General features: G+C 38.0%; 1 protein-coding gene and 1 pseudogene across 1 annotated transcript in view; both read right to left on the reverse strand.

Annotated features, from left to right (window-relative positions):
• The window catches only part of LOC149260971 (uncharacterized), an 843-nt gene extending 599 nt beyond the window's left edge, over positions 1–244 (reverse strand). Inside the window, exon 1 of the mRNA XM_089366884.1 lies at positions 1–244. This exon is cut by the window's left edge and continues 599 nt beyond it. Within this exon, the coding sequence (XP_089223010.1) occupies positions 1–244 (244 nt within the window).
• An 11,141-nt stretch (positions 245–11,385) lies between these two features.
• On the reverse strand, positions 11,386–36,710 carry LOC149260972 (uncharacterized; annotated as a pseudogene).
• Between the last annotated feature and the right edge of the window lie 35,379 nt (positions 36,711–72,089).

A 72,089-nucleotide genomic window follows, 5' to 3' on the forward strand; every position in this document is an offset into this window, starting at 1 on the left:
AGCTGAGGAATGAAAGAGTATTCAGTGTTTCTATCTTCTGAATAGCTTCCTGAGGAAAGTAAACATTTGTTAAGTGTCCATGGATATTGGTTCCTGTTAGATGGAACGAAGCCTGAATGAAGTGCTTGTTCGCGTGCATGTTGGAGAGGGTGATTGTCTGTGCATTCCAGATAATTGCAAGACCTCCTGATGCACCTAATGCATCCACTGCAATTGCATTACACCCTGGCCAAGCTTTGGCCATGATTTTTTCCAGAGTTTCTGAGTTACACTTGGTTTCTTGAATGAAGAAGATGCTTGGTTTTTCTTGCTGAATCATGCTTTTTATGAATCTGTACTTCCCAGGGCTGTTGAGCCCTCTAATGTTCCATGAGATGAGCTTCATGATGAGACATTAGAGAGGGTGGTAAAGTACTTCATGAGCTTGGAGTATCTTCCCGATTCCACTAGCATTTCCCCGATGCGAATGGTTCATTGGAGATCGGTCTTCCTTCCTCTCTTCTTATTATCCTTAAAGAGTATCTTTCCATCCCATTGGCTTCCAGGCTGAATTCCAAAGGATCGTTGTCTCTGTGCTCTTGAGAGAATTATTTCCAGATTGTCCAACTGTCTTTCTGGTATTTTATCATAACTTTTTGTTTTACAGGCTTGCTCTAGTTCTAGAAGATCCAGTTCTCCTAGATCTATGCTCTCTGGTTCCTCTTCCATGTTCGTGGTTTCATTTCTTTCTTCGGTACTTCCTATTGCATCCTTCAACGCATTCACTTCATTATCCATCTCCATACTTTGAGAGATCCAGGCCAGAATGTCGCTGGGGGAAGGCGAGCTGAGGTCGACGGATGATTTTGATTTCAGGGGAATCTCTGAGCTGGTGGAGGCTGAGAGGGCTTTTGACTTTGGCTGCTCCTTGGAGGAATCAGGGGTTTCACGACTGACCAGATCCGGCTTAGCTAAAGTCTCGAAGTTGTTCCTGGTACTCGGTTTGGACGGAGTATCAGTAGAGGTTTTGGGATTAGAGCTAGATTTTCTGAGATTCTTTCTGCGATGGGAAACTCTGGTAAATCCATCAGCATCTGATTTTCCGGGAGGAGGAGGGGCTGAGGTTTTCAGGTTGGATGGGCAATCTCGGAATAGGTGACCAAGAGCGTGGCATTTCCTACATCGGAAAGGTACATGTTCATAATCGATAGATTGGATCCATTCAAAATCGTCATGAAAGAGACTTACCGCGTCCGGCAGGGCATTGTTAAGGTGCATATAAACACATATACGCGCATATGAGGTGTATCTTCTGAGCTTGGTCTCCTCTGCTACTTTGACGAACTCACCAAGACCATTGCCGATTTCTTTTAATGAAGTTTCATCCCAGTACTCCACAGGGAGGGAGTAGAGGCGGATCCAAACGGGTGCCCAACTGAGATCTTCTTTATCCGGGTTGAATCTTTCCACCCATTCTCTGAGATACAAACCAGCTGCGTTGAAAAAATACGGCCCTCCATCTATGATTCTATTTTTATCCTCCAGACAGTTGAAAATCGCTGTGAAGAACCCCTTGGGACCTAACTGCAGGGTTATATGGCCTTTCGGCTTCCACTTGGCTGCAATCCATCCTTGCAGTGCTTTTTCAGTGGGCCAAAAACCAATAAACTTCCCTATCAGAGCATGATCCCTCATGAATTGGATCTGTGCATTGATCCTACTGCTGGGTAACTTGATCTTTGGTCTCGTGGCTGCAACTGGCTTGCATGTGGCTGAAGTCGCCTTGGGTACCTCCTTGACAGTTTCGTTGTTCCTTTGAGAGTCCTGTCCTTCTTCTGAATCCTCGTGGACTGTCTGTTTGCAGGTGTCCTCCTGCATTGAAACCTGTTCGGTATCATTTGGGGGAGGCTCTGCGCCCTCCCCCTGAGGTTTTCTCATTATTTGCTGACCTTCTTGTCCTTTGTAGTTTGTCGTGTAGCTGGAAAAGTGTTGGCCGATTTACTGAAGACTCTGCAGGCCTGTCGTGACAGGAGAGTCCAGAACCCTAGCTGCCATGAACGCGCGCCATCAGAGCTCTTAGTTCTGTGAGACTTCATTTCCACAGTCATTGTCAATTAAGTTATCCCAAAAACACTTTTAAAAACATTTTTATAAACGCAAATTTTAATATATAATTTTAATTTTTTTAAATATTTAATATTATATTAATAAAAAAAATAAAATATAAAATGTATAAATTAGAATAATAATTCTAAATTTTAATAAGCAAATTTTTTATTTTATTTTATTAATTTAAAAATTAAAAAATATAATATTTTTTATTTACTAATAAATAATTATTAAATAAAATATTTAAAAACTTATATAAAAAATAAATATTTAATATTTGTATTAATATTAATATGATTCATAATTATTTTAAGTTTTTTTTAATCTTTTTTCCAATAAAACATTTAATATTTTTATTTTCCTAATTTAAGATGCTCTCTAAATTATTATTATGTAATATACTATAAATTATTATTATGATGAAATACTATAAATTATTATTATGATGAAATACACAATTGATATTGATATGTTATTTATGACACGGGTAATTTTTACTAAAATGAAAATATTTGTAGTATTTGTTGTATTTACTCATAGTTTAATTATTATATATGGGTATAATAATTTATATTTTATTTTGATGTTCAAACGAAGTTTTAATTTAGATTTTTTATTTTATAAATCTTAACACATGAAAGTGTGTCTTGACTTTTGTCAACTTTCTCTAAAACTATTATCAATTTATTTTGGATTTGAGTAGTTTTTAAAAGTGATTTTTTTTGGAAAGTTTTCCAATTTATTTTTTATCTAATTTGTCTAGAATCCACAGTGATTCATTGAAATCACAAGTTTGACAGGTGAACTCTTCACAATTGACGTGCCCCGGGGGTTTTTTAGGGCGTTGAATCCATATATGCAGTCAAAATACAAGTTTAAACAACACAAATAAAGATTTGGCCCAAATTGTTTTTGCCGGATTCCGACCAGAAATCCATCAAAAACTCCAAAAAGTCACACTTAAAGACTACTCCATTTTGGATTTATTCAAGGGTTTCAATATCCCATGAAAGTTAGAACAAGAGGGAGACAAACCCAATCTAGAACAACTTGAGCTAAGTTCACTTTTGGGTTGAGTCAAGGGACCGTATGTTTTTGTATAGCCATAATTGGACCCTTAAATCTAATTTCCATTTAGGATACTTAGATAAAGACATTCCTCAAATTGGAAATTAAATCAAGGTAACCCATATTACAATGGTATAACTAGATTTCCCACATATGAGGAAGCTACTATGTTTGAGTCTAGTATTCTATGGTTTTGAAGGTTGACCTTGCCCCCATGAATTTCTTGCTCAAAATATAATTAGAAAACATTGGATCCTTTCTCCTTGGTCTTCTAAAAGGAATGTCCAACTTGGGTATTTCCCTTTTTTTTTTCAGAGGGTCCAACTTGGGTATTTCATAAAATATTTTCACCAAAATTTGACTTATGAATGAAAGTTATATGTTTCTTTAAGACAATGCCAACTAGCTCTTTAAAGGTGGTTATCTCATTTTTCTTCTTTAAAGAAATGAGTATTTTATATTAATTCAACTGGAAAATAGGCCAACACCTTTACATTCAAAGCAAAATCCACATCTTCATTGTTCCAAAAGTTCACAAAAAAGGTCCTGCTTCCCTGGTCAATTACTAACTAAACTCTTAGCAGTGTTTATTTTATAGAGTCTCCAAAAGACTCCATTGTACACTATATACTTGCAAATCATAGAAAACCATTAAAAAACTAACCACTACTAGTTTTCCCATTTTCAAGATTTCCTTCTTGTCCTGGCTTAACAGAGTCCAAATGAAGGGGAGGGTCCTTGTGCATAGATTGGTCCAACAATTCCTCCTGGTGTTTCCCTTCTCGTGCTCCCTGTATCGGGTTGCCCATGATTTCGAAAACCTACTTAAGGATGCCCAACATTGTTGTTTCCATAGTAAGTTCAATGTTATCTACATTGAAGGCCAACCTATCCACTGCCATTTGCAAGCAATCTACAACGACCTTCAATGACTCAAGTTGCTGACAAATCAAAACGAAATGAGAGTGAGCCTTCGTGGCTACCTTGTCACCTTGCTCAGATATGAAAAATGCCAAAAAGGATACGCTTAACTCCAGATGAACCTTCAGATCTGCCCCATTTTATGACTAAACTAAGCAGTCCATCCAGTATAAATTTCCAAAATTGCACCGCCTTAACGAGATTTCTAGGACCAACAATCTCCATTTATAAACCATCTCTTCTAGTCTGCATTTACCTTCAACACTCTGATCTCATTCAATTCCTTCTTCCTGGTTTTGTAATTGTCTGACAAGAATTACCATCACTAAGTTACCTCTATTGTGTGGGGGCTCAAACGAGATTAAGGCTCTCAAGACTTGTTGTGTGCAAGCTTGCTCGACCGTTGCACAATATATAGAAAAGAGTAGCCAAATCCTCCACCAAGAAAGGATCATGGGTCCTTCCTTCTCGATGACACATTTGGTAAGATCTTTGATGTAATACATAAAAAATGTCGGTTGCCAGCTCCAGACTTCCAAGAAGCTATTCCTCATGTAGACAATTAATGTCTTGACAAACTTTAATTCAATGTTATTCAATATCCAAATCTGTATGGATCGGGATATTATATCCCATATCAACATACAATTTTCATTCATGGAATATTCACTATATGTTGGAGACCCATAATCCATCATTAGCACACTTTGTTCAAGGGTTGCATCTTTGTTAGCCAGTGAATCTATAACTTGGTTATGGTGCCTTTTGATATGATAAAATTCGACCTTTTCAAATTTTTGAACTTGCATTCGGATTCTGAGAATCATTCAAGGGAGATCGATTTCAGGAGCTTCTCTACCTTTGATGATTTTTTGAATTACAATCATGGAATCCCCTAAGACCATCAAATGAGAAATCTTCTTTGCAATTGCCATTTCCAAACCTTGCCATAAAGCAAGAAGCTCTGCTTGATTATTGGTTTCTCTTCCTAATCCCTAAGCGAATTGTGTCTCTATTTCTTCCTCGGGGTGATAAATTACCCCTCTCACTCTTGTCTCCCCTAAGGTGGTTGGCTCATCTACCAAAGGGAACAACCCTATTTCTCTTATCAAAACCATTGTTTCAGAGACACAAAGCACTAGGAATGGCCTAAAAATGCTAACCACTCTTTAATTCTTATGGATATTGATTGATTGACAAGATCTTATCCTATAATGAGTTGTTTTTCCATGGAAACTAGGGCTTTTCCTAGCCACAAGATGGTTGCTTAGTAATGATCCTCTCAAAACTTAGATAAACAAATGTTATCCCATTTGGAAAACATTTGACATCTATCTCTAAAATGTTATTGTATTAGTTATTTTTTGGCCTTATAGACGACATAAGGGTGAAATTTGATCCACTTACGTATATTTAAGGAATGCAATGCAAGTCTCATACATTCGATTGATGCTTATGTGTACCCCCAATTGGAACCTTATTGGCTTGAAGAATCCCTTCCCAAATTGAACCTTTATTAAGAATTACCTATTCATTACCATTCAATCTAACCCCTTTGGTTGACAATGATTATGTTCTTACAACAACATGCCATCTAACTTTTCAAAGAGAAACTCCTTATTCTTTTATATAATATTAATTAGTCACAAAATGTTTGTAGCTCATTTGATGACTATTCATGTTACATAGATTATATTCTTATCTTGAATTTTTTAGAGTTGTAACATTAAGCCAAATTTTGATACTTTTCCAAGAAGTTGATGACTAATACCTTTTAGTTAAACAATCTATTTTGTCACAAATTGGTTTGACCACAACATAAACTCACACCCTTATATTTTATAACATAAGAATGTCATGTATCCAACTAACTTATTAAGTATTTTGAACTTGTCCCATACATGACATGCAAATTTGATAGCAAAAACCAAAATATAATTGGAAATCATCATATTTTTTATAAAATAAAAAAATAATACTCCTACTTATTTTAAAATATAAATAAATAAATATTAATAATATTTTGTTAAAAAAATAAATATAAATTAGAAAATAACGATATAACTTTATTGCAATTTATTAAATATAAAAACCCACTTATTTAAGAAAATATATAAATGAACCTGTATAATGTTTATATATTTTACTGATCTTAACTTTAAAATACAAAATATATTAAATATAATATTTTACTGTTAAAATGGTACAAAATATATTAAATATAATATTTTACTGTTAAAATTGTACATAATTTCTTTGTTTTCCAAAACTTATAGCGATCAGAAAATCCATTTAATTATGATATATTTGGCTCAAATAGAACATATTTTGCTCATCCCATCATGGCTTAAAGCTCTTGTTTGTAAAAGTATATCATACCACATTTACAAATTTTTATTTAAAAAAACAAATGCTCTCATCATAATTTAAATAGGAAAGACCTTAATTACAAGAAGGTAATTCACATGTATTTTGAAACTGAATTTGCGAAAGATACAAGTTATAGTAATGAAAACCAAAGTAAATGCGACAAGGTGAAGCTAACACACAAAGCCAACTATACAGTGCAGAACAGACAAGGCCCTGTGTTTCAGCCCTAAACATTTTTAAGGAAAATATTGGTCAGACTTCCAACTGTTCTTGCTTTTGTAGTCGCACCTGCCCCGAACTCTCCAGCTAAGAATGCATTGAGCATGAATGCTGAAGAGTACACCAGAATTCCATTGTCAGTCCACTTCTCAGCAGGATATGCGTTGGTCCTTGTCTCAGAGTCTAGTGATAATTGGGCAGGAATTATATTTTGACATAAGCTCCTGCTGCCCACTTCACCCAAACCAGACCTTGTAGAGCACTGTATATCCATCTGCCAAAACCTTTTATTCCCCAAACTACTACTACTGTGCTGCATAATACAATGCATACAATCTCCAGCACTATCATTGCACATACAGAAAATGGCTTCTTGGAAATTGACCCTTTTCTATTCAAAGGGTTTCCAGGAGGAACTGGCTCTCTGGGAACTGGCTTTCTTCTAATCAAAGGATACAGTATATGAAATCTTCCCAAATACAAATGGGGACAGTCCATGCACAAACAAATAACAATGGCAGCCACACTAGGTTTAGAGAGTGGCATAGAGTGTGCCTAATACCATTTGACAACAATACCAGCCCAACCAAAAGAGCAAATCGAGTTCACAGAAAGCACCTATAATGGATAAGGTTCTGAGAATTACAAAATCACCTCTGGAGTGTAACACCTGGCAAACATCCATGTGCTCTTTGTTGGTGTTAGCAGAGCAGACTTGTGATGCCTTGACCCGAGCGTTGGTTACAAATGCATTGATGGCGAACCCATTTCCTCTACTGTCAACCAGGTAATCCCATATTGTCCTTCTTGCCAATAGAGAAGAAGAGAAACCATCCGTTCTAAACCAACCAGTCAGTGCCATGTTTAAGAACATTTTTATAATTTACCCTTGGCAATATTAAAGAACATGCCCCATATGTGACTTCCACTCCCTTGGCTTCCACGATTTCAGAAGATATGTAGTTTTCCTGGGCACCCAAAGCCATGTAATTTTCCAGGGCATCAAAAGCCATGACTCTCACTCCTCTGCCTTCCTTGTCTTTAGAACTCAAAGATCTCATCATCAACTCTGTCCAGTCATCATTTTCTGCTGGATGCAGTGGAATGCAGATGCAAGAACGTTCTTCTGGGATGGGTTTCTGATAAATGTAACCAAGTATCTCAAGGATTGAAAATCTGTCCAGCTTGGTCTCTGTCATGGGCTTCTTTTCACCCTCCCTCAATCTCGGCCCTTCAGCTCCATCAATTTCCTTTTCATCCACATACAGTATGCCCTGGTCGCACCCATGGCAGCCATTTGTCAGAGAGTCTCGAGATACCAGCAGGCAGAGGGTATCAGTCAGCCGCTTCAGCATTCCAGGCATCTGACGAGCAAGAAGGATGGTGACCTCTTCCACAGTGCAGAATACAGTACATTTGCATTAATCATTGCAGTTACAAATCTCAGCAAGTAGTGCAGCAGATCTTAAAGGTAAGCATTCCAGAAAGATGGACTGCACAGCATGGGCACTGGAGATATTCCTCATGAATTGTTTGATGGAAGAATTGGGCGAGTGAAATGAAAACAGTACAACAGAAGCATGCTTATATTTCTTACATGTTTTAAGGTCAAACCTGTGTATGTGCTCCAGTTTGGGACCTCTTACCATAGCAAACACATCCCTGGCAGCCACCTCCAGATCCAGCCTGCCTCTCAGCAAGCTTGTAAGAAAAATTGCTAAATTCTCCACTCAGATGATTCCAACGGAAGGAAAATTAGCAACAGAACTTGTTATCGTTTGGCTTGACTCTACCTGCGCTAATGCTTCACAAGATAACCATGCCAGCAAGCCAAAGACTATATATTTTAGTATTGATGGCGAGGATAGGATGGTAATCTGTTATCGCTTTCACATTATTGTATTTGCACAGCATAATTGTTCTATTATTTTTTTTTCTCCATGTTTTTATTTTGAAGCTTGGAATTTAAGCTTTTTTAATGATAGAATTTTTTTCAAGGGTGAATGCAAAAAGGGAATAATTTGTTATGGTTTTGCTGCTTTTAGATTAATTCTTAAAGAATTGGAGTAGCCTTTCCCTTTTAGGGAATTGAAGTTTTGTTTCTCTATTTTTGTTAGTTTTCTGGGCTTATTTTTTTTTTTGATGATTCATATGTCTTAACAAATTATATGGTCTATATTTTTATTGTTTGAGATTCATGTGTTTCAACCGATTATATGGTCTTTATTTCTAGTGTATTTATTTTTATTGTTTGTATTTTTTTGTTTGAGGTTTTTTTTCGTAGTACTCTCGTTATGTTATTTATGATTGAGTATTTATTTTTATCGTGGTTTTAGATTTTTGAGAATTTATAGGTTTGGTATTATCTTTTGTGGAGTTTTTTGTTAACTCTTTTGTGTTTGTCCCATTATACTCTCTACTTATCAAAGTCACCCTCTTGCGGACTTTCTCTATCACTCTATCTCTCTCACCACTTCTTTCACCGTGATTGGAGTTTTGAGGTTTACTAAAGAAAGAGGAAAAATAAGCTCAAGGCTTATCTTAATGTCTAGAGCATAACATTCAAAGGCAATTTACATCCAATTAACCCCTCTTGGGATAAGAAAAGAAACTTCATGATGCTAGGAGGTTGGGGGATGGATCCCCCACAATGGGAACACAAGGACCATGAAAACCAGGTACATGCAAACAATTGGCATTTACTAGTAGTAGAAAACAATTAGGGGAAAGTATTAGCTGAACACTCTAAGGCTCAACAAGAAATTATGGTGAGTATAGATGAAGTTTTTCTACACTTCAAAAAATTACATGAAAGCATCAATATATTGGTTACAAATCTTGCAAAAAGTGGAGTTTATTGACTCCTTTGAACATACAAGCTATCCTAAGACCATTCAAGTTAATTCTCCCACCAATTAAATGATATTTCTAGTTTATTTTATTTTGTTTAATCAAATTATTGCTAATATAGAGAAGGAAGAAAACTATTTATATTGTTTATTAGACTCTTTTAGTTTATGCTATTTAGTTAATTTTGTGACTATGTTTAAATAGTTTTAGAAAATTAAAACTCTAATTTTATGTTTTGGTTTTTGTAATGGCACATCAACTAACATATAGATGATATTATACTTTTGATATGAATTAATAAAAATTGCTAATTAATATACTAGCAATTGCACCAAATGTTGCAAAGGAAACACCATAAGGCAGTGGCATAGGAAAGAGTAGCATTAATAATGAATGTGTGACCTGCAATATCTGGAGCAGCAAAAATCCTAGATGCGGTTAATACTCAAAACCAATTCAACAATTTGAAAGCATACAAAAGATTAAGAACTATGTTTCTCTGTTGTATAAGTCAAATACAAAACAAAAGGGAAAAATACAAAAAAATAGTAAATTGAAACTAGAATGCATATGGGCCAACATTATTGCAATCTACACCATGTCATCATACAGTTGGAACTTGAGTATTTTGCATGATTCGTTTCCCACTTACTGAAAAGGAGAAAAAAATCTAAAAAACCCTAAGAGTTCAAGACCATACATGTTACTTCAACAAACATGAAGTAATCAAAACTGCAACACCTACTTGAATAGAGAGATTCTTCATATGAATTGGATAATTGATCGTGTCTAGGAGAAAAGAGGGCATATAGAGCCAAAGTGTCTCCCATTATCACTTATTTGAGATTGCAATTATTTCTCGTAATTAATAGTTCATTTTTTTATCTCTCCATATTTTGTTATCAAGCTAATTGATCTCTCTTCACCTATTTCAATCCTTTGGATGATTGTGGTAGTAGGGAATTGTTGAACAACAAACATTCCAGTTAACTCAAGTTCTTGATTTCTCTGGGTTCATGAAGATTCTCCGTCAATGATCATTTTCAATTTTTTCTTTTGAGTCCCTTGGTCTTCATCTTGATCAATTTCCTTTATACTTTGAACTCTTGGTTGTCCAGGATCTCAACTATTTGTCCAACTACTTGTTCAGAGTGTTCTTCTTCATAGACTTCTTGATTAGAAATCCTTTCCCATTCAAGATGCTCTTCATGTTCATAAGAAGTGCTTTTATGTTCTCGCCTCCTTTGAGAAATAATATGTAGAGGATCATATCCCAATTGTTGGTATTTATTTAAACAATAATATCTTAGAAGCTTCTCAGCAATAAGAACTACCATTTTCCCATTGACCACGAAAGGGTTGACCTTAGGAAATTTAAAAGCAATTTTGAATTTGCCTCCAATAAAATGCCTTTATAGGGAATCAAACTTTTGCTTGATAAACTCTAATGCAAATAGTGTTGAAGTAAGAAATGCTGGGAGTTGATAAGGTCTCATTTCTTATCCATATACTCTTATGACTGTGTAATCCTTAAAAAGGAATCGGTCACCAAACTTCCCTCTAGGACACTGCAACAACTCCTTGAATTCAAATTGAATTCTAGGGGGAACCAAACCATATATCCACTGGAAATTTTTCTAGATAATTATGTTAGCATATTGGACAAAATCTCCTTCTTTTTGTTGACATCTTACAATTTGTGACCAACAAATGACTAACTTCATCATATCATCTTATGTATCTTTTGTGATCGATTCCTATTATACCCCACTGGAGTCAAGGGATGCAAGATGTATCTTGAGAAGAGGGACACCTGAACATGTTGAAGACAATGTGAACTTTAGAAGCCTGAATGCATTTTAAAGCTTGTTAAATCTTACTAAAGGACTCATCTTCATCCCTATGAAGCCCTGCCAAGTCACCCTTGTGGCAAAGTTCATGCAGAGAGAAGCTCCTAGGCACTTCTAGTTTAATTACTTGTTGTCCTACACATGATCCATTTACTTCCATTTATTTTTCCCTTGCATTAGACATGCCAGAGCCATTTTCTTTCGTTTGTACCTGTTGACGGTGCTGGACCCGCCAACATTCAGGGGATCACCTCGGTATGAAGTCCCAACTAGACCTCACACCGTTTGGTGTGGGAGTCCCATCTGGTATGATGGCCTAGTTGCCATTATCATAAAGATTTGCCTCAAATCTTGCTTGTCAGCACAAGAGAGAGATATGCTTTGTCTTCGAGAAGTGAGGTTCGCGTGCCTGGTGATTGTAAGTGTTACTTGTGTCAATGGTTCTTTCACTATAAAGGGAGAGGGTGAGAGGGAGTCCCAAGTTGGTTAGGAGAAGTCCCATCTCTACTAGGAACACACAACACAACTGGACGTTCACAGAATCCAGCGGAACGATACACATGGATGCGACAGTCACAACACTCAAGGGAAGATAACACGTATAACACTTAGCGGATTAGTCCATGTGAGTGCAACGGTTGTTACATCAAGTTTTATGTGAAAGGTCTGTCTGATGTCCGGGAAGGTAGCCACCACGGGCAAGACAACGTTAACAACATATACAACACATTTTCATTAATAGATTATGTATTACAACAAATGAAATAGTTCAAGTGTGAAACACAGGTTAAAGCAATATGCATCACAAGTGTTTAAGATTAGTCTTACAACAGTTACAATACATGTGTGAAAATGTGCTTGCATGTTAGCAGGCTTCTGAATTAAGCGAAAGTTCCAAGACACATCGTTACACCATACATCACTAACCCCGTGAGCGAAGCGTTGGAGCCACTACTTACTCCTCAAAGAAAATATTATAGACTCTCTTGGTTATGTGGGAGAAGCTGAGGTGAAAATTCCTTTGCATGTACAAATGAGGGGATATTTATAGCCAAAGGTGAAACTAACCCTTGTGGCTGTTCGACTACCCTCATGGTTGTTTGACTTCCATGACTTTTTGACTTTACATGACTCTTTATACAACAAGTGGGTCTCTTGGACTTCCATGTTACATTACATTGATAGACAGTATGGCCCACAGTAGAGATGTGGACGACATGACTCGACATGACAGTGCTGGTACATTCGTGCTACTGCTGGTGTGCATGTCAAGCTGCAGTGTTGCTGGGTGATGGATGTCCTCATGGTGTGTCACAGCTTCACCTCCGCATGGCAAAGTGCGCGGAGTCTTCGATGGTTGTTGGTTCACTTGATGTTGCTTTTGCACATTGCTCCTTGCTTGTATGTTGGAAGGCTTGACAGGTTCGTATGTTCGCGAAAGGTGCATGTTCGTCTGTTCGTCCGTCCGTGAGCACATCTTGCATGTTTTCTCATTTGTCCGTCCACGAACACATCTTTGCATGATCATTCGTTTGTGAGCACATCTCTTTGCATGCATCGGTTGTTCGTTCATTGGTGAACCTGTCCTTTTGCATGTGCTCCCCTTTGTTCATCCCGTTCATCATCGCACCATGTTTGTTTGTGTAACTGTTCCTGCAGTCACTCATGATGAGATGACATCAAATCCAAAAGCCTCCTAGTCTACCATGATACATGATCATTTTGGATGTAGGTGACTGAGAGAGGCAACAAGGTTGTGAGGCAGGATGGAGGCTCCAGGCACTGCTGATGAAAAATGTGCAAGAGTCACTGGGTGATGAAGATGGGCAATCCGGATCGACAATGCCTGTTTGCGAGGTCTGGCTCAGTTGGAGGACAAAACTACGTAGTTTTTGAGGGGAACAATCCAAGATGTTGGAAGGCTGGTCAGGCAAAAATCTGCACAGTTTCTAGAACGAGCGAGCAGCGGGGCTTGGCAGTAAAAACTACGTAAATTTTTTGGAGGAACAGGTCAGGCTGCAGGGAGGCTTGGCAGACAAAAATTGTGCAATTTTTTGGAGGACCAGGCCGGGAGCTTGATAACCAAAACTGTGCAATTCCTGGAGGGAACTGGAAATTGGCTGCTGGGTCACTAGCAGCAGAAACTACACAATTCTTGAGGGGAACTGGCAGTTAGCTACCGGGAGCTTGACAGCAGAAACTGCACAATTCTTGGAGGGAATTGGCAGTCTGCTGATGGGAGATGCTCGTGAGAGAAATTTCATTGATGTTGGGAGGCATGCTTGTTGATCATCTCTACGCAATTTCTGAGTTGAACGGATTGTTGGGTAGTAGAGGCCCTTCTCATGAAAACTACACAATTTTCTGGATGAGCAGTCAGTCGATTGTCGGGAGGGCTGGTTGGAAAAATTGCACAGTTTTCTGAGAGAGACAGGGACGTGCATTGGGTGTCTGTCCGACCTGTCTGTGAAATTTTCTCAATCAGTAGAGCAGGTAATGCTTGCAGCCTCTGTGCAATTTTTAGGGGAGTCAGTCCCGGGGTGGCTATCGGGTCAAACTCTCCAGTTGAACAACATGGTGACTAATTGATTTTCTTGCGAGTAGTGTAACTTGAAATGACTCGCTTGGTGCTCATGCGCTGTTCTGGGTGACAATCGATCAAGTCGATGGCAAGGTGATGGTCCGGCCGTCAGAGGGGAGTTCGGTCGTCAGAACTTCAACAAAATGACTAAATGTGTGAACGAGTGAAAGATGCATATCTGATCTTGCAAACACACACTTTCATGACTCGACGACGAGAGGACTCAAACCATCCAGAAACATATGTACAACATGATTGACCAACGGTGTAGGCGACAAGTGCAACACTTATGATTGATCGTTGGTCAACCATGACGATGCTTGCGCGGTAGCGAATGTGACTACATGTGTGAGTGCGACAGATGTTTTCATAGCGAACACAACAAGTACACACGAAGCGAAGACTTTGAGCATAACCAGAACATGGTCGCAAGCATGACCTTGACATCAACATGCAAGACTTGGTGAAATGAACAAGCAAGGTGGATGCGAAGACTCACGCAAGCTCACGGAGTGAACTCGAGTGTGTGTAGTCATCAAGTGAAACTCTCAAGGGAGGCTTCAAAATTGGGTGCAGGCCAAAATTTTGGAGTTTGGTTGTAGCCGCTACAACTCTTGGTGACACATTGGTAGAATTCTAGCTTCTCTATTTTGGTTCATTGCTAGCACAGGGCCTTGGTCTTTCGGGGAGTATTGAATCACTATGCGGGTTACTTCAGCTTCCCCACTTACCCCATGGACATACATGGTTCACCTTTTACCAAGTCAGTCAAACATAATCAAAAGTTCATCTTGATCATAGTGTTTCGAATTCGGGAAGGGTAGTTTAGCTCGCGAGTTGATTATTTTCATAGTATAAGTTTCGATCTCTGGAGTTGCTCCATTGCTAGCAGGCCTGGACAGTACCCCAACGAAGTCACGCAGTAACACACACTTTTCTTCACTGCTAGCGAGCCTGGTCAGTACCCCGGTGGAGTTTCCCGCTTCACCTCTCTACGCAGGAAGCCTCTCTTCTTTCACCTTTGTATTTTTCAAGAGGACTGTGCATAGGAACTTATTTATTTTTGGGGCAGAAGAGGGATCTCGACTTATTGAGAGAAGAAGAGGTTGTTCCTTCAGAGAAGCATGTAAGACCTCTAACATGGGTTTGGTCATTTAGATTTTCCCTTTCTCCATTTCTACTATTTGGATGAGCTTGAGCACACAGAGTAGAAGGTTGAGTTCAGGCATGGGGCTTCCTAGTGTGGACACGGGTTCATGGTTGGACCAAAACTTCCCTTGTAGATGGCTCGTATTTTCCATCAAGACTTCATCAGTCGAAGGTTATAACCAAGCACAAAGAAGACAGACATAAGATTGGCCAAGTGCTGCAATGTCACAAGTCTCTTCAAATTTCAGCCACATACTCTATTCAAAAGCCAGAACGTAGTAGTTGGTAGCACTTATTTCCATAAACAAAAATAGTAATATATCAAGCAAACAAAACAAACATAAACAAAAATAATAGCAGAACAAACAAAGTAAAAACAAAGATAGTAAGCAAAGAAAATAAGATGAAGACAATAAGCAGTAAGTAGACTATGTACATGGCATGGAGTGCGACCCGACCTACTAAAAATAATGCTTGAGATCTTGGCTGTTGATAGGAAGATTGTCAATCCTCTTGTCAAGTGATTGTAGACAATTTGTGTGTGGGCCAAGCTTCTCGTGGACTGTGTACAGACCAATCCATAGGGACTGGAACTTCGTATGTTTTCCCTTGTCTTCATGGGGCTTATCCCATTTCAGAACTAAGTCACCAACATCGAAGTTAGCTTTCCTTGCAGACTTCTTATCGAACCATCTCTTGATACGGTTTTGGTGGAGTGTGAATTTTTCTTTTGCTTTCATCCTTTCTTCCTGAAGCTTATGGAGAGCATCCATCCTACGCTAAACTAGCTGGCAAGGCTTGCCTTGGGATTCTTGGGAAAGCTGAAGTGTAGGCAAGTAGATATTTGGTGGAAGGATGGCTTCTTTTCCATAGACCAGGAAGTACGGTGAGGTATTCAGAGAAGGCTTGGGTGTTACATGATCAACCCATAATGCATTCGTCAAGGCGGTATGCCAGTTGCGCTGCTTAGAGAAAACAATCTTCTTGATTATATGGATGAGGTTTTTATTCGTGGACTCTACGAGACCATTTCCTTGCGGGTAATAGTTATATGAATGCTTTAGCACAATACCATTATGTAATGCAAAGTCATAGAGTTTCAAAGACGAAAAGTAAGTTGCATTATAAAAAACAAGTGATACTGGAACGCCGAAGCGTGAGATGATGTTCTGTTGGAGGAAGCTGATGACCTCCTGGTCGTTCACTTGTTTGAGCAGAACTGCTTCTGTCCATTGTGTGAAGTAATCAGTTGTTGTTAGAATGTAGTGGTGTTTCTTTGACGAATGTGGGAAGATTTCTCCACTGATGTCCAGGCCCCATTGTTGGAAAGGTTCGGTCACTGCAATGGGGTGCAGTGGGGCTGCTGATCTCTGTGTTCTGCCAGCGCATCGCTGATAGACCAGGCACTTGTGAGCATAAGCATGTGCATCTTTGAATAATGTGGGCCAGTAGAAACCGGCTCACATAACTTTGTGCATAGTGGTGTTTCCCGCAAAGTGACCCCCGGCAGGTCCGTCATGTAGATCTTGAAGTATCTTCTCTAATTCATGTGCCTTCAGGCATCTGAGCAAAACTCTATTACTGTGCTTCCTGTAAGGCACTCCATGCACTAACTGATATGTTAAGGTTTTAAGGCGCAATTCCCTCTCTTATCTGATGGAAAAGTGAGAGGGTACGGTGTCTTGCTCAAGGTACTAGCGTACATCTGTGTACCAAGAGATTCCATCTTCAGTGGGTGTGGCTATCCTTATATCATACATCTCAATTTCCTGCTCCCAACCGAAGAGCTCTTCTTCACTCTCCGATGCATGTATCGCTTTAACTGCAAGTCTGCAGAGCCCATGTCCTTTGATCATGTGAACCAGATTGATTTCAAGATCATACTCTTGCAAGCTTGTCATCCATTTTGCACGTCGTTCACCCGATTCTTGTTGTATAAGCAATGTACGAACTGCTAGGTGAGGGACGAAGACTATGCAGTGGTCCTTCAATAAGTAGGGCTTGAAGTGTTTCACCACCTTATACACTGCATAAGCTTACTTGTCAACAGTGGGGTAGTTGAGTTCTGGTCCCTGCATGCTTGCGCTCATAAAGGATATTGGGCGTTCATTGTTCATCTCATCCTTTTGAGTGAGTACTACAGCTAGTGAATTATCGGAGGCGAAGGTGTATAGCAGGAAATCTTTCTTGAAGTCTGGGTTGTAGAGTGCAGGCGCTTCTGCAATGGCTTACTTGATCCAGGAAAATGCGTACTTTTCCCTCTTGCCCCAGCTGTAGACTGCATCTTTCTTGATCATGTCCTTCATGGGCTTAACTATCTGCGCATAATCTGAGATGAACTTCTGGAGGAAGTTTATCTTGCCCAAGAAGGACTGCATGGCTTTCTTGTTGACTGGGTAAGGGATTTGTGTAATAGTCTGGACCCGGTCCAGATCCACCTTGATCCCGCTTTTGGCAACAATGTGTCCGAGAAGGTTCCCCTCAAACACTGTGAAAATGATCTTTTTGGGATTCAAGGAAATCCTGTATCTCCGACATCGCTAAATTTTTTAATGTACGATGAGTCCGTGAAAAGTGATTTCCATGGTGTGCTGGAAGGTTGCGCCTGCATTTACATGCCCAAAAAGAATTTGTCTGTAAGCGAACATACCCCACTTGGTACGGAAAGTAGTTTTAAGTCTGTCAAGTTCTGCTACCAGAACCTGATTGTATATTGAGAAACCATCAAGGAGAGAAAACATTTGTGCCCCATATACTATTTGCAAAATGTGGTCCATAAATGGCATGGGGTAGCTATCTTTGTTCGAGGTGCGTTTACGTTCTAGAAATCGACACACAAGCGGTTCTCCCTGGACTTCTTTCGTACATGAACAAGACTTAAAACCCATGTAGAATAATGAACTTTGTATATGTTCTATGCATCCAAAAGTTTAGTGAGCTCTTTCTGTATGAGGGGTTCAAGCGATGAATGTACTTTCCTCAAGTTCTGTTGATATGGCTTGACCGCTTCTTTGATCGGGATGATGTGTTGGATGATCCGCGTGTCATAAGTTTTCAGATCATCATACGTCCACGTGAAGACATCTCAGTACTGTTTGAACATGCGGACAAATGCTTTCCGCTCTTTCTGTGTACAACATGTACCAATATTGACAAACTTCAGATCTGGCTCTGTTCCCAGGTTTATCAGTTCATGTCTCATGGTGGAACTGTGGGTCTTGTTGTTCCTTGGCCCCTAAAAACGTTCTTGCAAGTCATAAAGCTTTTCCAATGTTGCCACACCTTTCGTGATAAGGTGGCCTTTCTTGTCACCAGCTTCTGCTTGCAGAGAGTGCTCGTACTCATCATCATCAATCGCTACATCTTTGAAGGCTTCAGCATTGGCCATGAAATGTAGTATCTGTTGATCATCATTAAACACACGTAAATTAGTTATGTTATCCGAGATAGATGGTTTGTACAAAATTTCAATAGTAAATCTATCCCTAATCGGTGACATTCAAGAAGCTGCATTTGCTAGAGCATTGTCAGCAACATTATGCATACGTGGTACAACAGTGATGTTAAATTCTTGGAAGTTTGAGATTAATCGACATACGTTTTTCTGGTAACTTTTGAGATGCAGTGACAAACAGTGAATGGTGTTACATACTTATCATACCACTATCTATGAATCACCTACCACTTTAAGCGTGACCATGTTGAGGCTTATGGCCTTCTGCAAGCCTAACACAAGTGCTTCATACTCAACAACGTTGTTCGTGCACTCGAACTCCAAGTGAATTGAAACCAGATGCTTCCTGATGTAAGTGTCGATCAAGACACATCAGCTCCTAAGCTGTCCTGCCTCTTTGATCCATCAAAGTACAGGGTCCACAACTTGTCTGTACATGGATCGCTTGATGTGCTAGTACTACTACTACTACTGTTGCTGCTACTATTGCTACTATTGGTACAATGTACTGTACAAGTTTCATTACCATCAGTTGGGGAAGGAAGGAGTCCCAACTGCATGTCTGGTGGGGTTGGAGTTGACCGTGCAGGATAACACCCCAAAGTTGTTTCAAGGAGGCAGTTGCCAAACATGAGTTCTGTAAAGGCCAATGATTCATTCTCACTATTAAGGGGAGTGACATTATGTTTCATATACCTCTCGGATAACACCCGGGTCTGGTTGCATTTGCCCTTGTACGGAAGCCACATGTGAGACCGGTCGGTAGCAAAATATCCATCTAGCTTTCTAGACCAGTCTCTGCTGAGTAGTAGACCGTATGCTTCAGGTATGTCCACAATCACAATGTTGATGCATTGTTGGACTCGACAGTCATGAGATATTCGGATGATCATGTCTCGTAGTTCACCAATGGCTGGTACCGATGTTCGATCAAGATGTATGATTTTCACATATGTCTTGCTACATTGTGCATTGATCTTTTTTGCAATGGAGAGTGACATGACGTTGGCTTCCGCACCGGAATCAACCAAGCAGTTGTGAATTAAAGATTTCGAATGATAACAGGAATGGAGGGCAACTTGAGTTTGCTTCTTCCATCCAGAGTGTGTTGATCATGATGGAAAGTGATCTGGGAGGTGTGCTTTCCCCTTTGCTGGTAGAGGCTGCGTTGTCTATGTTGTTTGTCCCAATGCACACAACAAGATGTTTCATTGACTCTAGATATTAGCTAGCTCAAACAAACTGATGTTCGCTCAAGTTTTCTTCATGTCATCTACACTGTTGTATTCTAGAGGAAATAGACTCACCGAGGTAGAACGAATGTTCGTGTCGTCCAGAGGAGTGTTTTGTAGCTTGCTACTCATGGATGTAATCTTGTTTGTCACTATCTTCTTGGACTTGTTTTGTGTTTTCTTCTTTGGGGCGGCTGGTGGATCAACGTTCCTCAACAACAGTCTCATATTTTCTTGTGTAAGGGGAACCCCTTTACTCTTGAGATTGTATCAGTCATTTTACTTTTTGGGTTACTTCTCGGTGTTTCTCTTGGATCTTGCTTGAGAGCACTGATATGCGTTCACCACATGCCAAGAACTTGATGGTTCATCAAGTGTAACCTCTTCGTCACCATCAATGTCTTCTAACTCCTCCTGCATACTGTTTTCCGCATCAAAAGTATGGTTGCATACAGAGTTCACGACTCGCTTCCAGTCTGAACAAGGGTTCTCAAGGTGATGTTCTTCGTGAAATGAACATAATTTAAGATATGCACACTATTCAACTTGGAAGATAGGGCTCTATACAATTTTTGGAGCGGACCAATTGATACTTGACGAGTTGCTTACTTGTCTCTACCTGGGTGGATGGCTACTTGCAAATGTGTCTGTTTTCCGTTGTTTGAGCTTGGACACTTCCGTAGTCAAGTTCTTGACCAGGAAAGTGAGGGTCTCAATATCAGTTTCTTCCTTGTATCTACCCTTGCTCCCATCTTTGGAGTAATTTGTTGATTCGTCATCCTTGATGACTCCAAATGCACGCAGATCTTTCTCAGTAGAAATAACCTCTTCGCAGTTTTCTACGAGTGTTGGTTTCGCAACTCGCTTGACGAACTATGCCACACTGGTCAGTAATGCAGATGTGTAGTAATCAACAATGATGGAGTCATGAGGTTTAGTGTCTGCTGCAAAATTGTTCAAAATGCATGTAACCCTCTGATTGAAGTCTTTCACCTTTTCTTTCCCCTCCATCTTCAGGCTTCCTAATTCTTTGAGTAGCATGGTTGGGGTCTTGTCATCAATAAAATTTTCAAGGAACATATGTTTGAATGCACCCCAGTTCTGTATAGAGTTCAGTGGAAGGCTATGATACCATGCAACTGCGCAACCATCCAAGGTACATGGAAACAATCTACATGCTACGTCGTCATACTGTACCTCAAGAGTTTGCAGCTGCAAGTAGAAGTTGTCCAAGTGATCTTCTGCCTTCACCGTGTTGTTAGGGTTAAAATTGATGTTCATTCTCTCCGCTCGCTTCGGCATCTTGTGCAGAATAGACAGGAGAGCCAATGGTCCCTGAGTCATCCATTCCAGGTTTGGGTCAGCCATCTCTTATTCTTCTTCGTCCTCTTCCTCTCTTTCAAAATCCGAAGGTTCTGGCTTTGAGTCCGTTGGTTCATCTCCACCTCTGCCTCCTCCACTGCCTTCCCCTACGCCTCCTGTTCCGGAGTCTAATCCCAAGATTACAAGAGTGTCTTATTCACCTTGCCAAAATACCGGAGGTTCCTCTTCTTCTTCAATAGCTTCTTCCAGACCTTCAAGGGTGGTAAGGACTGCTTCTTCCACTGATGATACAATAACTCCTGTAGGAGTGGATTTTGGCTTCCTTGATGTGTATGGAAGATGTTGTATGCCTGGGATCAGTCTAACTTCTTCGCGAACTAGTGAGTGATGGGACAGTTGGAGTGAAGGTGATGATAAGGAATCTCGTATTCAATCTCGGAGGTGAGGAGTAACCAACTACAGAGTCGCGCGTAGGTGAGAGGGAGTGAAAATTATTGCCTTGACCATATGGTTGATGAATGAGTGTGAGAGGACATTCAACCATATACAACTGGCTTCCCTCCTTCTAGCGCCAGAAATGTTGACGATGTTGGACCCGCCAACATTCAAGGGATCATCCCGGTATGAAGTCCCAAATAGAACTCACACCATTTCGTGTGGGAGTCCCATCCGGTATGATGGCCTGGTTTCCATTATCTTAAAGATTTGCCTCAACTCTTGCTTGTCAGCATAGGAGAGTGGTCTTCATTGTCTTCAAGAAGTGAGGTTCACGTGTCTGGTGATTGTAAGTGTTACTTGTGTTAATGGTTCTTTCACTGTAAAGGGAGAGGGTGAGAGTGAGTCCCAAGTCAGTTGGGAGAAGTCCCAACTCTGTTAGAAACACACAACAGAACAGGATGTGCATAGCTTCCGACAGAACAGTCCACACAGATGTGGAAGTGACAACACACAAGGGAAGATAACACGTATAACACTCAACGGATTAGTCTGCACGAGTGTAGCAGTTGTTACAACAAGTTTTATGTGAAAGGTATGTCTGATGTCTAGGAAGGTAGCCACCACGGGCGAGACAATGCTAACAACATATAAAACACATTTTCATTAATAGATTATGTATTACAACAAGTGAAATAGTTCAAGTGTGAAACACAGGTTAAAGAAACATGCATTGCAAGTGTTTAAGATTAGTCTTACAATAGTTACAATACATGTGTGAAAACGTGATGGCCTGTTAGCGAGCTTCTGAATTAAGTGAAATTTCCAAGACTCATCGTTACACCATACATCACTAACCCCGTGAGCGGGGCTTTGGAGCCACTACTTACTTCTCAAAGAAAAGATTACAAACTCTCTTGGCTATGTGGGAGGAGCTGAGGTGAAAAGTCCTTTGCATGTACAAATGAGGGGGTATTTATAGCCAAGGGTGAAACTAACCCTTGTGGCTATTTGACTACCCCCATGATTGTTTGACTTCCATGAATTTTCAAATTTACATGACTCTTTGTAAAACAAGTGGGTCTCTTGGACTTCCACGTTACATTACATTGATAGATAGTATGGCCCATAGTAGAGATGTGGACGACATGACTCGACATGATAGTATTGGTACATTCGTGTTGTTGCTGGTGTGCATGTCGATTTGAAGTGTTGTTGGGTGATGGATGTCCTCATGGTGTGTCATAGGTTCACCTCAGCATGGAAAAGTGCGCAGAGTCTTCGATGGTCGTTGGTTCGCTTGACGTTGCTTTTGCATGTTGCTCCTTGCTTGTATGTTGGAAGTCTTGACAGGTTCGTCTATTCATGAAAGGTGCATGTTCATCTATTCATACGTTCGTGAGCACATCTTGCATGTTTGCTCATTCGTCCGTCCACGAGCACATCTTTGCATGGTTGTCCATTCATAGGCACATCTCTTTGCATGCATTATTTTTTCATCCTTTGGTGAACCTGTCCTTTTGCATGTGCTCCCCTTCATTCATCATGTTCGTCGTCGCGCCATGTTTGTTTAAGTACCTGTTCCTACAGTCACTCATGATGAGACAACATCAAATCCCAAAACCTCCTAGTCTACCATGATACATGATCATTTCAGATGCAGGTGACTGAGAGAGGCAACAAGGTTGCAATGCGGGATGGAGGCTCTATGCACTGCTAATGAAAATTGTGCAAGAGTCATTAGGTGATGAAGATGGGGAATCTAGATCGACAATGACTATCTGCGAGGTCTAGCTCAACTGGAGGACAAAACTGCGCAGTTTTTGAGGGGAAAAGTCTGGGATGCAGTGTTGTGGTCACCAACAACCCCCCTCTTTGTTTGGTATTAGCAATAACATCAAGCAAAGGGGGACCCTTAACAAAAAATCCCAAAAATATTTTTGTCAAAATTTTTGTATTTAACTCCCTAAAAGCTATATCGCATCGCAAAGAGAGAGTGAAGCGTTTTCCTATGCGCATAAATAAGCTGCAATGAAGCGATGCGACATTCATCGCATCGCATATTTTGAAAAGCGCCCTTAAAGAAAACCTAAGGAATCGCCGATGGCCGATATGCGACGTCGCGTATCGCAACGTCGCATAAGCAGCGCACAATGATCAAATGAAAAATGCGATCTTGCGATTTGCAATCTACGATCTTGCGATTTGCAATCTGCGACGAATGAGACTATTAATTGCTGCGATGCGAATCGCAGAAACCACTCATCGCAAAGTTTCTTCGGCATGATCTGTAAACCCAAAATTGAGCGCGCACCTTAAGGGAAATTAATGATCGCACGCCTGAGTATCCAAAGATGATCGTGTTGCGTTTTTCGAAGAGTCAAGTCATTATGAGTGTCATGATTATGCATTCATTAGAACTTAAAGCTTTCATGTCAATCTTTTCGTCATTTCTCTTTTCCTTTGCGTAAACTGTAAGGCAGCAACTAATATAAATCTATATGCAGGAAACATCTAAGGAAAAGGGGAAAGCGCCAATACTTGAAGAACAGAGAGGAGATGCCTTCGCAAATGGATGCCGCATGCAGCAGAGCCGCGGATTCCAGAGTATCACTCCACAGACACTGATGAAAATAGACTATCCAAGACTCAGAGTCAAAGGCGCACAAAAGCAGCATGTTTGCAAAAGATCCTGAAGCTCAGACTGGATAAAGCAAAAAGAAAAACGCTAAAGAGGGAGGATGCTCCAGAAAAGCCTAGAACAAAGAACGGAAGCAATTTTCAATACGGAAGATTGTTCAAGCAACGAAATCCCTAACTCATTGAGTCATTCGCACAGCCGGAAACCGAAATAGCAACAACACAATCAGTTTGAAAGAAATCTGGGTTATACTAAGTATACACACATCAAATATACCCAGCCAGAGGAAGATTTTAAAAAATATCTTCTAGTTTGTCAGAAAGAGGTGCCAGCTTTTGTTATTTCTACTTTTATCGCTCAAGCAAAAGGAAAAGACAACCAGCCGACTCTTTCCAGGCGAACCTTGCATTGCTTACAGCACTAAGGAGCAGATACATAAACGGTTAGAAATTAGATTCAATTTTTAGAAATAAATTTGTTTTAGTAAAAGGGCGGTCATTTGAAGCCGTTTCCTATATTTGTGTAATTAAGATTAGTTAGTTAGTAGTATTTAACCCTTCTCACGGCATTTGGAGAAGGGTCCAGAAATTTGTCAAAAAACTTGTCCTCAGAACATGCACTTTTGCACCCTCGGAGGGGGTTTTTGATGAATGGATGGATCGAGATTTATTTATGTTTGCATTTTAATGTCTGCTACTGATGTTGCACTTCTGTACTCTTAGTAGATGTTAGAAGTAAGTAGAGATAAATCGTTATTGCTTGAAGTTTGTGAGTAAAATCAGTCATAAATGGTACTTTTATCTCTTGATTAATTTCTGCTCATATTCTCAGAGTGATATACAGCTGAGTTGTTTATATGTTGATGTATGAATGTGTGGGTTACCATTTGGCACTTTTGTACGGTGGAGTCATTTATTTGTGCTTGACATATGAATAACTTATCATGCGATATGCTGTTCACAACTGTTTTGCCTAACTTCTTATGCAGAATGGTTTATCTTAATTGATTTATATTCTTATGATAGCTGAATGATCTTTATTACCAGTTATTATATGAAATCTTTTTAGATCACATGATGAAAGAATTCTACCCCGGGTTAGTTTAGATTAGATGTGCTGTTTTTGTTAGATTACAGTAGCACAGAGTCAGTTTAGAGTTTAGAATTAAATTAGCTTAAAATTACCTCTAGATTAGCATCATCAAAATCTACACACACACACACATCCTTTAAATTGGGAAGCTGGTCCCATTATCCCCAGTCGGACCCGCTACATCAAACGGGCAAGGAGCCGCCAACCAGGTTCCGGACCGGGTGGGTATCCCCCTTGTTGTTGACCCGATTTTAGGGCCCTCAACATATTTGGCGCTAGAAGGAGGGCACGAACTATGAATGGCAACTAAGTCAAAATCCAAATACCATTCTGAGAGTAAATCACCCTCATCAACTCCCCCGACTTCTCCAATACGGTTAAACCCGGAGTTAGAAGTCGCTCGAGTATCCTCCGCTGCTACCTACCCTAATATATCAGACCAACTTATCGTTGAACCCCCTGAAATTCAAACTTTGATTCGTAAACTCCAGGGATTCTCTATTTTTTCTCAGAGGTCTGATAAATCTCACAGCAGCGTGACTTCGCAGTACAATCCTGCTCATCCCCTGACTAGATTGAAGAGTGAAAAGTTTGGTTTTCAACCAAGTGAACTCCCTCTCCCTACTAGGAAAAGAGCAAGGAAAACACCACCAGAGTCTGACCGTGAGACTCTTTCATCTACTTCGTCCATTTCAACCCCCTCACCGCGAAGTCAACCACCCACATCCTCATCCCAAATCACTCATCCATCTTCCACGACCCTCTTCAATCATCAAAGATCATAATATCTTCATCTTCTCAGCATCAGGGACCATCTTCTACACTTTCATTAACTAGCGTCTCAACGATGGCCGAGTCTCCATGGAACAATCCTGGGGCGGTTTTAATGCCTCCACCCCTGAGCCCAATACCGGCCCATCCTGAGAAATGGCTACCTAAATTCAATCCAGAAACAGGCATGCTAGCTGAAGAGCATATCAATAATTTCATGCTTTCTGTTAATCTCAACGGAGTTACCAACGAGGATGCTGTCGTCCGGCTTTTTCCTTATACAATGCAAGGAACAGCCGGGTCATGGTACTTTTCGTTACCTTCCGGGTCCATCACAAGTTGGGACATTTTTCAAAGTCAATTCCTCACCAAGTTCGGCGATGACAGATCAACAGCGACATTGATCAATGACCTATCTAATCTTAAAGCTGAGGCTAGAGAACCCATTAAAGATTTCAATTTACGGTTCAATAAGATCCTCAAAAAAATTCCCGCTGCTTCTCAACCCAGCGAGGAAGTAAGATGTGAATGGTACATCACGGCCTTACCATCAAACTTGGCTATCTTCGTAGATAGGGCAAACAAGACGAACTTAGTTGAAAACTTGACTGAGGCGTTAGCAGTAGAAAAACGCGTAGTTTCCCTAGAAAAGAGATCTGCAATAGAAGAACGCAAATCTAAGAAAATATCTTTCAAAGAAGACACCAAGAAGAAGCAATCGAAAGATCCTTTCGATATGGAAGGATTACAAAAAGTGTTAAAGGCCATGTCCAATGAGATGATTGACATAAGAAAACAAGTAGCAGAAACTTCTTCAAAAAAGCGCTACAGATCTTTTAAAAGAAATCCTCCCATGGAGGTGAAACCACCCAATGCTGTCTCAAACGTCGAATCTGAAGAAGAAGAAGAAGAAGAGAATACCACTGAAGGGCAGACCGATGATGAAGAAGTTGTGGAACTACAAGGAATGTGGGATTTCATCCTCCCACAAGAAGAAGATCAAGAAGCATTTCCGGTTAGCACACAAAGCAAAAATCAACTTGATCCTCCCCAAACTACCCCTAAACAGAAGGGCGCAAGCCCTGCAACAAAAGATAAGGTTGCAACAAAGAAAACAACTGCTAGAGCGACCCAATTTAGCCCAGTCCAATCAGATCAAGCACCTCCATCAAGAACACTGATAGTGTCGGATGAAATGGAGTATACATTATCGATGACATGAAAAAGACTAGGGCTAATATCACTCTTTACGAATTGAGCAAATTGAAACATCAACAGAAAATAATGATGAAAGAATTACATGCCGTGCCTACTACATCTTTACCTACAGCTGTAGCTTCCCACAACACGGGAAGACCTCCAACCAACATGATCAATAAGATGGATCCAAATGACATTGCCTTGATTGGAGGAAGATCAAGATCTCATACTCCTCCTTTTCTTCTCACTTATGAAATTTTCAATAAAAACGTGCACAATTGCTTGGTCGATTCTGGTGCTTCAACGAATATTTTACCCAGATCAATATGTGCCAAATTGAATGTTCAGCCACAAAAATCCGCAGTGCGCATAGTTCAACTTGATCGATCTCAAGTCGAAGTGATTGGTGAACTTAACCAGGTGACCATAAGATTGTCGTCTAACCCGAAAGTATGCCAGGTTATCGACATTCTAGTAGCTGATATCCCTGAATTCTATGGTTTGATTCTTAGCAGGGATTGGTCCGAAAAACTCCACGGATATTTCTCAACCGACTGGTCGCACATGTGGTTACCCTACAACGGTAAACCGAATCAAATAAAGGTTGAATGAGAGTTGCACCAAAAGTACATAGTGACTGAACTGGAAGGAGAGAATGAAGCAATAGCATACAACAACAGTATCATAGGCAATTACTCGGTAGATTCTTTCCTCGGCAATTTCAATGCTCACACCTCACCTTACTTAGAAAATTCAGTTTTGTCCCAAGTTGAAAATTTTTCCCAAACTGATGATTCAAAGTGTTTTAAATTTTTAGATAACTCTGTAAATACATCTTTGTTTTGGAAATTATATTTTGATGGCTCTAAATCTAACGAGGGAGCAGGAGTAGGATGCGTTCTGATTAGCCCAGACGGAAACAAGATCATGCTTACATGCAGACTTGAGTTCGATTGCACAAACAATACAACAGAGTACGAAGCCTTGGTGCAAGGCCTATACAAAGCAATCGAGTTGAATGTTAAGTATCTTTAAGTCTTTGGAGATTCTGAAATTGTACAGGTACGTAACACCATACATTGCCTGTCAAGTCATTTAAAGAACTATCAATCTTTAGTACAAGATCTGACTTCACATTTCATAGCATTCAATATTTCGTCAATCCCAAGACTCCAAAATGCGAGCGCAGACCTGTTAGCTAACGTAGCCTCTAGACTTATTCCCTCCGAAGATTTTAGTCCCGATAGGTTCTCAATAGAATTAATCTTTAGACCATCCATCCCTGACAACATCACCAACTGGAGAGTATTCAACGACGATCCTGGCATTGTAAATTTCCTCACTTCTGAAGGATCCTACTCAAATCAAATAATTGACGAAGACCATCATGATCACCAAATTCAACAAAATAGCACTGATAATGCTATACCTAAATCGGTGGTTAAGTTAGAAGATTTATATGATTTGAAAAGTCGGTTTAAAAGGTCTGCCAATTCTAAACTCTACAGTTCAACTTTGAATTATGAATTAGTGAACCTAGGAACCGATCAGAAGCCGCAAATAGTTTATCTGGGCCACGGCCTAGCCCCTGAAGAAAAATCAGCATATATCCGTCTTCTGAGACAATACAAAAACGTTTTTGCATGGAATTACGATGAGCTGAAGACATACAACACTTCTATCATTCAACACACTATCCCTATGATTGACAATGAAAAACCTGTCTAGCAGAAGCTCAGAAAAATCCACCCCAACTTAGAAAATCAGATAAAGACTAAGCTAAATAAGTTGTTGAGAGCCAGAATAATTTTCCCCGTCAGACATTCCAAATGGGTATCCAATATGGTGCCCGTTAGAAAGAAAAACGAAGATATTAGAATCTGTATTGACTTCCAGAATCTCAACAAAGCCTGTCAGAAAGACAATTTTCCCCTCCCACCTATGGAGCAAATACTACAGGCAGTAGCGGGCTCAGAATTAATGTCTTTCCTGGATGGATTTTCAGGATACAATCAAGTGCTGGTACATCCCGATGATCAGTTGAAAACCACATTCCGAACCAAATGGGGCACATACGCATATCGAAAGATGCCATTTAGTCTGATCAATGCTGGCGCTACCTTTCAGAGAGCCATGGACATCGCGTTTAAAGGTTTAGTCAATAAATCGGTAGTGATTTACCTGGATGATATAACAGTGTACTCCAAGAAGCGAAGCGATCATCTCAAAGAGTTGAAACAAATATTTCAAAGATGTTTAAGGTATGGGATTTCACTTAACCCAAAGAAATCTTTTTTCGCATTAAGTGAAGGGAAATTGCTCGGATTCATAGTGTCGAAATCTAGTATTCAAATTGAACCTGACAGAATCAAAGAAATTTCCGAAATATCCATGCTCCATAACAAAAAGGCCATGCAATCTTTCCTCGGACAAATAAATTTTGTAAAAAGGTTTGTCCCGGATTTTTCACGTATTATTTCTCCTTTCCAAAATATGATAAAAAAGAATTCAAATTTTAAATGGGGTCAAGATGAGCACGAAGCATTCAACTTGATCAAACAAGCTATCATCAACGCTCCATCTTTAGCTACCCCAAATTTTTCAGAATCTTTTATCTTATACACTTTTGCCTCAGAGAAATCTTATGCCACGATTTTAACTCAAGCAAATCAAGAGAAGGCGGAAGCTCCATTCACATTCTTTAGCTCGAACTTACAAGGTGCTGAGCTCAATTATTCAGACGTGGAGAAACAAGCATATGTTGTTTTCAAAGCGATCAAATATTTCAGACCTTTCTTACTTAAAGCCTATACCAAAGTCATAGTACCGTTTCCAGCGGTAAGAAACCTGTTGGTACAGAAGGATGTGGGCGAAAAGAGAGCAAATCGGATTACTGCTTTACAAGAATACGATCTTGAGATCAAACCAGCAAACATCGTAAGAGGTCAAGGCTTCTGGAAGATGTTAGCTGGAGCATCGCAAATTCCTGAGAACTCATCTGAAGAGGTACATACATATGAGGTAAGCCTAAACGACGCAGAATCATTATATGCAGACACCATTTATTATCTTAAGAACGGGTGTGCTCCATCACACCTAGATCACACCAAGAAAAGAGCTCTGAGATTGAAAGCTAAACAATACCAGCTCATAAATGATGTTCTGTTTAAAAGGAATTACGATTCTGTACTTCTTAGGTGTCTTGAGAAAACTGAAGCCGAAAAGGTTTTGCATGAACTCCACGATGGACCAGCAGGTGGACACTATGCTGGAGAAACTAATGCGCATAAGATCTTACGTGCAGGATATTATTGGCCCACACTGTTCAAAGACTCATACAATTACGTAAGGAAATGCCAAATCTGCCAGACTGCTGCAGGGAAACAAAAGAAATCGTCCATGCCACTACAGCCGGTTAACATCGAACAACCATTCAGCCAATGGGGCTTGGACATAATAGGTGAGATCGTTCCTCACTCTTCTAAGCAGCATAGGTATATCCTCACGGCAACAGATTATTTTACTAAATGGGTAGAAGCAGTTCCTCTCAAGACAGTTAATTCTGAAAACATTATTGAATTCATAGATCAATTTATCATCACTAGGTTTGGATTGCCAACGGCCTTAATGTTTGATAATGCATCATACTTTTCTGGAAATACAATGACTGAGTTTGCACTTAAAAGAGGGTTCAAACTGAAGTATTCCGCCAACTACTATCCGCAAGGTAATGGGTTGGCTGAATCAACAAACAAAAACCTAATCAGGATTATTAAAAGAACAGTCGACCAAAACCAAAAGAATTGGCACAAAGCGCTGGTAAGTGCTTTATGGGCAGATAGAATTACGAAGAAAGCTTCAATCGGCACTCCTCCCTTTAATTTAGTTTATGGGAAAGAAGTGGTTCTTCCTACTCACTTAGTCATTCCCTCTTTGTCTTTAGTACAACACATCGATGAAGTATCTACTTCCTCTTTACAATTGAGACAAATGGAGATAATCAAACTAGAAGAACAACGAGAACAAGCTAAGAAAACCCATGCTCACCACCAAGCGCTAATAAAATCCTCTTTTGACTCAAGAATAATGACCAAAAAAAGCTTTCAGATGGGAGATTTAGTTTTGAAATGGGATAAGGCTCATGAAGAAAAGGGCAAGCATACGAAATTTCAGAAGCTGTGGCTTGGTCCTTTTCAGATTGTAGAAGTCATAGGCCCATCGACGTTTGTGTTGCAGGATTTGGCAGGTAGAAGAGATTCTTTGCCTGTGAATGGACAGATTCTTAAAATGTATTTTCCATAGAAGATCATTCTTCTATTTTTGTAGGATAGTTTTAGTTTGTTTGTTTTTTATTTTGTTTTTTCTCTTTCTTATACATAAAACCGGTTGTAAACGGTCATTGAAAAGGATCCATGAAAGAGCACACCAACTCTCTATCAGATTTTGATTTCACTTGTACAAATAGAAAAACTTTTCGAAAAATCTGATTTTTATTATTGACAAATAGAGTTAACTTTAACCTGAATTTGATATTAGTTTCAACCCCTCAAAAAACTTTGATGAAAGCAACCTTTGGTAAAAAATTGTTTTATGTCAGCACAATGAAAGGTATCATCAATAATAAAATAAATATTCTCTGTAAAGCTGTTGTTTTCAAACTCTATTATTGTCGTCCAGAGCTTTCTTAAGGAAAAACAATGACTTCCTCCCTGCAAAAGGAAACCGCAGCATTCAGAGAAACAATCCGAGAAAACACTATATCTCAAAGAATAAGAGGTCTCATCACGAGCTGGCTTATCATGATCACAGATATTATAACTTGCTGACTTTGCCAATACTGTCTATCAAAACAGGGCAACGACTCAAGATTATTGCAATCAAAAGACAAGGGGTCTCATCACGAGCCAACTTGTTCAGCAAAAGTGTAAATCAAGTGAATGAATGTGTCATAATTTGGCCACCAAACCAAGACATTGTTCTTTAGAGAATAAAAAAGGAAAAAGTGTCAAAAAGGATTTTTCTCTGAAATGTTGTAAATAACTTCAAGCAGGAAAAAGGATCATTGCAGGATAACATGGTAACCCTGTCGAGGCTATGGACGCTTGTGGGCAGCAGAGGCTCTACCTACAACAAATGAGCATATTTTAAAGCTAGTACGCAGAGAAGACCTTATTTTATCTTTAAAAAGGACCGAGTAATGTCTGGTATGAATGCAAGAACTAAGCCTAAGGAAGCAGACAATTGGAATAAAAGAAAGGTTGAGACAAAGTATCATTGACAGGATAAGGGGTAATCTACTCTATCTGTCCATAACAAAATTTAGACATATGAAAATTTTTCTGTTTCGGAAGTGGAAATGTCAATAGAAAAGCAGAGATAACTGGTTCTTCACAGTGAATCGCCATTGTTGTGGTCACAAACAACCCCCCTCTTTGTTTGGTATTAGCAATAACATCAAGCAAAGGGGGACCCTTAACAAAAAATCCCAAAAATATTTTTGTCAAATTTTTTGTATTTAACTCCCTAAAAGCTATATCGCATCGTAAAGAGAGAGTGAAGCGTTTTCCTATGCGCATAAATAAGCTGCAATGAAGCGATGCGACATTCATCGCATCGCATATTTTGAAAAGCGCCCTTAAAGAAAACCTAAGGAATCGCCGATGGCCGAAATGCGACGTTGCGTATCGCAACGTCGCATAAGCAGCGCACAATGATCAAATGAAAAATGCGATCTTGCGATTTGCGATCTGCGATCTTACAAACTACGATCTTGCAATTTGCGATCTGCAACGAATGAGACTATTAATTGTTGCGATGCGAATCGCAGAAACCACTCATCGCAAAGTTTCTTCGGCATGATCTGTAAACCCAAAATTGAGCGCGCACCTTAAGGGAAATTAATGATCACACGCCTGAGTATCCAAAGATGATCATGTTGCGTTTTTCGAAGAGTCAAGTCATTATGAGTGTCATGATTATGCATTCATTAGAACTTAAAGCTTTCATGTCAATCTTTTCGTCATTTCTCTTTTCCTTTGCGTAAACTGTAAGGCAGCAACTAATATAAATCTATATGCAGGAAACATCTAAGGAAAAGGGGAAAGCGACAATACTTGAAGAACAGAGAGGAGATGCCTTCGCAAATGGATGCCGCATGCAGCAGAGCCGCGGATTCCAGAGTATCACTCCACAGACACTGATGAAAATAGACTATCCAAGACTCAGAGTCAAAGGCGCACAAAAGCAGCATGTTTGCAAAAGATCCTGAAGCTCAGACTGGATAAAGCAAAAAGAAAAACGCTAAAGAGGGAGGACGCTCCAGAAAAGCCTGGAACAAAGAACGGAAGCAATTTTCAATACGGAAGATTGTTCAAGCAACGAAATCCCTAACTCATTGAGTCATTCGCACAGCCGAAAACCGAAATAGCAACAACACAATCAGTTTGAAAGAAATCTGGGTTATACTAAGTATACACACAGCAAATATACCCAGCCAGAGGAAGATTTTCAAAAATATCTTCTAGTTTGTCAGAAAGAGGTGCCAGCTTTTGTTATTTCTACTTTTATCGCTCGAGCAAAAGGAAAAGACAACCAGCCGACTCTTTCCAGGCGAACCTTGCATTGCTTACAGCACTAAGGAGCAGATACATAAACGGTTAGAAATTAGATTCAATTTTTAGAAATAAATTTGTTTTAGTAAAAGGGCGGTCATTTGAAGCCGTTTCCTAAATTTGTGTAATTAAGATTAGTTAGTTAGTAGTATTTAACCCTTCTCATGGCATTTGGAGAAGGGTCCGGAAATTTGTCAAAAAACTTGTCCTCAGAACATGCACTTTTGCACCCTCGGAGGGGGTTTTTGATGAATGGATGGATCGAGATTTATTTATGTTTGTATTTTAATGTCTGCTACTGATGTTGCACTTCTGTACTCTTAGTAGATGTTAGAAGTAAGTAGAGATAAATCGTTATTGCTTGATGTTTGTGAGTAAAATCAGTCATAAATGGTACTTTTATCTCTTGATTAATTTCTGCTCATATTCTCAGAGTGATATACAGCTGAGTTGTTTATATGTTGATGTATGAATGTGTGGGTTACCATTTGGCACTTTTGTACGGTGGAGTCATTTATTTGTGCTTGACATATGAATAACTTATCATGCGATATGCTGTTCACAACTGTTTTGCCTAACTTCTTATGCAGAATGGTTTATCTTAATTGATTTATATTCTTATGATAGCTGAATGATCTTTATTACCAGTTATTATATGAAATCTTTTTAGATCGCATGATGAAATAATTCTACCCCAGGTTAGTTTAGATTAGATGTGCTGTTTTTGTTAGATTACAGTAGCATATAGTCAGTTTAGAGTTTAGAATTAAATTAGCTTAAAATTACCTCTAGATTAGCATCATCAAGATCTACACACACACACACACATCCTTTAAATTGGGAAGCTGGTCCCATTATCCCCAGTCGGACCCGCTACATCAAACGAGCAAGGAGCCGCCAACCAGGTTCCGGACCGGGTGGGTATCCCCCTTGTTGTTGACCCGATTTTAGGGCCCTCAACATGCAGGAAGGAGGGGCAGGAAAAATCTGTGCAGTTTCTGGAACGAGCGGGCAGCGGGGCTTAGTAGTAAAAACTACATAATTTTTGGAGGAACAAGTCAAGATGTAGGGAGGCTTGGCAGAAAAAAATTGCACAATTTTTTGGAGGATCGGGCCGAGAGCTTGGCAGCCAAAACTGCACAATTCTTGGAGGGAACTGACAGCTGGCTGTTGGGTCACTGGCAGTAGAAACTGCACAATTCTTGAGGGGAACTGGCAGTCATTTGCCGAGAGCTTGGCAGCAGAAACTACACAATTCTGGAGGGAACTGGCAATTTGATTATGGGAGTTGCTGGCGAGAGAAATTGCATTGATGCTGGGAGGCCGACCCACTGATCATCTTTGTGCAATTTCTGAGTTGAACGGACTGCTGGGTAGAAGAGGACCTTCTCATGAAAACTGCACAATTTTCTGAATGAGCAGTCATTCGACTATCAGGAGGGCTGGATGGAAAAATTACGCAACTTTCTGAGAGAGACAGGGATGGGCACTGGGTGTCTGTCCGACCTGTTTGCGCAATTTTCTTAGTCTACAGAGTGGGCCATTATTGTAGCCTCTGCGCAATTTTTAGGGGAGTCAGTCCCGGGGTGGCTACTGGGTCAAACTCTCTGGTTGACCAGCATGGAGACAGATTGATTTTCTTGTGGGCAGTGCAGCTTGAAATGACTTTCTTGGTGCTCATGCACTGTTCTAGGTGACAGTTGATCGATTCGATGGTTGGGTGATGATTTGGCTGTTAGAGGGGAGTCTGGTATTTATAACTTCAGCAAAATGACTAAGTGTGTGAACAAGTGAAAGATGCATATGTGATCTTGCAAACACACACTTTCATGACTCAAACCATCCATACACATATGTACAACATGACTAACTAACGATGTAGGCGACAAGCACGACACTTGTGATTGATCGTTGGTTAGCCGTGACGATGCTTGTGCGACAATGAATGTGACTCCATGTGTGAGTGCGACAGATGTTTTCATAGCGAACACAACAAGTACACACGAAGCAAAGACTTTGAGCATAACCAGAACATGGTCGCAAGCATGACCTTGACATCAACATGCAAGACTTGGTGAAATGAACAAGCAAGGCAAATGCGAAGACTCACGCGATCTCACGGAGTGAACTCGAGTGTGTTCAGTCATCAAGTGAAACTCTCAAGGGAGGCTCCGAAATTGGATGCAGGCCAAAATTTTGGAGTGTGGTTGTAGCTGCTACAACAGTACCCTAAAACTTGTGGTCCTCTCCCATAAATTTCCTCTGGTTGGAATTGAATTCAAGTCTAAATCTTTTGGATTAGTTGGAGAGGACAAACAAATTTCATATTGCTTTAGATTTTCTTCCCAACCCAATTGTGTGGCACTAAATTCTTGAAAACTAGCATCTTCTTTGGTCTCAGTCTGCCAAAAAGGTACATTTCTATTTTGTAATGTTCGCAATCTTTTCTTGCCAGCATTTTGCATATTCCGAACAAAATTATTTTCATAACTCTCATTTGATGTCAAACAACTTTCCATTGAATAATATGTGACTTGAGATTACTTATTAAGGCTATGCATAACCCATACCACATGTTGTTGTTGCTTGTATAATGATGGCATTTCAGGTAAACTAGAAAAAGCATTGTTGAGGCATTCACTGGACACTTTTGAAGCTAATTCTGAGATTTCTGCATGGGCAACTTCTAGTCCAACAGAACCCAAATTGTGGCCAACAAGAGTTTCCCGAGCCTTCTCCAGCATAGACTGCAAGTACTTACCCTGAGCTTCAATTCAGAGCTGAAAATGTCGTTGTACTTGTTTCAACCATGTTAGATTAAGAAAAAGAGAGCCAACATTGAACTTTTTTCTCATTCTTTCTCTTTTCACCCCAAATTAAGAGAACTATCTACACATAATCAATAGAAACACAACTTAATCTCAGATCTCATATCAAGTTCAAAAAATGTTTCGTTTCATTTGAACATAATCTTAATGCTAGAACAAAATGTGATTACATGAAGTAACTATCCGAAATAAAATTCACAATGAAACTTCTTGGAGTAGAAAGTACAACCCAAATATTGGCTTCCTTGCTAGTCATATTAACCCTGAAGTATCAAATACTCCTACGTTACCAGAAACAAGAATTGCAAAATGGGTATGACATGAGAAACAAAAATTCTCAGGGTTTGTACAAGTAACCTTTTTTGGTTTTTTAATATTTTTTAAAATTATTAATGTGAAAATAATAATTCTAGAGAAAGTAACCAATTTCATGCTCTTTGCTGCTTGACATGGTACCTTTGTATATTTCCTCTACAATGGAAAGAAGAGTTCCCACTAAGGTTTTAAGACTTCAATTTTTTAGAACATAAGTTCTTGAGAAGTAATTGAGAAGGCCATTGTTCCCTTTACCATGGAAATAAAAGCACTCACAATTTGCAATTAAATTCTCAAGAGTTAAGCCCACCGCCTAGCCCGATTTATTTATTCTCGGGACCACCAAAAGGTTCAAGGGGAGGCCTTGACAGTGATGTTTATTGCATTGACAAACCAAGTTATGATCCATCTATTCTTCAAGAGTCTTTGGATTTTTCTTGTGGTTTGGGTGGTGCAGATTGTGCTTCAATTCGTCAGGGTGGACCTTGCTATAATCCAAATAAATTTCACACCCGTGATTCATATGCAATGAATAGTTACTATCAAATTCACGATAGAAAAAAATAAATAAATGAACAAGAATATTATCACTGATTTTAAACCCAAACATGGAAATGGAAGAAGACTTACAACACTACACTTGTATCTTGTGGCACATAGGATGAGACTAAACAAAAGAGAGTTGTGCTAATAAACACATACATATAAAATACACCTCCTGGCCCCTCATATTTTTTTTCTTCTGCCATGGGAGGTCGGCAGGGTTTGTGAGGCTTATCTTGCAGTGGTTCAACCAGATCGAGCCCTAACTCCTTATACCATGACCTTGTTGGGGACATGCACAAAAAAATAGAGAAAGAACAGTCTGCTATGATACCACTAATATGAACTTAAACATAAATGCAACAAATTACATATATAATCATAAACACAAAGATGAAACAGAAAAACACTTCATTTCATTAATAGAAAAATATTAAACTATGCTTACAAAAAAAATGTAAATAACATAGCTCGGGCGATGGTAGCTTATCTATGAGAAGAGATGTGGCGGCTACATGCGTTTGAACTATGTTACAATGAGGCTCAAGAGCCTATATATTATTGAAAAACATGAGAAATTCATAAACAACTAAAACCCTAACCCCAGGAGATGTAACACCAAGAGTTTGTGGGCCCCATTGGGGTTAGTTGGGCAGCCAACTTCCTGGGGTCGTAACTTGGTCATATTATCTTCATTTAATGCGTATAATACCTTGTTGGAAAAGTCTCTCTGAGTACTACAATATTTTTGGCAGGCTCATAGCCAATGGCATGGACCTACAACGGACCTCAAAAAAATGTTGTTTAGGGGGTCAAAACTGCTATGGAAGTTCAAGACCCAAAAAATACTAAAAATAGTAAATGCTAAAATAAACAAGGAAACATATGAAACTGACTAGAGAGTCTAGGTGGAATAGGTGGGTGGCCACCAATATCCACCTAGATCGGGACATGACTACCTTTTTGTGGTAGTTAACAAGTTCAACAAGATGTGTGTTTTAATACCCTATAAAAATACCATCAGTGGGCAAGAAGCAACGAACTTGTTCTTTCGACAAGTTTGGGCGCACTTCGAGATACCAAGGAGCATCATTTTAGACATGGACATGATATTTCTCAGTACATTTTGGACTACATTGTTGGAGAAGATGGACAATGATTTGAAAAGGTCTATAACATTCCATCCTCAAACATATGGGTAAACAAAAGTAGTCAACAAGAATGTTGTGCAACTTTTGATGGGTTATAATCAGAAGCATTCGAAGACCTGGGATAAAAATTTGGTATATATACATCACTCTTATAATAGAGAAGTCCACACTTCTACTGGAATGTCACCATTTGAAACTTTTTTTGGATATTTTCCACCTACACCTTTGGATATTGCATATGGGTAGCACTGAGGAGTAAGGGAGGATATTATAGGGGATGCCTTGTGTAAAATTCCCGAGTTAAAATTCCATGTAAATAAATAATGTATGGACACTATAAAATAAAAAATTAAACCAAGGTCATGGGACACATATTCCAAGTTGAATGAGGGGAAAAACATTACATTGGGATCCACTTGCGTTAATTATTTATTGGCTATGAACATTGGCATTGACAAGAGGCAAAAGGTAATAAATGGAAAAATAATTATTACATGCCAGTAAGGACATGAGGAAAAAGTACAAAAGAAATAAAGGAAAATGAAAGAAATTCCTTTTTCAGTAGGCGGGGAAGAGGATGACACAAGAAAATGATAAAAATAGAAAAAATATGCATGTAAGTTAAAATGAAGAAAAACAAAAAATTGGAGAGAGAACATTATAGGATAAACTTTGGGAAAAAGAGAGGAAAAAGAGAGAGAACACCATAGCAATAGGTAGCACAAGAAACACAAGCAAGGAAAGTAAGGAGTGCAAGAGGAATTCGCATGGCAGCCAAGAAGAAAGATTGGAACGAAAATTAGCAAGGGTAGAAAAGAACAAAGAAAGGAGCATCAAGTAGGAGGTTTTTTGCAAGTAACATTTTTCATGTTTGATTATCTTGCTAGGATTTGAATGCATGGTTCATGCATTGATTTGTTGGTAATTTTGTTGTCATTGGCATGGGATTTGCTTGGATTGATAGTTAAATACAATCTTGCCTTATGCCATTTCCTGGATAGCCATGATGTAGTGGGTTCTTAGTTTAGTTGACCTTTGGATGTTGGTAGATTTTGGATCCTGGTTGAGGTGGTCAGAGGAAAATCCCAAGGGTTGAAGGTGGATATGGTTTTCTCTGGGTGAGCCTTTGACAGATGGGTGGAGATAGGAAAATTCCTCTAGGTATGGTGAAGAAATTCCTAGGGATCGGAGCTTTTATTGGTTTTGGTGATTTCTAGACCTTCCTTTAGGTGATATCATTATGTTATGGGGGTGGAAGTGGTTTCCTATGGACTCCTTGTTTGGCTATGTTTTGGTTTATCCTATGTGATCCCACATTTAGGCTTGGAATATGGCATGGGGGTGATTGAGAAAAAAGAAAGAATTGCTTCAGCCCAATCTATGGTCGGGTGGAACGTGGAAGTACTTGCCTTGGTCAGTACTATGCATATGTTAGTATGTGTTATTCTTTATTGAAGATCAATTAGCACAAGTTTTGGTTTAATGTGTTGAGTATCTGACTGGTTTGTCATGGATTCATTCTAGTTAAATGCTTGTTACATGCATGGTATATTTCTCACTATATGAAGTACTCTTGTTATTGATCTTGCTCATGGTTGACAGTCTCTTGGATGGTTTATATGGATGTATGGGCTAATATGTGTTTATTAGGGCTAGTATGAGAGGGAAGCAAGCCTTCTTGATGAATATCTAATGAAACTAATGAAATAGTGAACAAACTATACATCCAAACCTATAGGCACCTTTGTCACAATATGTTTATAAAAATGATTTACTTATACTGGAAAAACTTGAGCAATAAAAAATCTTAGAAACAGAGCATGACGACTCGGGAACCTTGTTGATAGAGTTTTGAGTAGTTCTGGGAAGTTGGCTTGAAGTTTGGCCTTAAATTTCTGGGACGAAGTCTCTCGTTGCATTGCCTTAACTAGGAAATTTTTGCCACAACCACATGGAGGATGGGATGTGCATGTGGCTAGAGGACTCTGGCCGCATTAAAACTATTTAAAAAAACAAGAAAACACATAAAATCAATAAAAGATAATTATAATTAAATTAAAAAAATACACACGTTTAAAAAAATAATAATAATTTAAAATGAAAATAAAAGAATCGAAAAAACAAATTAAAAAAAAAAAAACATTAAAATTAAATAAATAATAAAAAAAAATTAAAATTGTGGTTGGCCTAATAGGCCCTCGGCTGTGTCAATTCGATTCCGAGAATCAAATTTCCATGACTCAGGGCCCGTTGAGCCACTGGGTCGGATGGGGGGGGTAGCAGTTGGTTGCAACCACTTGCTCCTTGCCCCCCCCAATCCAACGACCCAATGGACCCTTAGCGGTGGAAATCCGATGCCCGTAATCGAATTGCCACCGCCAAGAACCTGTTGGGCCACTCGGTCGGGCCGAGACCATTTTTTTTTTTAAGCTTTTTTTTTTGAATATTTTTAATTTTTTTTTTGGAATGTTTTTCAATTTTGTTTTTAATAATTATTATATATATATATATATATATATATATATATATATATATATATATATATATATATATATATATATATATATTTATTTATTTATTTATTTATTTATTTATTTTTTCTGTTTTTTTTGTTTATATATATATATATATATATATATTTTAATTATGTTTTTTGGGGAAATATTTTCTTATAGTTTTATTTACCTTTTAAAAAAAATTGTATAGATTTTTATCTTTTATAATTTAACTTTGTTTTTTTCTTTTACATTTTTTTTATAGTAGATTTTTTTTTTTATTATTATATTTTTTTATGTTTGTTTGTCTGTCTTTTTTTTTTTTTGTGTTTTCTATTTTTTTCAATGTTTTAATATATATTTTTATTTACTTGTTATTATTTTTAAAATTTTTTGTTTTTATTTTCTCATTCTTTTAATTTTTGTTTTGTTTTTCTATCATGTTTTTTAATTATTTTATGTTTTAATATATATTTTATTTACTTGTTATTTGTGTGTGTGTGTGTTTTGTCAATGTTTTAATTTATGTTTTCTTTTGTATTTTTTTTTTTTTTTATTATTATTATTATTATATATTTTCCTGCAGGGTCTGTGTCAATCCTCGACTAGCAACCTGATCTCATTATGTGTCAATTTGATAGTTGATTTTAAAGTTTTCTTTATAGTGGATCGAATCTACCACTACACCGTGTTAATTTCGTGGTTGGTCTTTAAGTTTTCATTACAATGGGTTGAGTTTGCCTACACTGTGTGTCAATTTAATGGTTGATTTTTAAATTTTGTTGCAATGTGTCAATTTGTCTTAGGCTAATATTTTAAAGTCATTATATTTTTATCATTTTAAAAAAAATTACTCTTGGTATAATGACTCTTTCATTCAGGGGTTCATTTCTAAAGTTTTTTTAGTCATAATTTTTTTCCATAATGCCATGGTTGAAATATGTTGAAAACTTAAGGTTTGATGTAGCCATGATCTTTAGTTTTAGTTCCATAGTTGAAAAATTGTCAAAATTTTAAGGTTTTTCTGAGCCATGATATTTTATCTTTAATTCTATGGTTAAAAACAATTATAAGTATTTTATCTTTAACACCATGGCTGAAAATTGTTGGAATTTTAAGGTTTTTCAGAGGCATGATATTTCATCTTTAATGTCATGCCTAGAAATTGTTGGAATTTTAAGGTTTTTTAGAGTTAAGATATTTTATCCTTAATGTCATTACTAACAAATGTTGAAAATTTACCTAAAAAAAAGACTTTCTTCCAACATCAACACTTTTTGTTTCCAGGGTGTTTTTTGCACAAAAAAATTGTTTTTTTATTGAATTTTACTGTCGTTTTTAAAAAAAGTATTAAAATTTTACCCCTAAAAAGAAATTAATTCTAGCATCAATATTTTTCGTTTTCAGGCTGCTTTTCGTGTTTTTTGGCTAGAGTTCTCGTTTTGAGTTTACATTTCCCATTTCAAAATTTACATTGTTTCATGTCAAGATATAGTACGTGCAAGTGAAATCCACTCATGAAAAGACATAATCAATCTGGAAATCTCAGGGATTGCGCAGTGCGTAGTTCCAGAGGGCAATAGTAAGGGACTGGGGCTTGAAACTGAGCAATGCACAGTTCTGGAGGCTTGAGAAGGTGGATTTCATAGTTGAGGGTCACAACAAGGCAGGCTTTCCCACTGTGACTATCAACGCGTAGTTTTAGAGTGAAACTGGGCATCTGGATTGTGCAGTTCAGGGAAGCAGAGATAGAGACTGATCTTGAGCAATGTGACTGCACAATAGGAAGTTATTAAACATTGTGTAGTTCCAAGAGGTAGCACAAGTTTCTTGTGGCTTGAGACGGCGCAATGCATAGTTCAGGGGGCACTTTGGAAGGAGGTCAACCGTAGAAGGATCAGTTGCAGAAAATGATTAAGTGTGGGAACAAAGAGTAGAAAGATGGAACCAAAACATGACTTGAAAAAAATCACATACTTATATATGATTAACTACTCAACAAGGAAGCACTTATCATCCATAATCAAAATGTCCTCTTAATGCGGCAACAAAACAACATTCTCCTCAAAGTGTGACACTTAGGATACACTTTGCGATGACAGTGACGAAAATAGTATGATAGTGCATGAAACTTTGGGAATGAATCTAATAAATGTCTACATGATAAATAGGACCCATCGACACCAAATTTTCCTCTTGAAATGAAACCAAAACTCTGTTTTCACAACGTGTGATACTTCCCATGCCAAAAGATTACACTTGCAATGACACTTACAAAATCTAAAAGAAAGTGGAAGAAACACATTCTATAGCGAAGGGGACACAAATGCGCCACTTGTATAAGTGAAAGCAAGCAAAAGTTATAGTCGCAAAAGTGAAAGTGACGCCAATGAAAATCAAAGCGCACAAAAGCGACAATTGAGAAAAGTCACTCGAGATATGATACGATTGCAACCAACAGTGGGGGAACTGCCAATATTGGCATTGTGCACTAACTCTCAACAAGGATTGCACAGTCTCTATCTTCGGGAATGGCACAATCACCATCCTTAGAGATTGCACAAGCATTATCAACAAGGACTGCGTAGTGCTTGACTTTCTAGGGTGGATGTTAACTGTTGGGCTTGCATGAAAGAGACGTGCTTGTGAATGCATTGAAATCTAAGAATGTGTAAGAAAGTGACTTTAACAGTTAAGAAACATCAGCCGACCATGAAGTGACTACAAGAAATCAAGGAATGAAAGATCATAGGATCACAAGTAGGCTCAAAAATTCAAGTTTAAGAAAAAATTTGGAGGGTGTTTGTCATAGTGACAACACTTGGCGACATGCTGGTGGAACTCCAACTTCTATGCTTAGGTCTTATCTTTAAGTGCAAGGTATCAACATTTCAAGAATTATTGATTCGTCATTTGGATTGCCCCAACTTTGCCACTTATCCCTGTTAAACATATAGTCCCTTCTATTCCTTGCTCAACTTCAAACATATCAACATAAGACTAGTCACACCTCAATTGTTTTGATATGGAAGAAGGATAATAAGTATACCAAGCCTTTTAAACATATTCCCTGGTGCTTCTCCGCTACCAGCGACCCTAGACAATACCCTGGTGGAGTCACCTCAAGGAGTCACAAGCATCGCTTCGTTGCTAGTAGGTCTTGACAATACCCCAATGAAGTTGCTTGCTTCACCTCTCCATAGTAATCCTTTCTCTTCTTCACCCTTTATTTTATTTTCTTAAAGATATGCTTGAAGCATTTATTGAAAATTTATAGCACGAGTGGAAGAAGGATCCCGACTTATTGAGAGGAGGATATGTTGCTCCTTTTTTAAGGGATTTGAAAGATAACATAAGTTAATATGTGATTTTAAAGTTTTTCTCCTTTCCCTCCTCTACTTGGCTAAGTCAACATGTCAAAACACCATTCAATATAAGGCTAAGTCGGAATGAAGATCCTAATAAATATACGGGATTTGTATTTTGGCCAAATAATTTCCGTTCAAAATGAATAGTATTTTTCATCCAAACATGATCAACCTTAAAGAAATGTAAACCAAGACAAAGAACAGGATTACAAATCAGCCAAACATTGTTCATCATCACAATTTCCCTTTTCAATTTTTTCCACATTGTCTTTTGAGCCTTATTAAATAAAAGCAAGAAATAAAAGACAATGTGTAACAATAAGACAAAATCAAAAGAAAAACAGAGGTAATAGTTAACTAAAAGGAACATGGGAAACAATCTAAACAAAAAAATAAAATATGAGGACTAGATAAAGGAAAAAATGCAAGGTCATGCAATGCAACTAGAGAGTTAAAATGCACCTAAACCTACTCCTAACCTAATGGGATAGAAGGTAAGGGCTAAGTGTAATGGAATTTCCAATGTAACCACCATAACTCCTCCCAACATGTAGTCACAAAGATACAAGCAATTAAAACCATTATAACATAATGTGTAATAAAAAAGATAAAAACTTGAGAAACTTGCACAGTAAATTGAAGGTCTTGCTTATCAATAGAAAGATGTGTCATAATAACTACCTTTAACCAGTCTCTAGCTTTACCTTGTCTCTTGAAATGATGACCACGCAAACCTTTAAGGCTTCTCACAGAAGTACATCCATTCGTCTTTTCATTTTTTGCAAACATCAAGAAAGATCGAAAATTATTATTTGCAACATATTTTTCCAAGTAATATTTCTCTAACCATTAAGCGATTGGATCTTGATATTCAAAATAAGCAATTTGAAAACCCTGAAACTAGAAAGAAAATTAATTTTCGATCAATGTATTAGAATCACAAAGAGGATCTTGTAGGAGAGATATGATCTGATCTTGTCTAGAAATCTTGTCAAGATGGTGGGGACCTGATGTAACCATCAGCTCACACTGAAGTGCCTCAACTATCTGAAAAGTATCTAAATTGTAAAATGATAAACCATGAAGATCATTAGGTTCAACAAATTCAATCAATGTAAAACAATTATCATCAGGTATGTTAATGGGAAACTGATTAATTGAGTGATAGTTGTTAGAACTAGTATTATGATCAAATTAGTGACTATAATATCCTCAATTCTCCATTGGTTCCCTTTGTATTTGACTAGACACCATGCCAAAAATATGAAAGCTTAGGGTATTAAAGACAATTGTTAACATTATAAATCCCGGAAACCAATTAGGATACCAAGCTAGTGAAAGATTGGAAGCAAGGGTCAAATCAAAACCAATATCTCCTCAAAATGAGGGTCTTGGTTTACCAAATGATTGAAGCATTCACTGTCACTCAAGAAGAGATACGGTTCCAAAAATATGATTGAACTTATGACACACAAAAGTGGTAGGAAGATGATTGATCACATAATTTTTTGATAGGGAGGAATATTACAACCCAAAATGACCTTTGTCTTGACAATCAAAATGATCGGATTTCAAGTTTTGTGTATCCGTATAATATATTCTCCCCAATCCTTAGTGTGATGCAAGGGATTCACATGATTAAGAAGTAACCAAACAATAATATTCCATCTGATTAAAGACTCCATATTAAGGGGTTAATGGATTAACTTGAAAACGTTGAAAGTCCTTCAAGAATGAGTTCACTTCTAGTGGATGAATATTAAGGAAATAATTATGCATGAAAATTTGGATCCAACTTAGTTTGGAGATCTCATCAGGATTAAAAGAACCTGACATAACCATTAGCAGGGGCTGAAGTTCCTTGACTTCTTGACAGGTCTCTGAACTTTCTGATGATGGGTCATCAAATTTGGTTGGCTTAGAAAATCAACAGGTAGATATGCACCAATCGTTATATATATCAATGAAAATATTGTTAATGCCATTGTTTTTATCAGACTCAAGATTAAACATATCAGATTCTTGATAGGTGTAAAATTGAGATACATCAATTGGAAAATTCCCTTGATTATTAGAAATTTTAACAACTTTCTCTTGACTTATGAAAGATTTACAATTGAATAGATCATGAATAATAGATTCAAGCTTTTCATCTCTGATTGTAGGAACAAACCATATTGTACCTAGTTTTAATCATGACCAGTAGGATAAAGATCTAATGAATTTAGAGAAACAAATGTATCCAACATATTCGGGTACAATGAATAGTGTGCTATAGGTGAGAAAATATGAAAAGACTCAGGAGGAGGAACACTAGTTGTAACTAAATCAGATTGATCTGGTAAGAAAAATGGATCAACATGCACATTGTGCTCCATGAGAATATCTTCATCATCATAATGATTGAAGACATGCATAACAATGTAACACTCAGATTGATCTTGCCTTTCTTCAACAGGGTATATTGAAGATTCAAAAGAATGACAAATTATTTCTTCAAATTTGATATCTAAAGATGAATTAATTGAGTAAATTTCAAAATCATTCTGAATTGAAAGAGTAAACCATCCCATAAATTAATATTTCAAGCTACGAGGAGCATATTTCAGATCGATACTTCGCAAATCTGAGCGTTTAAAAGAAGAAAAGATAACATTCGATGTACTTGGATATCCATCGTTGCATGTATTTTGGAAATAGGGATGTCATGGTGATGGTTATCCAAACTCTCAACTTGAATCAAGGATTTGAAATCATTTGACAAGTTATCAAGATCGCAAGATCGATAATCAGCCAGAGATGCAAGATTTTCATCCTGAAAGAGGGAAGAAAGATGAAACATGACTTCACCACTTTTCTCCTCTACGTGTGAAATGTTGTTACCTTGTATACAATCAATGCCTGAAATAAAAGGTTGAACATCATTAAGAGCTGAAGTCAATTGATCAAGTGGATCATGAAACAAGGAGTCATGAGACATAGATGGTGGAGGTTGAAGGGTATCCCTTAAGGAAGTTCTACTTTCAATTAAATCATATTCAAGACGTGAATTATACATATTGATGTGACCTTGAAAAAATACAGGATCAACCTTCACTTCAGTATCCCTATAGTAACTGAACCATTCCAAGTTCTCCCCCATAGGATCTAAAGCATGAGAAGGGGGTGAAGGTGGAGGAGAGGGATCAACAACTTGTTTTTCATATTTTCCAATTTTAACATCATCACAAGGAGGGACCCAAATTGGTACTAAGAAAGGAGGAGGACAAGGAACAAAAGGCATAGGAGGTTCCTCTTCAAAAATTTTGCATGTCTTGTGTTCAACATAAGTTGGGAGAGAAGAATCATATGGAAGTTTAGATTAAAAATATTTGAAGGTAAGTAGAATCAAACTATGAAATTTGTCCATGATAAAATTTGAATCAATCAAACCCTCGGGAAATTCATATCAAAGGTGAAGAAACTGATGAAGAAAATACTCTGCATATTCACCAGGTTTCATTCTAAGCTGATTATTTCTATCACAAACATCATGATAATCATACATGTCAAAGTATTGATGAAGCTCCATAGAAATTTGTTTGAATGAATGAATGGAAGTAGTTGGTAAAGTATGACACCATTTGTTGACCTTCAAGAGTGAGGGTGAACAATTTACTAGCAAAATCTTCACAATTGATTTCATAATATTCAGAAAATTCAAGAAGAAAAGATATATGTTGAACTATGAATGTTTCACCCTCGCCATCAAACTTCAAATTAGACAAGTCATCAATTAATTCCACAGGGATTGAAATATTTAATCTATTAGAAAAACAATCCAGGATTATGATTTGGGAAAGATCCATTTAAGATGAGAGATTCAAAATAGACTCAATAGGCACAACTTGTCATATGGACCTCCTTCTAGTGCCAACTGTTGATGGTGATGGAAATACGTCAACCATGGGGATATTACCAATGTGAAGTCCCAATTAGACTTCACATCATTTGGAGTAGGAGACCCAACAGGAAATACAATCGATTGTCGTTGTCCTTAGGGATTTTTTTAGCTTCCATTATTAACATAAGAGCTCATACAAACATTATTTGAAACAAGCAAGTAAGTTGACACTATGAGGCATACAATTGCGATGTATATGAGAAACTTTCATGGCAAGGAGAAAGAGAGTGGACCTCTAGAAGAAAAGTAATAATATTATTGTAAAAGAGATACACAAGAGGATAAGAGGATAGTTAGTTAACCTGCAAAGTAGTTCACAAGGAAATCGTGATCATAAAACCAAATACAACACACCTTCAACGAGGTAAGTACCAAAGCAACCAAAATAGTTCAATTTCCTTAGCACATGAATAAAACACATACCACAAATATATAAAGAATATTCTTACTATATTCATGATACATGCATGAAAATGTGTTGCCTTATTGAGCTTCATATATTAAGTGGAACATCAAGTCACCACTTACTCCTCCAAATAAATATATTCCCTCCTATGCCAATGCTAGAGAAGCCAAGGTGGGAAGTTCAACTCGCAAATTCCATTTTCTTAAGTTATGAGAGTGTATTTATAACAAATGAGGTGACTCTCCACCTCCCATGTGACTCTTGAACTCCCTCATGACCCTTGAGCTTCTACAATGAATTTTCAAATTCTTGCATGACCTTTGAGCTTCTATATGACTTTACAACTCAATACTGACTCTTCATATTTCATGTCGAAGCATTGGCCTTACACATATTTACATTTTCTCATTTTTTGAAATTGCACAATTACATTCCACAAATGAGGTGGTAGGACACTATGACACATGTGACTCTTGTACAAGCCATGACTTGGCAATGCTAAGATGGATATTCATGATGATATAGAATTTCCAAGATGCTCTTCTTGTTGCCTTCTCTTCATCTTCATTATAGATCTTGCATGTTCTTTTTCTTCATTCTCCAAGGGGTTGATTGATATTGAGTCTTCATGTGATCCTAATATTTGATCTTCTATCGTAAGCAAATGTCTCTTCATCTTCTTGCTCAATGACTTATTCATGGTTCCAACTTCACAATTTTCTTCTAGCATAGTCTCCTTCTCTTCCTCTCCAATCAACATCCTATTATGTCAATATATACTACTTTCAAGTGAAATCCACTCATGACGACATCAATTCAGAAGTATCCTAGTCTAATTTTCTTCATGAAAACCACTGGTTGACCTGGAATTGGGTACTAGACTAGGAGGAAAGCTCAGGGGTTGCACACTGCATAGTTCGAGAGGGAAGGAGTAAGGGAATGAGGTTAAAATTGAGCAATGTGCAACTATCGATGCCTAAGAAGGTGGATTGTGAAGTTGAGGGTCACAGTGAGGCAGGCTTGCCCACTGTGACTATGCAATGTGTAGTTCTAGAGAGAAAATGGGCATCTAGATTGTGAAGTTGCACAATTCAAGGAAGTAGAGAGAGAGAGAGAGAATATTGGCTGCAATTGCACAATTCGTACAAAGAGGATAACTAGAAGGATAAATTGTGTAGTTTTGGGGAGAAAGAGGTTAATCTTAAGCATTGTGACTGCACAATGCATAGTCCTTACAGGTAATGACTGCACATTGTGAAGTTCCAAGATGTAATACATTCTTCTTGTGGCCTAAGACTGCGCAATATGTAGTTCAGGTAGGAATTTTGGAAGGAAGTTGACTGGAGAAGGATCACTTGCGGAAAATGACTAAGTGTGGGACCAGAGAAGAAAGAAATGGAACCATAACATGAATTGAACATGATCACACACTTATAGATGATCAACTACTTGACAGGGAAGCACTTACCATCCACAGTCAACATGTCCTCTTAATGTGACGACAAAAAAACATTCTCCTCTAAGTGTGACACTTAGGGTACACTTTGCAATGACAATGACAACAATAGTACAACAGTGCATGAAACTTTAGGAATGAGTCTAATAGAAGTCTACATGATAAATAAGACCCATCGACACCAAATTTTCCTCTTGAAATGAACCCAAAACTCTTCTTTCACAACATGCGATACTTCCCAAGCCAAAAGATAACACTTGCGATGATACTTGCAAAAGCTAAAAGCTAAAAGTGTAAGTGATACATGCTATAGCGAAGGGGACAAAAAATTTCCACTTGTATAAGTGAAAGCAAGAAAAAATGACAGTCGCAAAAGTGAAAGTGATGCTAATTAAAATAAAAGCGCACTAAAGCGACAATTGAGAAAAATCACTCGAGAGATGATACAATTGCAACCAACAGTGAGGAATTGTCAATCTTGGGATTGTGCATTGACTGTCAACAAGGATTGATTAGTCTCTGTCTCTAAGAACTATGCAATCATTATCCTTAGATATTTTGCAAGCACTATAAACAAGGATTGTGCAATGCTTGACTTTCTAGGGTGCATGTTAACTATTGGGCTTGCTTGAAAGAGATGCGCAGATAAGTAATGTTGTGCTAATTCCCCATTCAGAATATAAAAATGTGCTTGAGGTTTTTACTCCAAAATAGCAAGTAAAAACATGAATATTAAGTGTGTTTAATTAAGTTAGTTTCATGAAGAAAAATTAAAACATGAAACCAAAACACTGAATGGAAGCATGCATCAATCAATAATACACCAGACATTGATAAAGGAGTTCACCCCTCCTAGGCTACATCTCCTTGGATCAGATCTAAAGGCATGACCCCTTCTCATTATGCTCAATATCTAGAAAAGAAGAGTACATAAATTGTTGAAATGGAATGGCTAGTTTCTCCTTCAAAGAAACAACTTCTACAAAAGTTCTCACTCCATACACATGTTAACCTACAGTCAAACATGTAAACCTTCAACAAACATAGGCATCTTACACCAAGATCTCATACTTCAACTTCCAAGAGCATAAAAATTACTAGAATCCACTTGAAACACTTAAACAATTCTGTTTCTCCAAACACATAGAGAGAAAAGAAGAAATAAATATACAACACTACTGTAATGGTTGTTGCAAAAAACACATGGAGGTTGGAAGACCCTTGCAAGGTCATCTCCATCCTCATACTCCTCCATAAACTGAATCAACACTCTGGTTGACCATGGCACCCATAGGCTTAAGTTTTCAAAAATCCTATTCAGAAGTGATCCTTTGATCCTAAAACTTGTTCTAATGAGTTCAGAATGCCCAAAAATGGCTCTCTAGCCTCTTTTTGCATCCCATTTGGTCGAAAATTGCATTAGTTATAACTTCTGTCAGTCTTTCCACAATTTTCTCCTCCAAATTTGGCTCACTGCCAGTTAAATTCATTATTTGGAGTTAAATCTGGAAATTCCACCGAAATTGGAAATCCCACCATCTTTCCTTCCTATCTCATGGTTAAGGCTGAGTGTTCACATACAAAGTGGTCGATCCGGCAAAAAAGGCTATGGTTTCGCAGCTCTGTCGCAAATCGCAATCGGCGTAAAAACTCGTGGTCTTAAGGTTTGTGAATAAAAGTAGGCGATTTGTGTGATTTCGATATTGATGGACCCGACGGAATTTTAAACTGGAATCTAAAGTCACATCGTATCTGAGACTTATCGCTCATCGCAATCGATGGATAACCTGGAACCTTGTATGTGCAAGAATTTGTTTTCCTATGATTTGCGATTGTGTTTATCACATCGCAACCCAGGTACCTGGCAGCCAATTTCCTTCTATGGGTAGCTATTTTGATTTGTGAATGCGATCCCTCGCATCGCAACCCTTCCCTATTTGGGGGTCGATTCTTTAACACGAACCACTTACGATTGCGATATATCGCATCGCAACCCTAACTGCTCTGGGAGCCGATTTCTTAAGCCGCCACCATATTTTTTCGCTGTTAGGTGATATGCAGGAACCAATGGAAGCCTACCACTTGGCACTTCCGCATTTGCTGGGACCTTTTCCATGTCATCCAATCCTATCACCTGGACAAGTCAAACCTGAAATTTGACTTGCTCTAACTTCTGTGTACAAGCTCAGATTTGAGTGTCGTTCACACCATTGGATTCAGAATGACAAGCTCTTCGATCTGAAGCTAAGATTATAAATACTCCAACCTTTTATTTTTTGGAAAATTCTGAGCTCCTGATCACTCTTCCCCCTAAAAAACTTTTGGTCTCCAAAAGTTTACTTTCAATTGTTCAGTATTTTTCCAAACTTGATCCAATCGATGTTTGAAGTTCCCTAACTTGTACTTGTCTTGGATTTTTCTCAAGTTGAACTTAAAATATATCTTGAGTAAATAATTCAAGTTCGATGTTCCTCTCGGTTTGTCCATGTCACTATGGCCATCCAAAACAAAATCCTTTCCAAGAAGAATTCCAAGGTGCTCATCTGCAAATCCCTTATCAAGGATAAGATCCTAAAAGACTTTTCCAAATGAATCAAAACAAGCCTCACATAGTGAATACTTGTATAAATTGAGTGCTAAACACATTTGGAACATACTAAATGTGCTGCAACTACTCATACAACAATTTTAAAATGCTTTCTCAAACTACAAGTAGAAATGCATTTTACAAAATGGAATAAACTTGACTCCCAAATTTTCCATTCAAAATGACTATCAACAAGCCAAACTGGCATTGTAATGCTTAAAGAAAACATTGTTGCATATAAGTGATTTATTTATGAACATCACTTTTACAAGTTACCCAACTATGGGGATATGCAACTAGTGCAATTTTTTTTTACAAACTTCAACTAGACAAATAGTCCACCCATTTCTTACCCAACCAGGTAAATGAACCCTCTATTTGAACTTTCTCTTCTTCTGAAGCTGCTTCAGGGATGGTCACATCTTACACCACTTTTATTTTGTCGCTTCCTCTTCTGGTGCTTGCATGATTTTCTTTCCCTTACCAGGATGAAGTTGTGGAAACAATTTCCAACACTTCTTGACCCAATGTCCACTGATATTGTAGTGAGTACAAAAGTTCTTTTGAGCTCCTCTTGGCTCACTTGCCTTTAACCTTGGATGAGATTTTCTCTTTTCGGTCTCAATTCCAGTAGACATAAACATCTTCTTAATGATTTATTTCCTTTTCTTGCACTTATCTACATAATGGTTAGATGAAAGGCAAAAGGTGCCTGGAAACATTCCCCTTAACACATTATTCAAATCTGCATGTTGTTTTCCATTATAAAAATCATTCGAATTAACAGAACGGTTATACCTATTTCTGTTGTCCTTTGGTTTACGATTCTTGTGTGAGGAACTTGCATGACAAGAAGAACTTAGCTTCCCTTTTTCTTCAACGTTTTCATCTCTCTTTGGAGATGTTTTTCACTTCAAGTCCTCCTTATGCTTGAGGAACCAAGCAAGAACCAATTTTGGATGAAAATACCAACATATTACCTCCTCATGTCCTCTCTTACGACAAAAGGAACACAATACCCATGAGTTGTCACTAGAAGACCATTCTTCTTTTGCTACATAGCCTAAACCTTCATATTTAGGCCTCTCCTTGGCCTCAATTCGATTTTTAATACCTTGTTGGTTTACTCCAAGGCCTCCTTCCTTGTAACCCATCTTGGTCAATAGCTTGGATCCAATGCCTTTACTATGTTTTTCAAAGTTTGCAAATGAATTTACGTCAACACTTTTGCATAAGGAAGAATCATGTAAATTCTTACCATTATCCGCATCTTTTGGTTGACATACGGAGATATTTTCAAACTCCCTTTTGCTTCTGGATGTGTCCTCTTGGACACTTTGGCTCTCTTCTTTCAGCTCCTCGAATTTGGGTGCTGATAGAACCTCATATTCCACATAATGTGTACAAAAGGTACAAACTTGTCCATTTACCTTCTCCGAGGGACTTTCTACACTAGCATCTTGCATAAGAGTTGTAGAAAAACATGAAGATTGTGGAGAAGATGGTGGTTTATCACCATTTTGTTACCTTCTTCCCTTAGAGAACATTCTCCTCTTGGAGGTCTAGAGCTTTCACCTTGGAATTTGGTATTCCTCTCTTCATAAAGGACTTTCACCATTTATTCCATGTCTAAGAAAGCCTTTTTAAAAGCCTTCACATCCTCTAAAATTCTTGTAGGCTCTCCTCCTTGGGACATGCTTTGCTTGAAGCTTCTACTGCAATTTGAGGTAGAACTTGGTGGTAGAGACTATAACAATCTTGCTCTACTTTCCAAAACCTTCTCCTTGATGAGCTTCAAAACACATTCACTTGCAAAAAATAGTCAATTCCTCCTTGCACAAAAAAAACGTAAGCTCTGATACCAACCTGATCTGAAATGGAGCAGATTAGTAATGTTGTGCTAATTCCCCATTTAGAATATAAAAATGTGCTTGAGGTTTGTACTCCAAAATAGCAAGCAAAAACATGAATTTTAATTGTGTTTACTCAAGTTAGTTTCATGAAGAAAACTTAAAATGTGAAACCAAAACACTGAATGGAAGTATGCATCAATCAATAATACACCAACCATTGATAAAGGAGTTCACCCCTCCTGGGCTACATCTCCTTGGATCAGCTCTAAAGGCATGACCCCTTCTGATTATGGTCAATATCTAGAAAAGAAGAGTACATAAACCACTAAAATGGAATGGCTAGTTTCTCCTTCAAAGAAACAACTTCTGCAAAAGTTCTCACTCCATACACATGTTAACCTACAGTCAAACATGTAAACCTTCAGCAAACATAGGCATCTTACACCAAGACCCCATACTCCAACTTCCAAGAGCATAAACAATACTACAATCCACTTGAATTACTTAAACAAGTCTCTTTCTGCAAACACATACAGAGAAAAGAAGAAATAAAGCTACAACACTGTTGTAATGGCTATTGCAAAAAACACATGGAGGCTGGAAGACCCTTGCAAGGTCATCTCCATCTTCATACTCCTCCATAAACTGAATCAACACTCTGGTTGACCATGGCAACCATAGGCTTCACTTTTCAAAAATCTTGTACAGAAGTGCTCCTTTGATCCTGAAACCTATTTCAATGAGTTCAAAATTCCCAAAAATGGCTATCTAGCTGCCTTTTGCATCCCATTTGGTCGAAAATTGCCTTAGTTATGACTTTTGTTAGTCTTTCCACAATTTTCTCCTCCAAATATGGCTTACTGCCAGTTAAATTCATTATCTGGAGTTAAATCTGGCAATTCCATCGAAATCGTTGGTCTTGCCATCTTTCTCGCCTATCTCGCGGTTAAGGCCAAGTGTTCACATGCAAAGTGGTCGATCCAACGGAAAAGGCTATGGTTCCGTAGCTCTGTCGTAAATCACAATCGGCTTAAAAACCCATGGTCTTAAGGTCTGTGAACAAAAGCGGGAGATTTTCACGATTGCGATATCAGCGCACCTGACAGGCTTATAAGATAGAACCTAAAGTCACATCGCATATGGGACTTATCGCTCATCGCAATTGGCAAATAACTCGAAACCTCGTATATGCGGGACTTTGTTTTCCTGCGATTTATGATTTCATTTATCGCATCGCAACCTAGGTACCTGGGGGCCGATTTCCATTTGTGGGTAGCGATTGCGGTTTGTGATTGTGATCCCTCGCATCACAACCCTTCCGTACTCGGGGGCCGATTCTTTAACACGACCCACTTGCACTTGTGATATATCGCATCGCAACCTTGACTGCTCTTGGAGCCTATTTCTTAATATGCGACCCTATTTTTTCCTCGATATGTGATATGCAGGACCAAATGGCACACTGACACTTGGTGCTTCCCCATTCATTGGGACCTTTTCCATGTCATCCAATCCTCTCACCTTGACAAGTCAAACCTGAACTTTGACTTGCTATAACTTCTGCATACAAGATCGGATTTGAGTGTCATTCACACCAGTGGATTTAGAATGACGAGCTCTTTGATCTGATGCTAATCTTATCAAGATTTTGACACTTTGATTTTTTGGAAAATTTTGAGCTCCTGATCAATGCATCGAAATCTAAGCATGTGTAAGCAAGTGACTTTGACGGTTAAGTAACATCAACTGACCATGAAGTGACTATGAGAAATCAAGGAATGACATATCATAATATCACAAGTAGGCTCCAAAATTCAAGTGTAAGCAAAATTTTGGAGGGTGTTTGTCACAATGACAACATCAAAATAACTACTTTCAGTCTCAAAGGAAAAGAAAATGTTTGGTGGGAATATTTCAAGCATGTCAGGGGCATAAAGGAGGAGAAGCTAATCTGCTAATAATTTTAAAGAATATTCATAAAGAATTACCTGTCTAAGAGGTATTTGATGGAAAGTCCAAGGAATTCTATGAGCTCAAGATGGGTTCTATGTCAGATGAAGAATATACAACTAGATTTCTAGAGATATTGAGATATGTTCCATATCTCAAGGATGAGAAAGAAAATATCCAAAGGTTCATCAGTGGATTTCCATTATCATTCAAAGACTGGATTGAGTTTGATGAGCCTTAGTCATTGGAGGAAGCCATTAGAAATTTGAAGCATTGTTATGAACAGTCAAAGCACAAGCCTGAGTTCAAGCATGAATGGAAGGGTGGTGAGAATACTAAAGGAAAATGGCTCAAGAAGCAAGGAATATCTTAGGATGTAGGTGAGAAGGAAAATATGTCTCCACATAAGAAGTTCAATGTAGCTGAGAAAGGACATGGGTCTTGGCCTGTGGAGTAATAGAATAAAGGTAGTGGAAGAGGACCATTGAAGTGTTCAAATTATGGTGGAGACCATCACAAGAGGGATTGTCCATCATATCAGGATGCTAGGCCTTAGATATAGAGGTGCAAACAGTTGGGGATGTAGCTCAAAGAATTCCCCAGATCTATGCAGTAGTTGATAATAGGCAGGTAGACCACCAACCATCCATCATCAAGGTGGAAGGTAAGCTTTGTGATCGAGTTATTTATATTTTGATTGATCCATAATCAAATTATGGCTATATTAGTCTTGAACTGGTGGATCAATGTTGTTTGGATAAGTATGTTCATGCAAAATATTGGTTGGTGTAGTTGGCTACAGGGACCAAGAGAAGAGTTCATCATTGGGAGAAGTCTTGTGAATTTGAGCTTAATGGCATGCTTACAACAAAAAACCTAAATTTGCTTCCTTTGGGTGCATATAACATGTTTTTGGCCGTGGATTGGTTGTTTATTCATAGGACCAAGGTAGATTTCTATGAGAAGGTCATTGAGTTATTGGATGAGACTAGAGAAAAGATAGGTTGGCAAACTAAGCATAGCCACAAAAAGGATGTTTATTGTTTGCAGTACATATTTCTAGTGACAAAGGGTTGGATGATGAGGATGGTGAAGTCTTGAGGAGGCATCCTATCTTACAACAACTTTAGGATGTGTTTCCTACATATATTCCATATTTTTGTCCTCATATGGAGGTGGATTTATCTATTGAGTTGATGCCAGGAGCAACACTCCCGAGTTTGTGGAACTCAAGTTGCAGCTTAAAAATATGCTTGATAAGGGATACATAAGGCCAAGTGTATATCGTTGGGGAGCACCAATGTTGTTTCTAAAGAAGAAGGGTGATACTCTAAGATTGTGCATTGATTACAGGCAATTGAACAAGGCGACCATCAAGAATAGGTATCCATTCCCTCGTATTGATGATTTCTTTGATCAACTCAAGGGAACTGTAGTATTTTCAAATATTGATTTGATATCAGGATATCATCAGGTGCACATCAAAGAAGAAGACATCTATAATACTACATTTTATACAAGGTATGGTCACTATGATTTTGTGGTGGTTCCTTTTAGTCTTACCAATTCTCCAACCACCTTCATGTGTATGATGAATAGCGTCTTGCACCATGTTGTGATGTTTATTGTTTGCAGTACATATTTCTAGTGACAAAGGGTTGGATGATGAGGATGGTGAAGTCTTGAGGAGGCATCCTATCTTACAACAACTTTAGGATGTGTTTCCTACATATATTCCATATTTTCTTCCTCATATGGAGGTGGATTTATCTATTGAGTTGATGCTAGGAGCAACACCAACATCTAAGGCACCATACAGGATGAGCACTCCCGAGTTGGTGGAACTGAAGTTGCAGCTTAAAAATATGCTTGATAAGGGATACATAAGGCCAAGTGTATATCATTGGGGAGCACCAATGTTGTTTCTAAAGAAGAAGGGTGATACTCTAAGATTGTGCATTGATTACAGGCAATTGAACAAGGTGACCATCAAGAATAGGTATCCATTCCCTCGTATTGATGATTTCTTTGATCAACTCAAGGGAACTGTAGTATTTTCAAATATTGATTTGATATCAGGATATAATCAGGTGCACATCAAAGAAGAAGACATCTATAATACTACATTTTATACAAGGTATGGTCACTATTATTTTGTGGTGGTTCCTTTTAGTCTTACCAATTCTCCAACCACCTTCATGTGTATGATGAATAGCGTCTTGCACCATGTTGTGAAATACAACAATCCCCATCCCCCCCCCCCCCCCCAATTTTTAAATCTTAGTCTTATAATGCCAAATAAGAAATGGGTCCCCTTTAGAATATGAATAAAAGCAATAAAACTTTTGCAAAAAATAAATTTTCCATAAAAGTCATATTAAAAAAAAAAATTCTTTATGAGTAGTTAGGACCGCTCATCACAAATCACAATTCTTTAGAACCCGTGAACATCCATTTAGAAAGGTGTGATGCAATTAGAGTCATAATAAAACCCTCATCGTGAAGTTTTATCAAAGTAAGCCATTTATAAATACAATGTGATAAAACTATCACGTCGCGCACATCATATATCCCAAGGGATGACTTATAACGTTTCACTGAAATCTTGTGATGCGATAAGGCTATCGCAATCGCATATCGCTGATTCATAGGGAAGCATCCGAAAAACTCCATTGAAATCTTCCAATGGGATTTAATTATCGCATATCATGCTCTCGATAAAAGCAAGTTATAAAATACTATGGATACATGTGGTATAGGGATAAATCGATTATAAAGAAATAACGTGATTTGCCAAGTTTGAAACCCGCCATCTCCACATGCCAGCACAACACTCATCGCAATCGTAACTATGCAAACAAACCTTTTGAGTGTGGCACTTGTAACTCTCGATTTGCGATACACGATTATTACACAAATATTAAAATAATGTAATAGTTAATTGCAAATCGCACAGTCACGACACCTATTCTAAAAAGGATAGTTACAAAACTTGTGATGTGACATATGGCTTCAACATTAAAGTTTCACATTGGAAGTTACGGTAAAACATTAAGGAGCAGTTATGGTTAAGTCCTTTAAGGATTTCATCTATGGTAGCTATGTACAATATAAGATCTTTGGCATCTAATGCGCGTAATTGCTTTTGGTCTGTAATTTGTGTATTATCTCCTCTCAAGTTTTTTGACTATTATGCTCTTCTTCCTCATTTTGTAGAACTGATCCAGAATCGCACAGATGGGCAAGATGTCTAAGAAATCTCGAAAGGAAAAGGACCCCATTACAGTGGAAGAAGGACTAGAAAAATTGGTGTTAATTACAGATACTACTTGTCAAGGCCTTGGTAAAATCTCGTGGGAAGGCATATATGCTTTACTTGAAGCAGAAAATCCAATGGAGATAGAAGAAGAAGCAACAACTGATGGAACTAATCGAATAGAAAGCATGCTCAATGATTTGGCCAGCTCCTTCCTCCATAGAATAGTAGCCCAAGCAAAAGTTTTACCATATAATGATCTAGTGAGATGGGTAATCGAAAGTATTAATATCACAGATAGAGCTTTCTTCACAGCCGATGGGAGGATGTTTGGGACATTCAAACCTGAAGATGTCAAGAGAATGTATCACTTGCCGGATCCCCAGCGACACTACAACAAATCATTCCTGGAAGCTTTCGCTAAGGAGAATGACATAGAGTCAGACCCTATCAAACAGTGGAGGCATTTTCCTAACAAGCATAAACATGAATCCTCTAGTATGTAGTCTGTGGACTCCTTAGCATCTCCATATTGTTATGATGCTGCTATGGTATGTAGGCTCTTTGGAAGCCCCGATTCTACTAGATTTTCTATAGAAATGGTTCCATTAATAGAAGCAACAATAAACTCCTTTATTATGGATTAGGAAACCATTCTATCAGATAAAATGGCGAGTCAAATACTAGATTATAGAAGGAACAAATTTGTCTCCACCAGAATTGTGTCCCATTTCTATATGAGCGCCTACATAATGGACACAATCTATTTTAATTCCGACTTTCCCATCCTAGGCTGGAAATGGACTGTTCAAGATCCAACCCCCATTCATATTTATCATAAATATTTATGGAATTCTGACTACAAGAATCATTTATACAGGATTTTCCATGGTTTAATTTTACCTATCCATAAAGCCATCTTTAATAAACCTACTCCTCAGCTGTCTGACGAGGCTAGCATTGACTTAACTTCAATCAGCAGTTGGTTTGGGGAGGATAAATTCACTTATATTAGGGTTTTTGGTAGTATTACAAACCCTCACGTCTTTCCACTCTACATTCCAGATAAGCTATTAGCTAGGGAAATAGCTTACCAGATAGTGGAAAAAGGGATGTCTAGAAACCTTAAAGATTCTAAGAAACAAGTATGGCCTCCATTTCCCCTCCGTTGTGGCACTTACACATTGCATGATTTTAAACATGCTGAGAAAGAAGTAGAGAAAACAAAGGATCTGGGTCTAGTGGTTATTCCTAAAAGACAATATGATCTAAACAAGGTTGCTTTCAATTTCACCAGTCAGGTGAAAATTAGTAAATTTATACATGAGAAGGATGAGTTTGATGACTTATTCGCTTCAGCAGAATTATTCTCACAAGTAAGTCATTTGGCAAGATTCAAATTGGGAGCCAAGAAGATGGACAAATTCATGGAATACAGGACACAGAGGTTACTAACAATACCTCTAGATTTATTAAATACTACCCCTATTGTTCAGCAAGCAGAGCACAGCGGGGAGCAGACTATTGAAGAGATTTCCGAGGAAGGGGAAACAGGTGGAAAGACCAGTGAACCCCTTAGCACAGATGTTCATATTGACCCCATCTTGATAAAAGAATGGGAGCAATTTGATCAGCATATTAAAAGCCAGAGTGACCCCCAAAACATTACCACATCAACATCGCCCGCAACACAATGGCCCACCGTTCCTGATAGTGCGATTGAAGTAACACCCAATAAGGACATAGCTCAGAAAGAGATTGAAATAATCCTTGAAAACCCTTCAGGAGAAATTATATTGAATATTGAGGAAATACCACCATTGGATGTATTTTACAGTGCAAAACACAGGGTTGTAGTCAAGAGACAAAGAAAAAAAGGAAAATAGACCAAATGTCCTCCACAACTCCTCAATATGAATTTATGAATGTTTTATGGAAGGATTCAAAGGTCAATCCTTCTGAGAATTTGACTAAGTTATCTCAATTTGCAGGGGCATACACAGCCACCACAATTGATAAGGAAACTGAGGTTAACCAATTGTTCAAGGAAAAGGATCAAAAGATTAATCAGCTTGAGGAACAGGCAGCAGTACAACAACAGAAAATTAATTGGCTTGAAGAACAGTTGGCAGAAGAAAAACAAAAGAACGAGAAGCTTGAGGAACAATTAAACCTGGAGAAACAAAAGATCGACCAGCATGCCATCCAAAAACAACAACAGTTGTCTCAAAAGCTCGAACAACTTCAATTGACACATCAACAAGAAATTAAGACTAAAGAGGAGAAAATCACACAGCTACAACTCTGTATAGAATAGTTCATAGATTATCCCAAGGTTGAGGAATTTAAGAAGGAAGCCCTAGAAGCGAATAAAGCCTTATCTCAACAGCTCAATCTACTTTGCCATAAAATATCTCTTATCGACCCATTATGCATCATAACTACATCATTGATCGATCAAGCAGTTAATACCAGATTAGAATTTGAGGATGTAGATGATAAGGTCACAAATTACCTCTCCTGGCAAAGCACAGTAGAAGGAAGAGCTGCTAACCTACCAACAATTCAAGAGTCACATAAAGAAATATTATTCTCAGAGTGGGAAACACAGCTGATAAAGGCAGAAAGGGCTACCTCCAGGGCTAGGTCTATAATGAATAATGTGATTGAGCTGGTAAATGATAATTTATATGGAGCCAATTTAATTTTTGATTGTTCCACAAGAAAGCTTCCAAAAGCGAAAGTGTTAGAAAATCAATGGAAGCAGGATTTGGCCACCAAAGATGAACAACTCAACAAAATACAAAGCCTTAACTGGGATGCGTACTGGTCCTTTTTGGTCAAGCCGCACAGCCCACACATGACCATCAAATGCCTTGCTGATGCTATTGATCGCATGATCGCTGAGCTTTCAAACACCACTTACATGGGACAACTATACTCTAGGATGAGTCACCCTTCGGAAATTCAAAACATGATTTCAATTTGTCAGTTGCGAATTTAGGAGAAGAAATAGATACGATGAACCTTTTCAGATGCAATCGCATTACTATTTTTGCAATTCAAATCCCAGATTTTAATGCTGGCAGTTCTAAAAACTCTCAACAATTTTTGTAGATAGTTTGTTTTAATTCTATTATATAAACCCTTTCATGTTATTGGAGAAAGGGTCCTCGATTTGTACAAAAACTAGACTTGAGAAGTTGCACTTCTACACTTCTTAATTTATTTTTTATAAGCAGTGGATCAAGGTTTTAGATTTTTGTGAAAGAACTTTTTCAAGACCTGCATTTTTGTATCTCCTAGAAGTTTCTGGAATAAAAAGGTGGAATCAGAATGTTACTTACATATCAAGACTCAAATGCATGCGGTATTTCTATCACTATTCTTTTTGTCTTGTTCTTTATGTAATTAGCATTTCATTTAATTTGCTATTGTTGATGTATTAACATGCTTCAAGCAATTCTATATTGAGTCACTTCTGAATGATTTAGAATTGTTATATTAGAGATATATGTCAGCAATAAATACCAGTATGTCATGCGATATGTTTTTATAATTACTTTGTTTAATTTCTTAAACAAAGTAATCATTATTTAAATGCATCTTTCTATGGATAAGTAAACCATGTATATCATTATTTTTCTGCTGGGAATTATCAAAAATCGCATTGTTATAATATTACCTGGGTTATATAGATATATGTGTATATTTTTGGAGTTATAGATTAAATCACCTATCATCTTTGTTATATATTTAAAACACTCATTCATCAAACCATACATTATTCGGAAACTGGTCCCATAACATCCAGTCGGAGCCACCACTCCAAATGGAAAAGGAGCTGTACTAAGGTCCGGACCGGGTGGTTATCCCCAATGTTGATGCTACAATTTTAGAGGCATCAACATTTTTGGTGCTAGAAGGAGGACCTAACTATGAATGGCGAGTAAATCTAAATCCACAGGCCATTCTAAGAGTAAAACTCCCTCACCATCTCCTCCAACTTCTCCTTCTCATTCTAAATCTCCTATTCCTAAGTGAGAAGTTGAAAAGAATAATACAACACCCACTGCTGAAATCCTAAACACACCAGACAATTCTTCTCCTGAACCCCCTGAAGTACAGTCTTTGATTCATAAACTACAAGGGTTTTCAATATCCCAAGAAGAGTCTGAGTTATCCCAAGGCAGTGTGACTTCGCAATATATCCCATCACAGCCGCTTACTAGGGCAAAGAGTGAAAAACTTGGTATCCCACCAGTTGAATTCCCTCTACCAAGTAGAAAAAGGGCTAGGAAGACACCATCAGAATCTAACAGTGAGACTTTGTCCTCAACATCATCAATTCCATCCATACCATTGCAAGGTCATCCATCTGTTTCCCAACTTTAGATCATAGTCCAAATAGGAACAAAAACTTCAACATCCTCTACCCAATCGCTTTCAACTGCTTCTTCACCCTCTTCTACTATTAGCTCAACGATGGCACATAATCAACCTCAGCCAAGGCCATGGACCAACCTAAGAGCTGTCAGAATGCCTACACCTTTGAGCCAATTACCAGCACATCCTAACAAATGGTTACCAAAATTTAATCCTGACATTGGCCTATTAGCAGAAGAACATATAAACAATTTCATGTTATTAACCAACTTGAATGTAGTAACGAAAGAAGATGCTGTAGTTAGATTATTTCCACACTCTACAAGGAGCAATAGGATCATGGTACTTTTCGTTACCACTAGGGTCTATCAATAGCTGGGATGCTTTCCAGGAGAAATTTCTAACTAAATTTGGAGACGATAGGCCTACAACAACTCTGATTAATGATCTCTCCAATCTGAAATCCGAATCAAAGGAACCCATCAAAGACTTCAACTCACGCCTCAATATGTTGTTGAATAAAATTCTTGCGACATCCAAGCCTAGTGAAGAAGTCCATAATGAATGGTATATTTCTACCTTGCCTTCAAACATAGCCATTTTCGTCGATAGGGTTGCTAAACGAACATTAGCAGAAGATATGAAGGAAGCAATCTATTGAGCCCGAGAACTACCTCTCTTCTACACATTTTCCTAAACCTTTTCTCTTCTATTTTCCCATATCAGTGCCTCATAAGCTATCAAAAGTTGTTACATGTTGATTTCAGGAGTGCATTTGAGTGATTTTCAAATTATATCATTGTGTGTGCTATTTGATCTAGGTTTTGTTTATCAGCTATGGAATGTAGCCACTTTCCACAGCTAACTTGCAATTCCGCAGCCGTTTCCATTGTTCTGTAGGTTACAGGTGTCGGTAGGAGAAACGGGACACATGGGCAGCTCAGGAATGATCCACACATGGATGAGGTCCTATCTGCTTAGCCGAATTCATGAAGAAAGGTACCGGTCAAAGGGTGGTCAACAGAGAGTCCTACGTCAACTAGGACTTTGTTCCTACACGTAAAAGAAACCCGAAGCCGTTCTTGAACTCGTGGATCCATTTTTTCCACCTGCAGGCCATCTCCATAATGCAATCCAACATCCACTTTGTGTAGATTTACTGCTCATGGCAACCGAGAGGCTGAATCTTCGGATTCTGACCTATTCACGTGTCCATTGCTGAAGAATTTCCTCTAGAATATAGTTATCTATTTTCCTCTAGAAATATAAGCATTTGCAACGCAGATAGTTAGTTTTTTGAGTTATTGATACTGCTGTTTTAACATACTTTTCTGTTGTGTAACCGAGAGACATATCCTCTGTTTCATAATACCAAAACTCTGTTTTTCATATGGTTGTTTAAGCGTGGTTTGAAGTGACAGTGTGTTAATCCAAAGCTGTGCAGAGGGCCCCTGTGTGGCTGAGGTTCTTCTTTCGTTTTGTATAGTTTCTTTTATGTATATTTTCTCTTATTTGAGCTGTACATTTCTCATGTTTTGCTTATGGTTTTCATCATTCTAAATCATGTACATGTTTTTGCAGCTTGTTAGATTTTCTACTAACGCTAATCAGTGTATTTCAGAATAGGTTATGCTCGAGATTTTTAAGGTAGTTTTTGCATCAAGTGGTGATATGAGACTTGCTTCCTCTGCTAAACTTTAGTTTTCAATTTCAGTTGTTTATGCTTTTATTCAGTTAGATTTGTTTACTGCAAGTAGATAGGTTAGATATCAGTTCTTCATGCTATATGATGATATCTCCAGAGCCTTTAGCTTAACCCCATTTTAGAAGTTAATTGGCGAGCTATTGTGATTATAGGTGAAGTTATTGAATTTTCTTTCATTAGTCTGAAAGTATATAGTTTAGATGTCAGTTCTTTCATGCTATATGATGATATTTCCAGAGTCTTTAGCTTAACCCCGTTTTAGAAGTTAATTGACGAAATATTGTGATTATAGGTGGACTAATTGACTTTGCTTTCATTAGAGTGCGAATTAGATCATTTAAATGTCATTCTTTCATGCCATATGATGATATTTCTGGAGTCTTTAGCTTAACCCCATTTTAGAAGTTAATTGACGAAATATTGTGATTATGGGTGAAATTATTGACTAGTTTCTAGCTTCTTTACTTTTTGGTTTTGAGTGCAACAGTTTATTAGATTTCAATTCCGCAATTAGAATCAACAGCAGAGATAGTAACCTCATTTTCAATACTTCATTTTTAGCTTCATTTATGTAGTTGCATCTTTTTTTTACTCTTGTTCAAATTTTGATTTTGTAGACAACATGTTTTGAGATCTTTGAAGTTCTAAGTTTGGAAATTACCATAAGAAGCATAAACCTTGTCTTCAATTCTACATCCACACTTGATCTTTAAAAGTGTTCTTAAAAATTTAGACTAGGATTTCCATTTTCATTAAACACTTTAGGATACCAACAAGAACAAAACCCCAAAACAAGATAAACACTGAAAACAGTGAGGTAAGAAAAGGGTTGTCTAGCACATACAATTCACTACACTTCATCAGTTTACAAATCCCGGATTGATAATTTATGTAGAAATTTAGAACACACTAAATTGACTAAACATTTTGGCGCTGTTGTCGGGGAAGTGTAACTAGGTAGCCTATCTCTTACATTCAAAAAAAAAAAGGGAAAAAAATTAATAATTTCTTGAAGTATGCTCTCCTCTTGCACCTAGTGTGATCTGGAGGATCAGAAAAGAGAATTATTAGTTTAATAATTTCTTGAGTATGCTCTCTTCTTGCACCTAGTGTGATATGGAAGATCAAAAAAAGGATTATTAGCCCAATTAAAAATCATCAAAAATAAAAATAAAAATGACATGCATAGAGCAAGAGATTCTAGGGGAAGGTTTATAGCTAGGGGCAAAAGTTCGATTTTTACAACTCCAACTACTTCAAGGAATAGACAAGATACACCTCCATTCCAGACTCATACTCCCTTGGGATTCCTGGAATTCAAGGGGCAGCAACTGACTTAGAATATTCTCCTACACTATCTACTGAATCTGACCTAGGAGAAGAACCCTTCTTTACCTCCATAGGGGAGCCTATTGCAGTGAAAGAAGTAGAATTGCCTAGAGAAGAAGAAGAGGTAGAAACACTATCTCATCAGCCAGTAATAGAAAAGCCATAGGAATATGAGGAAATTATCATGGCAGAAGAGGAGAAAGAAGGAGAATTTACACTATTTGGAGGAGGGGGTAGAGGTAGAGGTAGAGGTAGAGGAAATAATGGAGGTGGTAGAGGTAACAATGGAGGAGGTAGAGGTAATAATGGGGGAAATAGGGAAGGAGATAACTCATTTGGATTCCCTATAGTCGATGAAGAAACCCATACAACAATGAAAAAAATTTCACCATTTGTCCTCCCAAACTTTTATGGATTGTGAAGTGAGAATCCTGAAACATTTCTATTTGAGTTTGAAGTTTTATGCCAAACCTATGACTATCTAGAAGACTCTCAAAAACTCAAATTGTTCCCTTCAACATTGAAAGGGGCTACTCTGAAATGGTTCATGGGATTAGTCACTCAATCTATTAGGACTTGGAATGATATGAGGCAAGCATTTTTGGATAGATATCTAGATTATTGTATGCCTACTAATCATAAGGATGAGGTATTCAAAATGATGCAAAAAGAAGATGAGAACTTGGAGGATTTGCTTGAAAGATTTCAATACAACTTAAAGAGAGCAAAAATGAACAATTTAGATGAGGAAACCTTGAAAGCCCTTTTATTGAAAGCCATTAGAGATGAATGGATAGATATTTTAAACATGATGGGGAAGGGAGACATCTCTCAACTTCCACTAAGTGACATAGCAGAACTATGTGTCCATCTCTCAAGGGGAAAATCTAAAACTAGAAAAGGGCCTAGAGATCCTTCTCTTATTAGAGCAAACAAATCTGCAACTGGGACAATAAGTAGGGTAGAAATTGGCAATATGCTTGATGAGTTCAAAACTGATATTCTAGGGAGCCTTAGTGAACAACTAGACACCCTTAAAATTCAAAACAAGCAGAAAATAGAAGTTGATGCCTTGGCCATATTTTGCCCAAAATGTAGAAAGAAACATGCTCTAAGAGAATGTCCCTTAGATGCAAAAGTTGTAGAAACATGTGTGATTTGCTCAGAAAGTCATGAGACCAAGGATTGTCCTTCAATCCCAGGACTCAAAGCTGTCTTTCAAGAGGATCCAAATTTTGTAGAATCTCTTTTCTTTGTTTCAAGAAGACCTTGGCAAGGGCAACAAAATCAAGGATTTAACAATCCAATGAATTTTCAGCCCCCACCAAATTGGAATTCTTGGCAACAACCTTGGCCTCAACCTCAAAATCAGTATCAATCTCAATCATGGGCACAAGGGGTACAAAATCCTTATGGGAGATTTGCTCAATATTATCAATATCCTCCATCTTATTAGGGCTATCCTCCCCCACAAAACCAACAACAAAATCCACAACTTCCAAATCAAAGCCCACAACTTTCATTGCCATTTCCACAACAACAACCTCCTCAACAAAATCAAAATCCTCAACTCTTGCTTCCATTTCAACAGAAACCAAATCAACTCCCAGCCCAGCCATTGCCAAATCCCAACAACAAAAACCCTCATAATGCTTACATGGTAGAGGGACAACAATTTCCCACATACATGATTGTTCCTCTAGATCTTAATGATGTTCGACTTAGATCTGGTAGGATTTTAGAAAAGGAAAAGCCTTCTATAGATGTTCAAGAGCAAGATACCTCTGATGAGGATTCTCTAAAAGTCAATAAAGGTTCCGAAGAAGCATCCCTTCAAAACCCAATCATTCAAAAATAAAAACAAAAAGAGTCAACCCCCACAACTCCTATAGTTGAGCAACCTGCATCTACATCCACACCTCCTTTCCCTTAGAGGTTACAAATTGACAAGGGGGTGGAAAAACAAATCTTGTTGCTTGACTATGATTTCATAGATGAATTAAAGAATGTCTATATCAAGATTCCCTTGTTACAAGCCATTAGAGAGATTCCTATTCTAGCAAAAACAATAAAGGAGCTGTGTATCAAAAGACGAGGTAGGAAACCAAGAGACACAAAAAGAATCCACCTGGTAGGAAAAATAACAGATATCATGATGGAAAAGATTACCATGCAGAAATATGTGGATCCACGTAGTCCAATTGTCAAGACACACATAATTGGAATAGAAATTCCAAATACCTTGATTGACTTAGGGGCTGCTATAAATATTATGAGTAGACAGACTATGGAACAACTTAAACTTCCTAATCTTCTTTTTACACCTACCTTACTGTAACTGGCAGATAGATTAGTAATCAAGCTAGATGGTGTACTGGAAGATATTTCGGTCTCCTTAGATTCTTGGGAATATCCAGTGGATTTCATGATTTTAACCCCCAAGAATAATCTAGGAGGACACCCACTCATTTTAGGAAGGCCTTGGCTAGCCACAACTGATGCTTTTATTACTTGCAGATTTGGTGACATGTACATTTCTGATTGTAGTTCAACAAAGAAATTTACTTTGTATCCCCTAGTAAAAGCAATTACAGAAGTAGGAAACAATGAATGGGTCGATGATGAAGATACTATACAACCTGTCTTTACTCTCTCTGAAGTTAGTGAAGATAGTCAAATCCTGAACACATTAGAAAACTTTGAAACATCTTCAGAATATGACCACACACAATTTCAGTTAGATTCTGATATTGAATACTTGTCATCAAGGCAAATGTCTCTCTACTCTATGGAAGAGTTTGGCAGTTCTGCAGTTGAAATTTTTCCAGGTAAAACATTGAATATCAACAAAAATTTGGAAAAGTTACAACAGGAAGAGCTGACCAAAATCTTACAAAAAAATTATGTTGCATTTGCATGGGAGTATACTGATATGAAAGGTATTGACCCTAAGACTTGCATCCATCATATCTATATTGAGGAAAATAGTAGTCCAATCATACAACCTCAGAGAAAGATGAATCCAAATCTTAGGGAGATTGTGAAAGAAGAGCTCCAAAAACTACTCAATGTGAAGTTCATTTACCCAATCTCAGATAGCTGATGGGTTTTTCCCTTGGTGATAGTACCCAAAAACAATGGTAAATGGAGGGTGTGCATTGATTACATAGAATTGAATAAAGCAACCTTGAAGGATCACTCTCCTTTGCCCTTTATCGATCAAGTATTAGATACATTAGCAGGCAAAAAGTACTTTTCATTTCTGGATGGTTTTAGTGGTTATAATAAAATTTAGGTAGCACCTGAAGATCAAGACAAAAACACATTTACTTGTCCATGGGGAACTTTTGCCTACCAAGTGCTTCCTTTTGGATTATGCAATGCACTAGCAACATTCCAAAGAGAAGTACTATGAATTTTTTCTGATCTAATTCATGATTGTGTAGAGGTATATATGGATGATTTTACAGTCTATGGTAATACATTTGAAGAAGCATTGGAAAATTTGGAAAAAGTCCTTATAAGATGTAAAGAAACAAACCTTTCATTAGGCCATGAAAAATACTTTATGATGTTTACTTAAGGTATTGTTTTGGGACATCACATTTCAGGGGATGGGATTAAAGTAGACAAATCAAAAGTTGAAGTCATCTCCAAGTTACCTATTCCAAATTGTCAAAAAGATGTTAGAAGTTTTTTGGGATTTACTGGATATTATAGAAGATTTATAGAAAACTTTACCAAAATAGCATCTCCACTCTTCAAACTGCTTACAAAAGACTATGAATTCAAGTGAAATCCTAATTGCCAATCAACATTTGAAGCTTTGAAAACAAGAATATCTGAAGCACCTATCTTGAGAGGACCAAATTGGAAACTTCCTTTCCATATTTCTACAGATGCTTCAGATACAGCTCTAGGAGCTGTATTGGGACAAAAAGACTTGGTTCCTTATGCCATTTACTATACCAGTAAAAATTTGACTCCCACAAAGTTGAATTATACTATGACTGAAAAAGAGTTTTTAGTTGTTTTTCATGCAATTAATAAGTTCAGACATTATATAACAGGCTATGAAACTTTCATTCATACTGATCATTCTGCAATTAGATATCTAATGAACAAACCTATTACTAATGGTAGAGTTACAAGATGGCTCCTACTTTTGCAGGAATTCAATATTACTATGTTAGATAGACCAGGGAAACAAAACACATTTGCTGATTTCTTGTCTAAGATTCAGAATATCAAAGAAGATTCTCCTGTAGAGGATAAGTTTCCTGATGAATACTTATTTGCAGTAACTACTAAAACTCCTTGGTTTGCAGATATGGCTAACTATTTGGTTACAGGGAAACTACCTCCACATTTATTTCCTAGTGAAAGAAGAAAGATTATTCAGGAGAGTTCAAGATATTCATGGATTTCTAATGAATTGTTTAAAACAAGGCCAGACTTTGTGATCAGAAGATGTGTCAGGGAAGATGAAATGCCTGATATTCTCAAAGCATGTCATGATGAACCGTGTGGTGGACACTTTGCTGACAAGAGGACAACCTATAAAATCCTTTCTTTAGGATATTATTGGCTGTCCCTCTTCAAAGATGCAAAACAATATGTCAAAAGGTGTGACAACTGCCAAAGGGTAGGGAAACCTACCCCC

Source organism: Pinus tabuliformis, chromosome 6, assembly GCF_031772625.1.
Source record: "Pinus tabuliformis cultivar Carrire ecotype Pingquan chromosome 6, CPIR1, whole genome shotgun sequence".
NCBI classification, from domain to species: Eukaryota; Viridiplantae; Streptophyta; class Pinopsida; order Pinales; family Pinaceae; genus Pinus; species Pinus tabuliformis.